Source organism: Mus musculus, chromosome 5 (genome assembly GCF_000001635.26).
Source record: "Mus musculus strain C57BL/6J chromosome 5, GRCm38.p6 C57BL/6J".
Taxonomy (NCBI): Eukaryota; Metazoa; Chordata; class Mammalia; order Rodentia; family Muridae; genus Mus; species Mus musculus.
Window position 1 is genome coordinate 33,676,574 of NC_000071.6, and position 60,948 is coordinate 33,737,521.

Genomic DNA, 60,948 nt, shown 5'->3' on the forward strand with positions numbered 1-60,948 from the left:
CCTATGCCCCTCCATACATGAGGGAGCAGGCCAGAACTCCCATAACACCTGGTACCAAGCTCCAGACTGAAAGAGCACAAGTATATGTGGATGAATGAATTATACATACTAAGACACACGAAAGTTTGTCTCTTCCACTCAGGCCAGCAAGGGATAGGTGAGCACAATGTGCCCCAGCAGGGCCAGACTCCTAAAAGTGGCCCCCTGGCGGAGGCCAACATCCCTGTTTCCTACGAATCCTCTGTGTTGGGAATAGGAAGATCCTTGTACAGACAACCAAAATCCAGGAGAACCAAAAATGTTAATCACACAGGGATGTCCTCTTACTGGGGAAGACAAAATAAAATGCCTGTATCCCATCCAGAAAGCTGAGAGTGGATTCTGTTACTGACCTGGCAACCTTTTGCTATCTGTGGTGGCAGACCTCACTCACCTTTTACTGTAGACACAGACATCATCCAAATTCTACAGACTGTTTATTCCAGACTCTCTCTGCCCAGCTCCCAGGTAACAGAACCCACCCTACAGGACTGCTGACCTCTGAGCTGCTGGGGTAGAGACTACTCTAGATTCTAGACCTTTTAGCTATAGAACCCACCCTCATGATCACTTGTAATTTGGGGGGGGGTGTTTGAGACAGGGTTTCTCTGTGTAGCCCTGGCTGTCCTGGAACTCACTCTGTAGACCAGGCTGGCCTCAAACTCAGAAATCTGCCTGTCTCTGCCTCCCAAGTGCTGGGATTAAAGGCGTGCGGTGCACCACGCCTGGTTTTTTAAAAAAGATTTATTTATTATTATAGATAAGTTCACTGTAGCTGATTTCAAACACACCAAAAGAGGGTGTCACATCTCATTATGGATGGTTGTGAGCCACCATGTGGTTGCTGGGATTTGAACTCAGGACAACTCAGTGCCCTTACCTGCTGAGCCATCTCACCAACCCCCACTTGTACTTTATAAAGGAGTTTCTAAGTAGTCACACCTTAAGCTTTACTGTGCGCCTAACTTGAAATGATTATTGCCTGAACACCTAGAGGGAGTGATCGTTGCCTGGAAACTTTTCCCTGAATTATAGAGTGGTGCTTTTTTTTTTTTTGGTTTTCCGAGACAGGGTTTCTCTCTGTCTAGCTCTGGCTGTCCTGGAACTCACTTTGTAGACCAGGCTGGCCTAGAACTCAGAAATCCTCCTGCCTCTGCCTCCCAAGTGCTGGGATTAAAGGCATGCGCCACCACGCCCTGCTGTTTTTTTTTTTAAGATTTATTTATTTTCTGTATATGAGTACACTGTAGCTGTACAGATGGTTGTGAGCCATCATGTGGTTGCTGGGAATTGAATTCAGGACCTCTGCTTGCTCTGGTCAGCCCCACTTGCTCCGGTCGGGCCCTACTCTCTCTGGCCCAAAGATTTATTTAATATATTTAAGTACACTGTAGCTGTCTTCAGATGCACCAGAAGAGGGCGTCAGATCTCATCACGGATGGTTGTGAGCCACCGTGTGGTTTCTGGGATTTGAACTCAAGGACCTTTGGAAGAGCAGTCAGTGTTCTTAACCGCTGAGCCATCTCTCCAGCCCTATACAGTGTTTTAAATAATTTTAATTTTTTCAAAATCTACTTTTAATGATAGCTCTTAAACACTTTAACCTCCCTTTTAGCCCACCACCCACCAGAGGAAGTGGAAAAGAAAGGATATGGGGGGAGTGGACCTGTTTAGAAAGCTTCTTTGGAGCCAGGCGTGGTGATTCCAAAGAATCCTTCATCACGTGTCCTTTCATGTGCTTGCTTTAGCAGAATATCCTCTCGCCTCCGTCTACTTCAGCTAAACATTCCTTCACAAGTCTGCCTTAGCCTTTCACCTGTGTCCACTTCAAGAAAACACTCCTTCAAGTGTTTGCCTCAGCAAAACACCATCCAACAGAACGTTCCAAAGAGCCCTTAAGTTTCCATTTCATATGCTGACAATGAACAGCCTGGCATAGACTCTTCCAGTCTGATCTAGGTTGACAAAGTCAATCTGAACTGAGTTTTCATTCTCATCTCTTTGCAGGTTATGTTCTTGCTGTGACCACCTGTAGGGTCCCCCACACCTTTGGAGCCTTCCACCTCTTCTGCCCACTCCTCAAACTCTCCTGGTATCAATAGCCTCCTGGGCTGAGCTCGGGGGCTAAGGAGCTACCTTCATGAAAAGAGGTGGCAAGAGACAGCCAGAGCCATGAGAGGAGGGATAAATCCACGGGAGACCACAGCAAGTGAAACAGCAAGAAGAGCTGTTAGTGAAGAGTGGCATTCACCATGGGCCTTCTAAAAATTAAAGGACCCCACCCCTCACCCCCAGTGTAGTAAGCCACCTGTGGGCTCCCTGTGTGCAGAGCTGGGTAGCCCTGTAATAAAGACAGCTCTGTCATCTGGCCTCTAGGTCGCCAAGATATATCACTCCTGGAGGGTTTTGTGGGGAGTCATGGGGGTTATGCCTGAGGGTTTTTTTCTGGCAAGAACTGCAGTGTGGGCTGAGAACCCCAGACCCTCTATCCAGTGTTTACTAAGGCCCAGAGACTGACAGCATCCAGGGATCCTCTGAGTTAAGTGGGATGAGCTGGGGCGGAGCAGGATTACAGAAAAGTTGTGGGAGCCCCCCACCCCACCCCCACCCCGAGAAAACTCTCTGAGCCTAACTGTGGTAATTCCAGAGCTGAACCCATGAGGCCAGCACTGCATATGTTTTAGGTGGGGTCTGAAGCCTGATAGGACTAGCCCTCTGCCTGGGATATCTGGCCCAGCCTTGGGGCTATTCTTCCACACAATATCAACAGCGTCTCCCACCCAGCCCTAGAACAACTTACTCACAGTCACATAAGGTTGGGGAATGAGGGGACTCAATGACAACGACTGTTGGGTCTTCCAGTCTTCCAGCTCCTGTCCACCAGAGACATATCAGCCCATTTACCATTGTGCTAAGTCTTACTAACTACCCTGGCCTAGAGGACCTGGGTCTAGAGTCTTCAGAAAGTCTCCTCACACTCCTCAAGCTCCAGGGTGAATGTCCAGACAGCAAGGCTGGCTAGAGATCAGAAAATGTCAATCCTTGTCCAGGGCTGGAATCAGCCAGGGCCAGGCATAGACCCTCACCAGAAACCCAGTGTTCTCGTCATAAATGAGGGCTGGACCCCAAGCCTCTATGTATCCTGACATGTTTGACCTTTGTTCCTGTGTCACTTGTGAGCACCCCCTCTCTTCCAGGCTGAGAAAGAAGAGAAAAGCAGACACCTTTGGGACATGTTAACAGGACATGCTGCAAGGACCAGGGTAGAAAGAAAAGGGTGAATTCTTGTCTCCCTCTGTGGCTACTAATGTCCCCAGTGTCTCATTGTGTCCTCTGACCCCACCCAACACCTCATCGCCAGACAAGAATCAGTCCCACACTCTTGAGCTACACAGATAGCTCTCCGCATGTGCCAGCAAACACAGGCTCCTAGGTCCCTGGGTGTTCAAGACCAGAACGACAGTGGAGCATAGGAGAGACCTTCTCCCAATCAGGAAAAGGCTGCCTGGGGAACCCAGCAAGACCCAGCTCCTCACAGCATGCAGGGGGACAACAGCCCCAACTAGCCAGGGCCCAACCAATAAACAAGTAGGGATAGTACTTACTGTCCATCTGTAGGTCAGCCCACATCATCCTGGATAGATAGAGTCCACCTACTTCATACTCTGCCCTGACACCTGTGACAGGTTCCTCTGGACCAGAGTCCATCTCTACTTCCCACATGTAGAGGTCACTAACTGACTGGTCCAGTAGCAGGCCAGGCAGCCAGAGCAGCCCGGCACTGGGTAAGGCCAAGTCAGAGAGCCTTTTGCACTTGATCTTCACTCTGGAGGCTTGAGAAATCATAAACATATGGGCAGCACTCTCACACCCAGCCCTTAAGTGAGTTACCCAGAGTCCCAGAAGAGTGGGACCCAATGTGAAGGGGACTGTTGTGTCTTCCAGCGCCCATCCACCAGGCCACATCAGCCCATCTACTATTGAACCAGTCTTACTAGCTGCCCTGGCCTACGTGAGCTGGGCCTGGAGTCTTCCTACACTGTACGTTTTGTTAAGGGACCTTTCCCTCTCTGTGCTAGAGATGAAACACCAATGGCGGAAACCAGGCCTGATTCTTTTTTTTTTTTAAAGATAGATTTATTTATTTATTTATTTATTTATTTATTTATTTATTTATATGTTGTGAGCCACCATGTGGTTGCTAGGATTTGAACTCCGGACCTTCGGAAGAGCAGTCGGGTGCTCTTACCCACTGAGCCATCTCTCCAGCCCCAGGCCTGTTTCTTACCCACCCTGTAGTGGGGACACTATGACCCAAACTAGTATATGTAGGGCTGGGGACAGTGCCCTTTTATCACATAGGGGGCTTTCCAGAGCAGACAAAAGGAGGCCTGCAGGGTTAGGGTCTTTCTTCAAAAAGAGGCTTCAAAATGCTGGTTAAGGTCTCATTTGTCCAACCTCTGAGTCTCCAAGGGATCCACTATGTCTCTGGGAGGCCCTGCCTGGCCCCAGGTCTGCCCAAGGCAGGAGGGCTGGGCCAGATCTGTGCTGCCCCAACGTGCCCACTTGCTCCCTCAGGAGGCCTGATGTGCCAGGTGCTGCTCCCCTGCCAGGAACATGAGCTCACCTTGACCCTGGGGCAGGATGGGAGAGGCTTCCCCACCCCACAGGCAACGTGACTTGCCCCAGGTCACAAAGCCATCTCTTTGGCTCCCCACCCTGCCCTAGCTGCCCACCCCCACCACTTCCTGGAACGCTCCAGAGGGTCTGAATCTGTTAGTTTCTCTCTGAAGTAAGGGCCTCACATGTGTGGTGACATTACCAGTCAGCTCTGAGAGGGAGCCAGGGACATTAGGGAGGGTCCTGTAGTCTAACTAGATAGGTTCAGTAAAATGAATACTAGCAACTGGCTCAAGATACCAAAAGATGTGAAGGCAGAATGTCCCATCCAAGGCATAGGATGCAGGAGCCTCTTGGATCACGCATCATAATAAGAAGGGGAGCCTAGGCCCCAGCAAAACCACTCCAGGCCAAGGACAGAAGGGGGCTCTGTACAAGCACAAGCCAGCAGTCATGGCTGTTGTTGACTTGTTTTGCCTCCGCGCCTGCTAGCCAAGCAGGAAGCGCCAGGGGCTCTCCCCTCGGGCTGGCAGCCAGGCCTCCTTGGTGTTTCTGGGAACCCCCCTCCCCACACGCCCAGGAAACAGGAATGTACCCTTGCCCTGAGTCTAGGCTTGTCTGGCTCCAGGTGTCCCACCAGCCCCACTGCGTTGTCCCCTCCGTCGAGCTGGAGGATAACTGGGTGAGGCCAGAGCAGAAAAGGCTTCCTGTAGTGGGAAGCATCAGGCCCAGGGGAGGTGTGGGCTGGGCTGATAAAGGCCACTAGAGAGTGGAGGGGTTCATCTCAAGGAAAGTGAGGAAGTCAACGAAATGGGCCACGTGGTGACCGGGCTGTTGCCTAGGCCGGGGCGTTCCCTATCGTTCCTAGCAGTTCCTCCTGTATAGCCATAGTCTATACCCATCTTCCTAAAGACCCCAACCTGAACCTCAGAACCCAAACCCCTAACCTTAACCACAAAGGAAATGTGCAGCCTTTTTAGAGCAACAGCAGTATGTGGAGAGATAAGCCAGCATAAGGACAATCACTGTGAGCCTGGGCCCACTTCTGGCCACCAGCATCCCTGGCCATGAGGAAGGAGGCCCCTGCCCTTCCCTCCAGAGCACAGTGAGAGGTCTCAAGACCCTTGTCACCGAGCCATGCAATCACCTAGAGAATACATAGTCCTTGGAGCCTGAGCCCAGAAACTTCTCTCTGGCAGAGGTGATAGCTTTAGGCCCTGCACTCTAAGACCACTTCCTAGTCAGGAACCTGAAGTGGAAACTTCTAGATCTTTCGAAAGTTAGTTTACACCAAATGATGATTTGCTGGGACACACAGGTGAAAGGATGTCTTGATAAAGCAGGCACGTGAAAGACTGTTCTCCTGAAGCAGACACAGGGGAAAGGATGTCTGGATATAGCAGACACGTGAATGGACCCTTGATGAAGGAGTACAAAGGGGACCCCCACAGACAGTGGGAGACGAGCGCTGAGCCTTGGTTTGGTTTGCTCTGCCTTGCTTGAGGGCCAAGTGGCTGACAGCACCACTGGCCATGCTGTAGCAAGCCAAGGAGTTGGAATCCTTGCTGACAATACCTTCGCACCGTAGGTCTGTTTCTGCAGGCATCTCCGTGGCTCCATGAATCTTCCCTTTGATGACAGAGACCTGGTCTGTGAGTGGGAGAGTGAAGACCTGCCCCTGACCATTCAGCTTCCATTCCGTCTTATCCTGCATGTTGGGTACCTGCCCTTTGATGAATACTGGATCCCCCTGTGCAGGAACTCTTGGCTAATGACATGCATGGATTGATTTACCTTACATAGCGCTATTGAGCTCAAATTGTGATAATGCTGCCATTGAGAGAAACTCACCCACGAACTGCTTATGAGGTTCCTGTTGTGGTTTGCCGCTTCAATGGCCTCACCTCAGGCCTGCTGGTGAGCCGTTTCTTTAGGAGTGAACTACAGCTGCCTAGTGTCTGCTTGCTTTAAGGACTGGACTGTAGCTGCCAGTTTATATCTGGTGTTTGCCTGCCTAGAGGACTGGTCTCCAGCTGTTAAGTCATATTTGGTGTTTGCTATGGGACTGAACTGCTGCCCAAGAAGGTCAAGCTTGCTCCCAAAGAACTATTGCTGAACAGGTTCACCTCACCTCCCCCATATCCTAATAACTTTTCTCTTCCACTACCTCTGCTGGGTGGTGGGCTAGAGGAGAGGTTGAACCCCTATTAAAAGTAGGTTCCGGGGCTGGTGAGATAACTCAGTGGGTAAGAGCACCGGACTGCTCTTCCGAAGGTCCTGAGTTCAAATCCCAGCAACCACATGGTGGCTCACAACCATCCGTAACGAGATCTGACGCCCTCTTCTGGTGTGTCTAAAGACAGCTACAGTGTACTTACATATAATAATAAATAAATATTTTTTTAAAAAGTAGATTCCATAAAGGTTCCTACAGGAACCCATGGGCTCCTTCTAGCCATGGATGGGCACTTTCTCATGGGGGGATGAGAAACAGAGACAGGCTCGGGAATAATCCACAGCTGGAACTTGAACTTGAGGGCAGAAGCAGATAGTAAACTTCCTGGTACCAGGTCACAGATACTGGGTTTATGGGGCTGTTTAAATAGGGAAACTTAAGTCCAAAGTAGTGCCAGGCCTCAGGGAGCTCCAAGGATGGGGTAGGGATGTGCTGGGAGCCATCTGGGGTGGTCACAGTGGTCTCAGAGACCTGAGTTGTTTGGCCCTGGGGATGGGTGGTCCTGTGTGCCCCTTTAAAGGAGTCATGAGTCTGAGAGCAGCGGCTGCCAAGACCTAGGAGAATAATTACCAAACTCTGAGTCTCGAACACTAGGTGGAGCCCCTCTCGTGGCCACACAAAGCAAGCACCCCAGCCCTATGGGGAGGTGGGTATTCTTGTCACAGTTACTGCTGGGAGGACTGCCCAATACTCTACCACTCAAGTCCCTTCCTGTGAGGAACAGCCAGGTCCAGCCCTTGAGTTGCTGTAAGTTTAGGGAAGGGACATGGCCACTGAGGGGTTTTGTCACCAGTTCTCTGGTTTGAAAGACAGGAAGAATGATAGTCATACTGGGGACTTGCTTCTGAGCCAGGTGACTTGGGAGGACGGCCGGTGGGGGCTTCAGCTGGACATACAGTAGGCGCTTAGCAGGGCACACACAGTAGATGCCTGAATATACAGCATTGTACGCAGTAGGTGCCTAAGCACACAGTAGGAACTTAATCCATACAATAGGTACCTGAGCACACAGTAGGCATTCAGCCTCTTTGGAGCTCTGGAATTGAGCAATGTAGTATAGTGAGCAACTGCCACTGCCTGTGGGACACAGGACCAAGGGGGACAAAGCTGTGGAGTCAGTCATCTTGGCAAAGACTACAGGAAAGCTGCCTCCAGCAAGAATGATCAAATCCTCCCAGTTACTCCTTCCTAGGGCTGCCTGAGGTTATGAGGGGCAGGGGATATTGAACCCTGAGCTGGGGGTGGCAGAGAGATACTGGAGGCTTAGGGAATGGACTCCCAGTGGTTAAGAAGTGCCTAAGAAAAGAAATTGTAGCCCAGCAAATGGCAGAGTAGCCACCCCTCCTGATGCTCGGAACACAGGCTTCCCGTGGGGATCATGGTGGCTGCTTCTGTCAATATCCCAGGCATGTATCCTTGCCCTTGTCCCTGCCCATGAACACCAGTTTGCCGGGGCCAGGCCCTATTCTTCCAGGAGGTACCATAGTAGAAGAAAGCCATGGAAGCAGCGGATCCAGGAAAGCTCGCTCTGTCCGTGTGCCCCCGTGCTTGATGTCAGCATGATCTGATTTCATAACTAGTCTGGATTCTGCCCCAGTAGAGAATGAAGCACACCACTTGATATATTTTAATTATATCTTTGAACACCACCAGCACAATTGTTTCCAGATGGGGGACCCTGAATGGGCATTCTTCCCAGCAAACTAGGGTAGAGGAGGGGACATACACCACAGACCCATCCCACACTGACCATAGCCCCTGGCACAGGCTTTGCCCTAATGTTTGCCAAGAAGTCTGTGCTGACTAGGAGTGGCTGTTCCCCTCAGTCATAGTTTCCATTTGACAGATGGGGAAACTGAGGCTCAGGGAATCAAGCTTGGAAGAGCTGACCTGTCTGAGTTACACAATAAGATAGGGCAGTTGATGCCTTGACCTCAGGCTGGGAGATTGCTGGGGTGAACTAAACCAGATCCCAAGATGGCATCTGATGCAACCTGCTTAGAAGGACTGAATCAAGGGTTCCATATACAGGGTGGATGGCTCAGATCTAAGCTGGGGAGCAAGGAGGAAGGTCACTAGGCAATCAGTGATGGAGACCTCGGGACTCTGCCAACTAATAAGACTTGTCCACCCTCTTCCTGTCATTTCCCATGGAGGTACTGCCTAGACAGTTAGACTAGACATACTTTATCCTGCCTGTCTGCACCCACTCCAGCCTGACAGGTCTGAGGCAGAGCATGGACCAAGTTCTGTACACAGGGAATAAATGAGCAATAAGGGACCAGAAGGGCTTCCAGGAGACCCCCATCCCAGCTCCATTCTCACACTTCCAGCAGAGGCTGGCCAGCTAGGCTACGGAGGACAAGACAGCTTTGAAGAGTATAGGGGAATCTGAGCTACAAGGCCTTAGAGGTCTCCGGGGTGTGACTACAGTGTGCTTGGATAGTGGAAGAGCCCTATCCTTAGCCTTGGCCTAATCCCGATGATGCTTGCCCAGAAGGGTGGACCAGCTCAGGGTTCAGAGTCAATGCTGCAGACAGTCCTGCCTCATCTCACACTGTGATCCTATGAAATAAGCCTAGAAAAGAAAGGTGCTGGTCACCCAGTGGTACCTTAGGTTGCAGACACATAGGTCACCAACAATAGCATCTAGGTCATCTTGGTCATGGGGTGAGCTCATGTTTGGTCAAAGCTAGCAACCCAGAAGTAACTCCATCCTTGATCTGGCTCCTTACAAACCTCTACCAGAAGACCAGAGGAGAGAGAACCATTTGGTCATGGTAGGCAGGACGGCTTAGGGCTGAATGTGAGGAGCTCAGATGAGCCTAGAGCTGCCCACAGGGAAGTTCCAGCCTGAAGGGCACTGGTTAGCTTGTTTGCTGGGTAGGGAGACACTATTCTATCTCCTTCACCTCTCTGTGACCCCCAAATGACCCGAGTGAATATAGGCTGCCAGGGTCAAGGCACAGGCACATCGTGCCCTGGGCTCCAGGCCAGTTCACTCTTACCGCCAGGCCCGGGGCACCCACAACAGACATGACTTCATTCTCCTCCAGCCTCATGCCTGCTGGGTGCAGAAGAGAAGAGGTGGGGGCACTCACTGGGCCCACCAAGGCAAGCGTGGGTGCTTGTTCACATGGGCTTTCCAAGGCAATGACTCACCAGCTCCGCCCACTGAAGGCCCCCAGCTATCTGTTCTAGGCAGTGGGAGACAAGAGACAATCCTGTCTACGCCAGGTATCCCCAGGCCAGACCCTCTCCACTAACACCAACAGCATGAGAAGGAGATGGCTTACACTTGGACAGATGGGCCTGCCTGCCAATCCTTAGAGATGCATTACTTCCCATGGCAAGCAGCTCAGAAACCATCCCTACCTACAGGTGCCAGGGTCCCTGGAGATACCAACTCCATTTCCACTCTCCATCCCCCACCCTCATCCTCCATCCTCTTACCCCTGCCACACCTTCAGATGCCAGATGCCAGGATCTCACTTCTACTCTGTCCTCCACACTCGCTTACTCCTTCTCCTGTGACCCCTCTCCATTCCTAACGGGTGCTTGCCCATTTTATCTCCCCTTCCACATATTTGACCTGCCATGAGTCCACCCCAGCACCTCATTCCCATCCCTCTAGAAACCAAACTTAGGGACAATGAAGCCATCCACAGACCCTGGCTCCACCAGATTTCTGGCCACTACACCAGTACCCCTAAACCCACTCTGGAACCTACCCACCATACCCTCCCCCTGTCCCGATTCCTATCCCCACTCCTAGCCAGCCTGTACACGTCCATGCTGCTACCCCCAGATCACTCTGTCCATCTGCTGGTGGTTGGTCCATTTATCTGCTGGCAAACATTTACCAACTGTGTACATTGTCCCTGTGTGGTTGGGAATAAGCCAAGTTCTCATGGAGCCTGCCCCCTGCCTGGGTGATGTCAATAAATAAGCCAAATGGAGTGGCCACCAGCTGGCAGTGATGGGTGTCCTGGTGATCATTATGGGTGGGTACGGTGGGAGAATTGAGAGGACAGCAGATGTCAGGGGAGAGGGTCCGTACTTGGAGAGACAGTCCCAGGGCACATTTCCTGAGTGTCCACTATGTACCTAAAGTCAGGGCTGCCACGAAGGAAGCTGAGAACCATTTGAAAGCTTATGGATCTGTAGGACACTGAACAGAACTCAGGGGTATGTTGCACCATGTTGGATCTGTCTGGGATACTTCACTGAAGTAAAGAAGGGACACAGGAGCCCTTTGCTCAGGACTATGCAGATGGAGTGGCAGGTGACATCCACACACTGCCACCTCCATTTGCCTTGGCCTTCAAGGGCCAGTGATGGCATGGATGTCTTCATTGTAGCCCAACTTCTCCTGCTGCTGGCCTCTAGCTTGGTATCTTTTTTGACAGGAAACTTCAGGGTCCTCGCCACCCTATAGTTCACAATACTTAAAGCCTGACACTGGTGGATTTCTGGCGTGCCCATGGAGAACAGCATTGCAGTAATTTTAGAAAGCCCTCACCCCTTAGTGTCCTCTGCTCTAGGTCTGACAAGAAGAGTATGAGCTGAATTCTGCAGTCATGCCCAGTGCCTCTCTCCCATCCAGGTTGGCAAGTAGGGTCCAGCCTAACCCAGGACTCTCTTCCCTTAGTGAGCCTGGGGTGAGGCAAGAAGACCCTCAACTCTTCTTCTCTGGGCATCTCTGTCATGTTCACGTACCTCCCAGGCCCTGGAGATAAGGCACTGAGATAAGGTCGAGCTAAGCTGGGACCATTGGGGCTCTCCCACTGGACTCCATGGGCCTATTAAGGAGCTGCTGGGCTTTGGCCCAGATTTCACTACTGGGGAGGAAGAAAGGCTGGCTCAGTCCCACAGAGAGGCTGGAGGCCCTGGAGACCCATGCACATCCCTGCCCACCCTATTCCCTTCCTCACCTCCCAAGACTCTTGCCAGAAGACAGGCTCAGAGATAAGGTCTGACGGAGGAAAGAAAGGCAAAACAAAAACTGGTGGCCCGCCCCGGGCCTGATTAGTTGCAAATCCCAGGAAGTTTCCACCCCATCCTGAAACCCCAACTCTTCAGCTCACTGCAGTAATTCCATAGTCAGCGTTACTAGTTACTATCGCCACCCTTCAGCCTCTGGGGCCCACCTCCTCTCCAGAGGCTCACAGCCTTACTTTAGAGATGAACCAAATGAAGCAGGAGCTGGCCTGTCCTATGTTTGCTTTAAACACACGAGAAATACTGTGGCCAGCCTTGCATGGCTGTTGCCCAAGGAGCCTGTGGGCCAGTGAGATGTCTCTGACAGGGCTTATTGCTTACCATGCCAGACTCCTTGAGTGAGGCAGACCCTTCAAGGACGAATCTGCTTGACTGCATTCGGGAAACTGGAGATCCCCTGGGTCCCAGAGGTGGGCAGGCAGGGCTACAGAAAGACAGATGGGGCCAGATACCTGAACAAAGTGGACGTGTGCCCACCAGCTGCCCTGTTCAGCCCACCAGCTTTGGGGGCTGACGGCTGTTGGACGGCAGGGCTGCAGAGCACAGCCAGAAGCGCTGCAGACACCTAAGCCTTTGGGGATGGCTCAGCATGCACACTGGGGCCTGGGGACATGAGTTCTGTCCCCTCCAGATCAGCAAAAGTGCTGAAGAGCAGGAGAGTGTCAGGCTTTAGTAGGGCACCATGGCCACTGACGCTAGGGAAGCGGAGACCCTAGATTAGGGGACAGAGCTGAGGACCCAGCCCAAGGCAGGAGGCTACACTAGCCACAGGGTGTAGGCAGGCCCAGCCCTTAGTTGGTTGCACGGTGTGCGTGGTGCCGTCCGGCAGATGACTTAATCACAGGCGGGCTTTGTCCCTGGGCACCAGCCCCCCTGCCCGGATCCTCCGCCTGGACTGGCAGCAGGCCACACACCCCCACCCCCCACCCGGCTCCTAGCAACCTGCAGCTAAGCATGGGCAAATTCAGAAGGGCTGGGGGCTCTTGTCAGGCCTGGGAACGATGCGGGGGTGGCCATGGGGTGCGGCCAGGGCGGATCCATCCAGGGCTGGACTCAAGGGACTCCCTCCCAGGCTGGCCCGTGCCAGCCCCTGAGGAGGGCATCCTGGGAGTGGCTAGAGCTGGCATTTTGGCAAACAAGGCGCCAGGGCCAGGGGCGGGGGGCTTTGTATACCGCGGTCCCTTCTCTTCCTGGGGCCCCCACCCGCCTGATCCTGTCAGAGCCTTAGAAAGAGAGACAAAGGCCCTGGGAGGCCCTGGGAGGGCTGGGACAGAGGCAGGAGATGGAGTTTTAATGACCATGCTATAATGGTGGGAGCAGAGGCAGCTCGTTAACCCTGTCGATCCCTCATACTGGGCCCACCTGATGCTGGCCAGGCCCCCACCCAGACCTGCAGTACCCATCTCTGACCAAATAAGACTCAGGAAACAAGGTGCAAATTCACCTCCAGGGTCAGGGCTGAGGTCCCACTCTCTGTTACGCAGCCACTGCCCAGTGCAGAGCAGGCTGTGAAGTGGGTGGGTCATGGCTGGACCCAGGCCCAGAACACCGCACGCCCATCCGCCATCGCTTCCTTCTATGCTTGTGACGTTCCCATTTCCTGACCTTGGAACTCAAGTCCAGCCTGGGTGTCTCCTGTATGTGGGAACCTGCCCTCCTCCAGACCGACAGCCCTGGCAGAGCCCGCCTGGGTGGGACTCTGAATGCTGTCCCCCATCCCCCACCCCTGGAAGATGTGACTTGGGAAGGTAGAAGAAATTCAGAGCCAGTTGTGAACTGGATTCAAGAAAGCACCAGTGCCAGCCACCAGCTTATGCCCGGAGGAGGAGTCCAGGCCCTACCTCACTTCCCCCACCTCTAACAGGGGCATGTGGGCAGGGAACAGGCAGCTGTCTTAGAAATGAATGAGAACAGTCCATCTCAAGTACAAGGCTGGTGACACAGGAGACAGGATGAAGTCCTGGTACAAGAAGCACTGGTGACCCCAACATCCCTGCCTGAGGAAGGGAGGAGCAGCCAGTAGGCTGCATCAGGGGCACAGTACTCTGGAGTAGCCCTTCCCACAGACAGGATGGCAGGGCTTAAAGGAGCCTCATGGGGAAGGGAGTACAAACTGTTCAGTGGGTAAAAGCCCTCAGGAAAGTTGGTCTCCCCATTCGCAGGACGGATGGCACCCCAGCAGCCTTGAAATCAGTACCAGATGAGATTAAAACTCAGACAGGTTGGTATGTCCCTAGATCATCCTCATGTGCTCCAGGCATGGGTTCATGAGAGCTGCTAACTCTGCCTGCCCCCTCTAGACTCAGAAAACACCGAAAGCTTTGATTCCTAGTCCTTCTGGTCGACGGTCTCTCCAAAGTGGCCTAGACTGAAGAGGCCTGAGCAGAAGGCACCTCTGCCCCCAGGACCCCAACCAGCAAATTTGGAGAGCATGGGAGGGTGACCCCAGATCAAGGACAGTCAATAGACAAGATAAGTAGAGGCCACCTGTGGTGGCTCAACAGGGTGGGAGAAGCCAGCCAGAGGAGGGAGGCCTAGAAATTTGGGTGGGAAAGATTAGAAGAATCCTTAAGGTTGGACTTGAATAGCTGGGAACACAGATCTATCAATGTCTGAGTCTGGGCTGGGTATAGAAGTACTTGTGGCCTGAACAGTTTCAGAAGCATAGTCAAGATGTCCATTAGGGATTAGAGAGATAGCTCAGCAGTTAAGAGCACTTGTTGCAGGCCTGGTGATAGCCTTTAACCCCAGCAGCTGGGAGGCAGAGACAGGCAGATCTCTTGAGTTGGAGGCCAACATGGTTTACAGAGTGAGTGGTAGTACAGCCAAGTCTACACAAAAAACTTTGTCTCAGAAAAAAAAAAAAAAAAAAAAAGCACACAGAGGGTGGCTCACAACCATCAGTAACTCCAGTTCCAGGGGACCCAATGCCTTCTCCATGGGTACTAGGTACACACTTTGGTGCGCAGCATACACGCTGGCAAGACAGACACATAGAGTAAACTTTTTAAAAAGCCTAATTTTGGGGATTGGGGATAAATCCCTGGGTTCGGTCCTCAGCTTTGGGGAAAAAAACCAAACCAAACCAACCAAACAAAAAAACTAGTTTTCTTAAAAACTCACATCCGGGGCTGGTCAGATGGCTCAGTGGTTAAGAGCACCGACTGCTCTTCCAAAAGTTGTGAGTTCAAATCCCTGCAACCACATGCTGGCTCACAACCATCTGTAATGAGATCTGATGCCCTCTTCTGGGGTGTCTGAAGACAGCTATATAGTGTACTTACATATAATAAATAAATAAATCTAAAAAAAAAAAAACTTACATGCATTAGTTGGGTCCAAGTACAGAGACTGCATGCATGTGCTTATCCATGGGAGGGAGTCTGCATGTGTCTGTGTTAAACCACAGCTGTGTGCCCAAATGATATTAATCTGGGGCTCTAGGTGCTATGTTACCAGGGTAGGATAGGTCTTGGTGGCAGGTAACAATATTCAGCCATGCCTTTTGTGTACTTGGGAGGTTAGCAACTGCCACCAAAGAGTCACAGTGCTGGTTTTCCCTGGAGCGTCCCCAAGTTCTAGATACTACTGGACCCCATATCCAGGTTTCTCCCTCTAAAGGGAGGCCTGGCCGTAGGATAAGCACTTCACCCCTTCCTCTTTAGGGTGGGAGGTCTTGAAATCGGATGTGGCCCTCAGGGGGAACCCAGTCTGCATTAACCACTCAAACAGCTTAATTCAGGATATCCCACTGTCAGATACTTCCAGCTCCTACTTCAAAGCTCTGTCTTTTCACCTGTGGAACCGGCCAGGAGCAGCCATGTCAGGGGAAGAGAGGGGTAGCAGCAGGCCTGTAGGTTCAGGGGTGTGGCTGACTGCTGCCAAGGCACAAACAGTCAGGTTTGTTTTCACCCATGGGGTTCCAAGGGGTTTCCAAAAGCCCGAATAAGGAACGTGGCCCAGGCGGGAGCGTGCTGCTGTGAATGGAGCCTGTGAGCCATCCTGGGGCTGGCTGGGGGGGCCAGGATAAAGGGCCCCAGTCATGCTGCCGGGCTGGCCCAGCGCGAGTGTGCTAAGTTGAAGCTATAAATTACCCACGGCCTCAGCCAGCGCCACCGCAGGGCAGGCGGGCGGGGCAGCCGGGAGGGGGCTCAGACTCTGTAAATCGGCCCTTTCACCGCTGGAGGCCTCGCACGAAAGAAAAACTTTGTTTTATTAAAGCAACATCAGGGTTGTGGCCGCCAGGCCGAGAGGCGCCGACAGTAAGACTGGGCACCAGGCAGGCGGGGGATCCTGCCGCACCGGGGCCTCACAGAAAGGCCCCTTCAGGAGTGGCAGGCTTCGAAAGAGGGCCAATGGGGGGGCTCCCTGTTGCACCGCAGTCCAACAAGCCCATGGCCTCACCCTTGCCCCAACAGGGGAGACCTTCTTGAGTCTTTCAGTATTTCAAGCCAGCCTATGTTTAGCCCAGACCTTGGGGCCCAGACTTTGGGGCCCAGAGATGGGGTCTCAGGACAGCCACGTTGCCCATAGGAGCTGCTGTGTCTCCCTTCTGTCTGCAATGAACGCTAGAAAGAATTAAGAGTCTCATGATGGTGGGGAAGCCCAGAGTTCAGCCTGGTGGGTCTAGCCCTGTCACAGCATCTGGAGGGACCAAGGGGGCCAGAGGAGGGAAAGCCAGGTTGGGCGTTTAGAATATTTAGACAATTTAAGTGGAAACGAGTGAGTGACAGCTATGAGATTTCTCCTCACTCCTGTGTGCTCTAGGGTCTTATAGACCCAGTGAGCAAGTGGGTGGAGACCCAGGAAAGGAGACCCAGGCCAATGACAGGATGGGCCATGTCCCTACATTTATCTCTCCAGCAGCTCTCTCAGAGTAAAGCCAGTCTTTTGCCCACCCCCTCTGTCCTCAGCCTCCCTATCCTACAAGCTACAGTGGGGGTCAGTCTGTAGCCGATCCCATCATAGGTGGGATTCATTTGTACCCCATCTTCCCTGCTTGTGCCACTGCAGGAGCAGAAGCCTAAGCCTATTTTCCAGAACCAGCAATTGACACAAGCTTGGCACAGAGACCAGGGTACCAGGGCCTCTCTGTCAAAGGTGCTACAGGTTTTGTGTACTCTAAGTGTGGCCTTCTGTTTGCTCATAGTTCTTTTTTTGTTTGTTTGGTTTGTTTGTTGTTTAGTTGGTTGGATTTTTTTTTCCCCTGAGACAGGGTTTCTCTGTGTAGCCCTGGCTGTCCTGGAACTCACTTTGTAGACCAGGCTGGCCTCGAACTCAGAAATCTGCCTGTCTCTGCCTCCCAAGTGCTGGGATTAAAGGCGTGCACCATCACCGCCCGGCTTAGCTCATAGTTCTTAATTCACCTCTCTGGAGCCCCTTTCAGGCTGAAAAGTTTCTTGGAAAAATATGGTCCCTGGGCTTTGGGCCACTCTCCTAAGGAGCACAGACTATAGCATAAGCTGCTACTATAACTCAGGGTCAAGAGTATGGAGCCAGGAGAGAGTAGGAAACGACCAGGAGGGCTTCTGGGAGGAGGAGGCTCTTGGTTGAGTCTTCAGTGGTGAGAAGCTAGGGTTGGGTGGCTCTTAGATACACAGCACTGAGGTATTCTAGCCTGGTGAGGAGGTTAAGAGAAGCCGGCCCATGACAGGGACAGAATGGGATAGGGATAGAGTAGAGGGCACACTTGCCTCTCTAGCACAGGCCAGGGTACCAGCCAGAGTGGAGCAAGTTCTTACGCAGAGCTTAGAGTTCCACACTAAGAGGTGAGAAATCTCAGGTCTTAGCAGGCTAGTCCTGGACTCCAGTCTCCTGCCCTGTCTTAAGGCCCCTTCCTAAGGTGGCAGGCAGAACCCAGGTGGGCTGCAGGGGTGGGAACAGGTCACTAGAGGGCAGGGCCTGGGAGGTGGCTGTGCCCATGGGGCTCTTCCAGCCCCAGCTACCACCCAGGAGATGAAAGTCTCTGCCCCACAGTGCCCTTTGAAGGCTGTGGGAATGCCCGCAGGGCAGACTGTGCTGGGCACAGGGAGGGGAGCTACTGGGGCTGTGACCCATCTGAGATGCCAGAAGGCAGAGGAGGGCAGAAAGACCATCCTTCTTGACTCGGTTACAAAGGCAAACCCCATAACGCAGGCTTCCGTCTCCAAATCTCATAGGCTGATAGAGACCTTAGGAATGTGGCAATAGTTGGTCCTCTCCAGTTGTTGTCCTGAGTGACATGGACTTAAAGCTCAGCCAAAACCACAGGCCCAGAAGGCCCTAGAAGTCTCACCCTATTTACAGATCCACGGTGGAGCCCATACGTATACAACTGGCCAGTACGGAAACACGTCCCAGGCCAGGCTGCGCATATGGGGATGCTCTGGCCTGGGAACCATCTCCCTGCCCCTCACTTTGCCATGGCTTTGGGCCCATTGAGGGCTTGAACCCTGGCTGGCTCTAGGGATGGGGTGGGCGCGGGCTCCCGAAGACCTGAGGACAGGGGCGGGGCCTGTCGTTCCTGGGGTGGGGCCGGTATTGGAATGTTTGCGCTCAATGTTTGTCCTGCGGGGGAGGTGTGTGCACGAGGGGACGGGTGGGGGGGGCAAGGGGGCGGGTAGCAGGGGTGTTCAGGGCAACGAGGCCCAGCTGAGTCTACAGCTCGGTCAGCCAGGGTTAGACAGAGGGACCCTCAGCCGGGATGGGGAATTCCAGGGCCAGAGACCTGGACACAAAAGGGTTCTTCCTGCTGTCAGCCGACCACTTGTGGGCCCTGGCTGGGAGGCCTGCACACAGCCCACATGGACCTGCCCAACCCGCTCCGCTCCTGTTAGTCGCCCCCTCCCGGGGCTTCCCAGCCCGGCGCGGAGATTATGCAAATCCCCGGCGGCTCCTTAATTAAATCCCTAACGAGGCGCTGGGGCCGGGCCAGGGGCGGCGCTGAAAGCTGGGGTCACGCTCCGGAGGGGCCGCCGTCTGTGCTGCGAGGGGCCAGCGGCGGGCCAGGCCTGAGCGCAGCGCGCCGAGGGGTGGCCCAGTCCCAGTCCCGAGGCCTCGTGCGCGCACCGCTTCTCGCCGAGTCCCCGCGCATTGTACGGGGGCCGGTCCCCGGCAGGGAGGCCGTGGGCGGAGCGGTCGTCGGGGCCGGGGCCCCCCGCGCCCTGCACTCCCCTTTCAGCCGCCTGTTGTTGGGCCAACAGCTCGGGCCGCGGCCGCCTGAAAGGCCGGGATTAGCGAACATTAGCGGCCTTTGAGCGGCGCCCGGGGCGCCCCTTCCCGGCCACGCCCCACGCGGCCAACCCCTAGCCCCCTGGGACTCTGCGCTCGCGGCCGCTGGGGCGTGGCAGGCCTGGAGCTCCAGCCAACTCCACGACCTGGCCGCCCACCCGGCGGAGTAACTCTTAGGGGCACGCCATACATTGGGCATCCATAGCTGCTAGGGGGAGGTCGCAGCCCCTTGGCCTTCAGGTTGGGGTGGGGAGATGTGTGCTGCCCACCCGACCTCTGGCTTCCGATCTTCCTCACCCTGCGATGCACTGTTTCTGCCAGGCAGCCGGCTAGATTTTCCCGAGCTCCGCTCCAGGCACTGTCCCTTGCCCTTCTTTTCCTCCCGAGCAGCCTGGACTCAGGGATAGATGGGCATATTATCCCCACGTGCTCTATGTAACTCTGGTCTGGGACCTTTTGTCTCAGTCCTGGGGCTCTGAGCAGCTTCTGTTTCCTAATTAATGGGAGGGCACTTCCCTAGAGACAGAAATCAGGGGTACTTTTTTTTTCTGAGTGCTGTCTGTTTCCCCCGGACTTGGTGTGAAAAAGAGGTGTTCTTATGGTCGTTATCACTCACTTTTTACAAATGGGGAGTGCCAACATCACTGCCCAGCACACCAGGAGCAGGAATCACCAGGGGAGCGTCTGTCTCTTTCCTCACCTGGCCCAGCTAGCTCCCTGCAGCCACCTGTCTTTTGAGGAGTTGGGGCCTGGATCACCCTTACAGTGGTCCAGTAGCTTCCTCCTCAGGCTCCACCAGAGCTGGACCTCCTCTCCCTAATCCTCGGTGCTGGGAGTGGAGGCAGCCTGAAAGCCCACCTGCCTTTCCGGACCTGTTGAGCCACCCAGACTCATAGACATGGGCACACATGCCCCCACACGCACCCCACACACACCTGCAGCTCCGAGTGCCCCCGCCCCAGGAGAGTAAACATCTTCACCTGAGGAAGCAGTAGGCTCTGAGAGAAAAAATGTGGCCAAACCTGACCCAGGCAGGCCTGTAGAGAGCTGGCAGCCCCCACTTTTATACCAGCACAGAGTTAGGCTGGCCTCTCAAATTTGGTGGTTAAGACACTGACAGCCCCTCCACCTTCCTTCCACCCATGGGCTGGCACATTGGCACTAGGGCTGGGTAGATGGGCACCCTCCCTGTTCAGGGTAGGGCTTGCTGGTGGTGTGTGCACACAGAGGTGGATTGCTTCTAGTCCTGGAGAGCTTCTTGTGTACCATAGAGGGTCCCAAGGCCACCTTCTCATTTGCCCTGGAGTTTTATCAAGAAAAGCCAGGCTCAGTGTGTCAGTTTATTTAATGTAAATTTTGCTGTCTGTGTTGCTTGGTCTTTACAGAGGGTTAGGACTATATGAGGACTTGCATGGGGCTTAGAAAAGCCTGGCTATGGTGCCTCTCACAGAGCCTACTGATGCCTAAGGCAGAAATAAACTGGTACTTTCTGTCCTGGGCCCCACCAGGGGAACCCAGGAAGCCTGCCTTTGCCAACAGACATGAATCTGCGACTAACTCTGACCCCTTCAACTTCTGGAATGGCAGAGTGAGGAAGGCTCTGTCCCCACAGGCCCCCACTACTTTAGCTATGACAAGAACAGGCCTGGCCAGATCCTATGGCTCTCTACAAACCACAGGAGCCTGGGGTTTCTTCTGGAAACCCGATCAAGTAATGATAGGGTTGGTGTGGGGCAGCTGAGGGGAGCCATCCACTCGACAGTGGGGCTGATCAGCAGCTGAGGACCCTCATGTCCCTGCCTTTCTAGGCTTCCTGCCTGGATCCCCTTCACCCCCCAAATTCTTATCTTACAGGCTGGCCTCCCTGGTGACCAGTCTAGTTTATTTTCCAAATAGAACTTTTTAGAGCTCCTGGGTAAGCTGAGACTGCTCATGTGAGTCTTCTAAGGTGGGATGTCTGACCAAAGAGACCATACCTCAGGCTTGGTCAACCTGTAGGCCTTGACCTAGATCCCTCTCACTTGGTCTAGGTGAGGGCCAGGAATAGCAGCAGATCAGATAAGGGAAAAGAAAGGGTTGGTTATTCCTCAAAGAACTCCAGGGTCTCAGCTGGGCCCCTTTGGGCTTGCTATCTATCTCCTACTCAGTCAGTTCAGCAGTCCCAGGAGACCCAGGACAGAGGTGGTCTTGGGGACTCTGAAGTGACTGCCCATACCCTTCACCCACTGTGAACCAAGATCTGTTTCTGTACGTGGTTAGCCCACCATCCCCAAACACCCTGAGACAGAGCCCTATGACCCCGTCTTTCAAAAGGATCATTGAGGAAGGCACTTCAATGCACAGATAGCCTGTCATCTTGGCATGGAGGATGGGGGGGGTGGGAAGATGTGGCCACACAGGACTCCTAGGCACCAGGGCACACACCATGCAAGACAGACCAGCAACAGAGCCCCCCTTCAACTGCTTCAGCCCAGGCGGGCAGTTTTAATTACCGTCTTCGCTGGGCCCATTGAACTTTTGCTAATCTGGGGCCTCCTCTGTGGGCAGCTCAGGCAGGCGCCCCCTCCCCCTGCGGGCTGGGCACAGGGTCCCCGGGTTCTCACGTCCAGCCAGCCCCAATTAAAGCGAGCTCGGCAAGGCTGCTGCTGTACTAATGAGCTCTGTGGGCTGCTGGGCTCAGCGCCAGGGGGCGCAGGGCGGGGGTGGGGTGGGGGTTGGAGCTGGCCCTGGAAGGGTGACTTGGGTCCATTCCCAGGGAGAGGCTCAAAAGACACCCTCCCCCCCCACACTTAGCCCACCTGGCAGGATGGGCAAACAGGATGAGCTTTTTGCCCCTCCCCAAGAGAAAGGCCCGTCTGGGTGAGGCCTTGGGAACTGCACTTGGGAATCAGGGTGCACCCACAGCAGGATAGGGACTGAGCTTCCTGAAGGCCATGTGGCCAGCCAGGGGAAGTAGAGCACAGTGAGAGGCTGGACTCTGGGGTCCAGGGCACTGGCTCTGAGTCCCTATAATAGTTATAGCGAGAAGGGCAAGACCAGGGATTTGCCAAAGGCTTTTAGGCCCACCTGTTGTGCCCATCTGAGACTGGAGGCCCCTGAGAGCTTGGATAGGTTTTGGAAACTTCCTTCTGGTCCAACATCTTCTGGCATCTTGGAGCCTGTTGTCTGGGCAAGCTACCAGACCTAGGCTTGAGCCCGCCCCCCACCGGCCCCCCATGGTAAGGCCTAGCATTCATGGTTCGTACAGGGAAGGGGACACTGGAGGGTCTCTGGGATGGTCCCTGTCCACATGAGTCCTAGCAGAGTAGGCTAGATGGCTAGCTAATGGTTGCTGGCAAAAGGGCTATGTGTGTGTGCACGGATAGGGATGGCCACTGCTAGGAACATTGCTCCACCAAGCTTTCTCAGCCTGCTGTACTGTGCTGGGTTGCCCTGCGTGGTCTTCCGGGGCTGAATTCTAGAGACTGAGCCCTGAGAAACCCGCACTATGGCCAGAGACCCTTATCCTTACCCTGTCCAATGCTGGAGCCTCATGGTTTTTCTAGGACCTCCAAGTCTAAACTATGGCACACACCAATAGCCCCCTCCACTTAGACACTGCCATTTTGGTGCTGTAGACTTTGAAAAAGAGTAAACCAGAGAGAGCCTTGGTAAGCAGATGAATCCCAGGTAGCCTTTGGGCAGGCTTAGTTATGGCTGCAAACACAGACCTCTTCTTTTAGGTGCCAGCAACAGAATCCTGCCCCTTGCAAGTGTTGAAGACTGTGGACATGGAGACACACATGACCACATAGCCCCAGGGAAAGCACAGGCCTCATGCCTGGGGGGAGGGGGAGGGATAGTGGTGTCTAAGCCCAGCTCTGGCTGCGTTGGGGCTCAGTAAATATCTGTGGTGTGTGGCAGTGGAGACCAAATTTATGCACTGGGATTTGGAGGCCACAGGATGACCCAGTTTACTGGGAGAGCCTGAGCTGCACAGGCAAAGGCAGGGGGTTGACGCAAGCCAGCATCGGGCCTCGTAGACTTGTAGGTGCTTCTCACACATGCGCAAAGACCCAGAGGTGATGGGGATCCAGGGAGGACACACGGAACCTGAGACCCACACCCCCAGGCTAATGTCTGGCCTGTGTGTTTCCCTCCTTCGTGCCCCATCTCAAAGAGTGTGAGATCAAGGCCAAGAGAATGTGTGTCAGCACAAGATGCTCATGTTTGCCTTCTCTTGGGCACAAAACAACGGCTGGGAGCTATGAAAGTACAGAGTTGGCATAGGTCTCAGTATATCTGTATAGCCTCCTTTCTGGACACTCTGTGTCTAGAGATGAAAGCCCGTGGGTACAAGGGCATTTTGTGTTCTCGACTGTAAGCTGTGCCTTTACCCTTAAGTCAGCCCTTCCCCCATCCCCGCATGGGCCCCCTGGGACCACCAGGCTCTGTTGAGCCAGGTACCCGGGACTTGTTTGAGACACGATCAGTCTGAGTCCCGGAGGAAAGCTGTTGGGACACAGGAAGAGGAATACGCTGCTGGCTTCCAGCCGTCCTTCCCTTGGGCCTTGGCCCTTGATTCCTCTGCTCTGCCTCACTAAAGCCTGGTGCCAGCCCTTGTTCCCTGGACAGCCGGTGAGCGCTAGAGGTGTTTAGAGGTGTTATCTGTGGCAGCAACAAAATGGACATGTCGCGCCCAAAGGAGGTGTCGGCGCCTGGGAAGAGGCCAACTAGAAATCCAACCTCACTGGCTGCAAAACTGGAGGGCTGTCCCAGGAGACGCAGAGATAAGCATGACCCTTGTCTCTTGCCCCTCCCCAAACTGATCAGTCCCAGATAGTGAAAGGGGCCCGGAGCACTTTTACAGAACAAGCAAGCCCCCGGGAGAGGAAGGCTTTGGGCTGGGGGTGGGGTGGAGGCAGGAATTGATCTCAATGTGGCCCACACTCCCAGAAGCCACGGGGAGGGGTAAGCTTCCTGATCAGATGGCAACAGATCTGGGACAAGGCTGGTGTGGAGCGGGAAGGACTGAGCCGGCTCCGGTGTTGACTTACCTGACTGTTCTCACACTGCCTCCCTTTGGACATCCTAGACTCAGACTGTCCCCAGGGGTTAGCCACAGTAGGTTGCTTACAGATGGACTGTCAGGTGTTCGTTCATCAGTGCCCTCCATCTGCCTCCTGCACCCCCTTTACCAACCACATGGCTTTCATCACTCAGACCCTGACTCAGATGTGGACCGCTTGGGAAGATCACACTGCTAGCTGACCTTAGGTCCTCATCTTGCAAAAGCAATCCTGTTGGCCCAGCCTGGGTTTCTAGGGAAGGCAGCTCAGCCTTGGTTCTATGTGGGGGAGTAAAGGCAGCTAGCTGCTGGTGGAGTGCCAGAATGTTTGCCACCCCCCCCCCCCCTTAGCAGAGCTGGCCCCGGGGACAGTGGATGTGGGAGATGGCATGGGGACCTGGTCGGTGGCAGCTTGTCTTTCTGGAAGCACGAAACCCAACTGATTCTCACTTAAGGCCCTTTGGGAGTGGAGTTGGGTGTCATATGCTCCAGATCTCTGTGTTGGGACCTGTTCTTTATCCCAGACCCCCCACATGTGCTTCTGGAACGTCCCTCAGCTCACACCTCTGTGTCCACACTTATGCACATAGATAGCTATTGGGTAATACCTGCCTGACTCCCCTACTGCAGCTCTCACTGACCCTGCCTCCCTCTTCCTCCTCCTTGACCTCTTAGAGGACATCTCTTGAAGTATCTATCTCATTAAGTTGTCCAGGTTGGTCTTAAAGCTCCAGACTGAAGTTCATCCTCTGGTCTGATTCCTCTTGAGTGGAATTATAGGCTCACCACGACACCTAGCCTGTGTTCTCTACGCTGACTGGCTTCCCCAGGAGTGTCCATGATGGGGCCATTCCTCTGGGAACAGTGTCCTAGCCACCTCAGCAGAATTTGTGTATTCTTACCCACACTGGGTTCTCACTCCCATTGCAGCCTGAGCTGGTACTTGAAGAGAGCCCAAAGCCATGGGTACAATGAGGTCTGATCAGATGCTCCTCACTGGGTCACCTCACACTGGCCCTATCCGGCACCAACGGGAGTGAAGCCCAGAATGAGGCCAGAGGAAGGGGAGGAGGAGCGGCATCTCTGAAGAGACCCTACCCTACCTGTGCCTTCTCAAACGCCAGCCAGCCAGGGGCATCCCAGCCACACGGCGGGCGGGCAGGCGGGCGTTTGGGTGTGTGGAAGGGCCTCCTGTGCTGAGGCTGCTGCTATGGGCTGTGGGAACTGTGGTCTGGGAACTCGGTGGTAGGCTAGAGTGAGCAGCTGAGTACAGTTTGGAGCAGAAATGACTGCCTGCAAATGCGCTGGCTAAGCAGATCTGTGGGCAGCAGGATACAACAGTCTGGCCCGGGACACTGGAACTGCGTTCCTTTGAGTAGCCTGTCACATCTGGGCTCACTCCCCTAAGGGCCTAGATGGCATCAAGGGCGGTGTCATCCCCAGAAGAAGCTACCTTTTGGGGTGACTTTGGGGGTTTTCTGGGCACAGGCAGGCCAGTTCTAAGGGCTGTGTGCCAGTCTTCCTGGCTTTATTGCCTCAGCTGTAGAGATCTTAGCCTTAGGGACCGAGGACCCCAGAGTCCCACCTTGAAGTGGTGTTTTCAGCCCATCAGATATAGACACACAAACATTGGACAGACAGCTCAAGCCTGTAGCCACCTAGCTGAGGTGTTTGGGTCTTTGCCTCTGATGCCTGTGAAACGGCCCCGTTTGTGTACAAGAGGCAGCCAGAGCAGAGCTAGAGTAATGTGGCCAATGCTGGGTCAGCATTGCCTGGCCTGAGAGTGACAGGAAGCTTCCCGCACCCCTCCCCAGTCCCCTAGGCCTGGGGCACAGGACATAGCCCTGGCCTCACCATGCCAGGAAGGGAGCCAGCCATTCAGCCTGGATGGTCTCTGCATCTATCCACAGTTACCTCTACCTGAAATTTCTCTAGGATCAGAACTACCTGGGTACCCCATTGTCAAGCCCACAGCTGAGAGACTCTGAGACCCAAGAGGCCCTGTGCTGTTAGGAGGGACTGTGTTCCATATCTGTATGGGGAGGCAGTGTATGTGTGTGTGTGTGTGTGTGTGTGTGTGTGTGTGTGTGTGTGCTGGGCTATAGCCAAATCCTTTTCCTGAATGTACCCCACTGGCCTCACACCAGCTAATCTATCAATGATTACACCCATTCTACCTTCAAGAATCCAGGTTGGGTTTGGAGCAGCACCAAAATAAAGGGTTTAAATAACAGATATTGGAAGACCTCTAGCCTTCCCCGACCTCCCTTGTCCCTCTCCTTGGGATACCTCTTCTGGGTCCCTCTCCTGCATTTACCACTTGGCTTATAGTAAGGACTTCTGCACCCCTCAAAATAGTTTTTTTTTTAACCCTAGTTAGGGGGTCTGGGGAATATAGCTCAGCTACTAGAGTGCTTGTTTGGCATAGAGGCCCTAAGCCCTGTCTCCAGCACCACATAAGCTGGGTATGATACCATAGCATCTGTGACTCTAGTACTCAGGAGATAGAGGCAGGAAGAAGGAGTTCAGGGCTTTTCTCAGCTACAGCAAGCTGGAGAACAGCCTGGGCTACATAAGACCCTGTCCCTCCTCTTTTCAAACAAACAAACAAAAAATTGTGAGGTCATGTCTTTCTGCCATTTCCCCTGCCCCCCCCCCGAGCTCCGTGTGTGTGTGTGTGTGTGTGTGTGTGTGTGTGTGTGTGTGTGTTTGAGACAGAGTTTCATGTACTTCAGGTGGTGAGGCTGAACTTGAACTCCTGATCTTCTACTTCACAAATGCTGAGATTTCAGGTTTGTGCCACGACATCAGCATGTTTTCCTTTTATTATTTTTTGAAATAATTTATTTTATGAACATAAGTGTGCTTGAGTATATATGTATGTATGTATATATAGCACATTCATGCAGGAGTATGAGGAGGTCAGAAGAGAGACTGGATCCTCTGAAACTGGAATAATGGAAGATTGTGAGCCACTATGGGTGTTGGGAACCAAACCCTGGTCCTTTGCATGAACAAGCAAATATTTTAGCTGTTGAGCTCTCTCTCTCTCTCTCTCTCTCTAGTCCACCAGCGGTTGCAGGTCTGTGTGTGTGTGTGTGTGTGTGTGTGTGTGTGTGTGTGTGTGTGTGTGTGGTAGGGGAATTGGGGATTGAGGGTAGCTTTTCTCTTTCTCCTTGCTATTCCTTGCACTTGCCAAGGTCCCTGGGCCCTTACAGGGGCTATTCTAGAATAATCAGGGACCTGTCTATGGGATCATTTCCTGGGTCTCCTTCTTACTCACCCCATCTCTGCCATTGTGAGGATGGAGCCTCAAGCCTATCCAGCCTGTGTGAGCGTAGCTGCCACATCCTCTGGCATCTCTCTCTCTCTCTCTCTGTCTCATTCACAGGACTGACTGGAGCAGGGCCGGCAGGGATCTGTGTCAGGGCTCCTGAGTATGGGTCACTTCTTAGAGGCTCACGACTTGGCATGGGCTAGGCATATGTTGGTGTTCTGGGGGACCCCCTTGGCAGCCTGCTCATTGGCTGTGCGCCCCACCTCCGGCCTGGACCACTCCCCCACCCCCACGAACACACCCCAGACTTTGCTCAAACACAGCTCCTTTTCTATTTGTGTCGATGATTGTCTGCTTGGACAAAGGGCCCCTTTCAGGGGCGTCAGAGGGTCAGCAAATAAATAAATGAATCAAGTCCAAGGGAGGAAGAGGAGACTGAGGTGGTGGGCAAGGCAGGGGGCAGGCAGCCCCAGGCTCCCATCAACTGGCTCAGCTCTCAGAGGTCCCCAGAGATGAGGGGATGTGTTGGCCCGCTAGAGGCTCACGCTGCTTTTGTGAAGGTCTGGAATATGAGGCCAAGGCACAGGGGCTTCACCCACAGAAGGATGCTGCTGATGGGGGCCTGGATTTGTGTGGCCAGTGTCATCCTAGGTGATGTGTACAGTAGGGAGAGAACAGTCCCATACCTGGTACAGTGAGCTGGTTGGCCTGCATATGGTTCTTGGTGTGTCCTTCAAAGTCCGGTGTCTACCATGCACAGTTTCTGTTTGGAACTGGAAGGGGTTGGGGGGGGGGGTGAGGTGACTGTGTTGGTGGAAGTGAGGTCTGTGGTGAATCAGCAGGACTTGGAGGCCTCAATAAGATGCCTTCCAGAATTAGAGGCCAGAATGTTTCCTCTCTTCTCAGACTCCCCACTTTGAGCTCAGATCAGGAAGCCATTCTCTAGGAACCTGGGTTTACTTCAGCTGAGCTTGGGTCAGGTCCCTGTTAAGGCCTGAGATGCCCTGCCTGCACATAAAGACATCTCACCATCTCACAGTGGTCACAACCCAGGCTCCTGCCAAGCAGATTTTCAAGTCTCCAATGCAGTCCCTAGTCCTTCTATCCACTCATGCTTGAAGGTTCCTGAAGGACCATAGTAGGGCATGGGAAAGCAGACTCCACAGTTAGCACCTCCCTAACTTATTGTCCCCAACTCATCAAAGCTGGAAGGCTATGAAAGAGGGTAGGAGTTGCCCTGGAGGGCTGCCTGGAGGAGTGGGGGATCAGCCTGCAGAAGTGACTGGCTGGGTTTGGTTGGAGCTGGCTGGCTGGCTGTGGGGCTGGCTAGCCCCTCTAGTCCAGGCCTGGCCAAGCCCCTAGGGCAGAGCTGACTCCTGGCCATTCCCGGGACAACAATGGCCAGCATTTAAATTCCAATTGAGTCGGCCAGAGTGGCCCCGGGCGTGAGAACAGGAGCCCCCACCCCCAGCTCCAGCCCCGCCTGCCGCATTCCTGCCTCCCCGGAGATGGCCGTGGCCAGGCCGTCTCCAGGGGGCCCGGAATGCAGCACTCAATGGAAGGGGGACAAGGGCCCATTGAGCAGTGACGGGCAGGATTGAGCTGTCAGCCCCCCAACTCAGGACCCCTCCTCTGTCCCCACCCTCTCTCCCTGGTGTTACTGATGACGGCTGCTCTTGGGGACCCCACTCATACCTCCTGTGGCTGTCCCCGAGCGAGCATGGGCCTCGTCCATCTGGCTGACTGCAGGTTCTGCCCTCTTGGCCCCTTTCCACCCAGCAGCTAGGGAGCTCTCGAAACCTCAATCATATCATGTCATGCCCCTGTGTAAAGCCTGTTATTGAAGGCAGGCTAGCTGACCCTGCTTTCCTTTGCTCTGCGTGTTCTCCCCCCTCAGCTCCACCAAAACCAGGGGCCCTTTCTCTGGTCTGTATAGTAACTGTCCCTGCCTAGCACTAGGAACACCCGCACATATTTGAGTATTCAAGGTTTGAATGCCAACCCTCTGGCCCATATTTCCCAGGACCTCCAGGTCCCTGGGACCCCAAACAAGGCTTGGTGTCTTCAAGGCAGCCATGAAGGGCAGAGTGGCAGCTCCTACACTAGCCCCACTAAGTCCATGTGGCTTGAGGGCAGGACTATAAGGCTGGCTGGAGCCTTGAAAAGCCCGAACCCCAGTTTTGGCTTGGACTTACCCTCTGTATTGTGCCCTTTGATCCCAAATACTGACCAGACACTAAGCTGAGCCATGCCCATGAGCTTTTCAAATGCCCTGGCAGAGCCTGCACTGGCCCTGGCTTTGTCTGCAGTGCTGGTCTTGTAAGTCTACGTGCAGCCTTTCTTCTCCTGCCAGCCAGGGCCAAAACACCAGAAGGATATCAGGAAACTGGGACTGGCAGTTACCAGGAAGTACAGAGGCTCTGTAGGGCTGCAGGAAGTCCTGGTTCTGATAATAAGCTGAGTAAGGTTTGGGGGCAGGCAGTCTGGCACCCATCCTACATGGCCATGGCAGCCACCCCTGTGTCAATGAGTGACAATAAGTTATAAGAGGTTGAAAAGGCAAGCTAGGTGGAGCGCCTAACAGGCTCTCAGCAGCACCCCATTCTACTACCACCCCTGGCTCCAGAATCGCCTGGAGGACTCTATAGAACTACCTGCTGGTCATCTTAACTCTCAGAGTGGGACAACAGAAAAGAGGGTGGGGACATTTCTGGGGATCACTGAGCCAGACTTCCTGTACAAGGAATCTGGGACCGAGCTTCAGGTTAGCCATGGCTCTCTGGCTATAAGGGCAAGCAAGGTCTTAGCCAGTATGGCTTAGGTGAACCCAGGGGCCACGGCAGCTGTGGGGTGGTTGTGGACTCCACAGCAAGTAAATGAATGACTTCTGAATATAGACAGACAGAGCTGACTGAGATGTGGGGAGAGCTAGTGCTCAGGTGCCCAGGAGACCTGCAACAAACACAGGCCTGTGAAGTTCCAGTCTGGACCACATTTGTTCCGATTTCTCAGAAGACCAAGACCCAAACCCAGCCAGCTGACTGTCTCTCTGTCTCTGTCTATCTGTCTGTCTCTGTTTCTGTCTCTCTGTCTCTCTCTCTCTCTCTGTGTCTCTCTCTGTCTCTCACTCACTACGCAGTAAGGGTCATTTAGTGGTAGCTAACAAGATGTTGGTCCTAGAATATGCTACAGGCATTAGCCTGAGCACTGTTGGGAAGCCCTGGCCAGGTTTATCCCTGCAGGCCTCTGTGTGTGGGTGGCCACATATGGTCTACTTCAAAGGACACTTCATCAGACATGTCTTTGGAAAACAAAACAAACAAACAAACAAAAATCCTTGGTCAGCTGGACCAGAAGAGTGGAATGTCGTGTCCTCTGGTAGGCTGGGCCCAAAAGCCACCTTCTAGGCCATCGTTCTTCACAATCTGGCTGGGCTGGGCTTTGGGTAGGAGCCAAGCAGCAGCCAGGCTTACTGGGAAGTGAAGTTATGGGAGTCCGTGCTAGGCACTGTCCAGCCCGAAGGTGCTAGCTTCAGCTAGGTATTCATACACCAGGTTGAGGCACCCATCATGCCTTGGGGCTTAGCCATTCACTCATTGGTTCACTTTATGATTCTGGGTCCAAGTGCAGGCTCTGCCCCAAGTCAGGAGGTCAAGCCTAAGGCAGATCTACCCCCCAGGGACCTACAGCTGAGAGTGTGGCGGGAATGTTCCTATAAGGAGTGAAAGAGGAGGCCGGGAATGCGGGGAGAGAAGCAGACCAGCCCTGAGGTGGGAACATAGGGAGGAAGGAACTCCAGCCTGGTTGTGTGAGGAGCCCAGGAGCCACAGATCTGTCAAAGAGAGGAGCCGAGCCCACTCAGGCTTGTATAGGTTCCTGGACTGCCTGGAAGTGGAGCTAAAGGGTGACCACGAGAACATCAAGTGGTTGGGGCAGATGTGGTAGCTAACTACTCTGAGAGCTGCATTCCCTCAGTCACAGGTAGCCCTCCCTGCTCAGTGCCCCTCAGCTGTCCTCTGGATGACCTGTCTTGCCAACACAGTGCCAGAACACGGTCAAACCATGGGTTTGGACTCTCTGTTGCCAGGTCACAGAGGGTGACTTCTTGCTGTTCTCCATGCATGGCTTAGGGTGGGAGACTCATGCTTAGGAGAGGAACAGACCTAGACTATTAAGGTGGAGATGGAGCCTACATTTTATTTACTAAACTTGGCTGCACTGATTTCCTTTGTTTGTTTGCTTTGAAACAGGGTCTCATTGTGTCGTCCTAGCTGTCCAGGAACTTGCTCTGTAGCCCAGGCTAGATTTGAACTCATAGAGATACACCTGCCTCTGCTCCGTGCTGAGATTAAAGTCATATGCCACCTTAACCTGCAAGTTGTTTTTAAGATAGATCCTATTATGCAGCACAGGCTAACCTTAAATTAGAGATTCCGGGTGCTAGTATTTTAAGTATTTGCTATTATGCACAGCCACACTATTCTTTTTTGTTTTATTTTGTTATTTTGTTTGTTTTTGTGTTTTGCTTTTTTTCTGAGATAAGGTTTCTTTGTGTAGCCCTGGGTGTCCCTGGAACTTGATTTGTAGACCAGGTTAGCCTCAAACTCACAGAGATCTGCCTCCTAAGTACTGGGATTAAAGACATGCACCACACTACTACTATCCAGCTTATTTTGGTTTTTGAGACAAGGTCTGGCTACATAGTTATGGCTGGACTGGAATATAGCCCAGGCTAGCCTGGAAACTTTTCTGGATCCTCCTGCCTCGGTCTTTTAAATGTTAGGATTATAGGCACACAACATCATGCTTGGTTTTATGCAGTACTGGGAATTGAACTCAGGGCTTACATTCGAGGCAAACACTTCTATTCGAGCTCTACCCCAGCCCTTGCCCTGTTTTTCTGTCCTTGTTTTGGCTGCCACAGGGCTCAAAAATTAGTTAAAGAGCTGGGTGGTGGGGTACACCCTTAGTCCCAGCACTCAGGAGGCAGAGGCAGGTAGAGTTTGAGGCCAGCCTGGTCCATAGCATGGCGTGATTTCCAGAACAGTCAGAGCTATACAGAAAGACCCTGTATCAACAACACCCCCCCCCCCAAAAAAAAACCCAAAACAAAAAACCTAGGCCTAACAGCAATAATTATCTCTCTCTGGAATTCTGGAATGCTTTTGTTTTCTTGACCTAAATAAATATGATGTGTAAAAGCTGTATTTTCTAGGAAGTGTGAGGCTCACCCTGCACAGCAGCTGTGTCTGCTCTCACAACAGGCTTTTTCCTCTCTGGCAGCCTAATGCCTCAAAGGCTAAGCCTCCGCTGTGAAGCTCCAACAAAGCTACCTCCTACGAGTTAAGTGTGCAGCAACTGGCTCTAGATTAGAAAAGGGTCAGTGATAAGCCTGGCCAATTGTCCTCTAGTGGGCTTCAGGTATTAGTGCACAACACACACACACACACACACACACACACACACACACACACCCTCCACCACCACTACCACCACCACCCAACTTCCCTCATCACTGAGCAGAGGAATTAAATGGACTGCTTCCTAGCATGAAGTGTCATCCACTAGAGTGTCCAAGCTGCTGGCATAGCCTGTCTGGCAGGTGCTAGTGTGGGAGAGATAGTACACTCAAGAATGTGTGGTAAGGGCTGGAGAGATGGCTCAGTGGTTAAGAGCACCTACTGCTCTTCTGAAGGTCCTGAGTTCAAATCCCAGCAACCACATGGTGACTCACAACCATCTGTAATGAGATCTGACACCCTCTCCTGGTGTGTCTGAAGACAGCTACAGTGTACTTAGATATAATAATAAATAAATCTTAAGAAAAAAAAAAAAGAATGTGTGGTAAGGGCCGAGAAGTGGTGGAGCACGCCTTTAATCCCAACACTCGGGAGGCAGAGGCAGGCGGATTTCTGAGTTCGAGGCCAGCCTGGTCTACAGAGTGAGTTCCAGGACAGCCAGGGCTATACAGAGAAACCCTGTCTCGAAAAACAAACAAAAAACAAAAACAAAAAAGAATGTGTGGTAAGACCAGCTGAGGTCTCAACATCAAAGCTTCCAGGAGTCTCCCAGAGATCCAAATGTGACGGGCTTGGATTTTGGGTGAGTTGGTAGGTTTTAGGCATCCTGAACAAGGAGGGTCCATGAGGGTTTTGGTGATGCCACTGTCTTTGAGTCATTTATGCTCCTATAAGTAACCCCAATAAAACTCACATTTCACCAGTTGGACTTTCATGGTGTCCGTGTTTTAATCTGTTGTGGGTTCCACATTTGGGCTGAGCAAACATGTATGTTGTGTCTCCCCGGTAAATGTTCTGCTAAGTAACACTGAGTAAGTATCTGGTGCTCTTCCTGGATGCATCTGTGTGTCTTGCTAATCCCTGCATCTGGCCAACTGTTCTTAGGGCCACATTTGCTTCTGGAGGGCCTAAGCAGGTAAGGTACTGGTTAAGGCCTTTAACCCCAGTGTTCCCTAATAACTGATGAACTGGTCTTAAGTTTTAGGAGCTTAGAGTCATTCCACTTCAAATTGAAGCCCCATCTACAGACCTCGGAGCACTTCTGAAAATGCCGATAGATGATGCCTGGGTTCAGCTTGTCTCCGTTGGCTCATCCCCCTTAGTTAAGGAACCCAGTGGTCTATAACTGAGGACAGAGCTCCTGAGAGGCACTAGAGATCTAGGGTGGCATGGGAACTGAGCTGACACCAACAGCACACTCTCTTTTGCTGACTTGGTGACTTGACAACTTGATCTCACAGACCTAGACAAGGTTTTGTGTGTGTGTGTGTGTGTGTGTGTGTGTGTGTGTGTGTGTGTAGTCCTGATGGTCCTGGAACTAAATCTGTAAACCAGGATGGCCTTGAACTCACAGCGATCTGCCTCTGCCTCCTGAGTGCTGGGTGTTGTGTGCCATCATCACCAGACTGTAAGCCCAGATTTTGGCCACAGTGTTCTACTTATAGTGGTGCAGAAGTATAGGGAAGAATTCTAAGGCCAAGAGAGCAGCCTTTACATAGATAGAGTGCTGTAGTTGACTAGTAATATCTGCCATGGATGGGGACTGGCATGTAGTAGCATACATGCAATGAAGCTACTACTCCAGAATGGATTCTAATATCCCAACTCAGTCTAGAAGCACACGGTACATACTCCTGAGAGCACTCTCCTCCTATGGTTTTCTCTAAGTCTCTCTCTCTCTCTTTTTTTAAAGATTTATTTATGTATTTATTTATTTATTATATGTAAGTACATTGTAGCTGTCTTCAGACACTCCAGAAGAGAGGGTCAGATCTTGTTACAGATGGTTGTGAGCCACCATGTGGTTGCTGAGATTTGAACTCTGGACCTTTGGAAGAGCAGTCGGGTGCTCTAACCCACTGAGCCATCTCACCAGCCCTTCTCTAAGTCTCTTAAGTAAGCTTAGCTGTTGGCAGTGCCTCTTACCCCTGATCCACATGGCTGGTTTGGAAGATTCTATGGATTGAGGGATGTCAGGTCCCTTCTCTGTGGCACTAGTGGACTCTGCCCAAGGACAGGGGCAGGACTGAGTTCCTTGTGAGAGGGAGTGAGGATGCAGTCTCTGAATTTGTCTTGTGGTAGGGTGTGGGCCACCTCTTTCCTTCATGGCCTGGTCACAGGTACCAACATGGCCCCCTTCATGTGTTCATGCTCTGCTGCTGAGCCATTGCTGTTGCTAGGCTACAAGGATCCTGTTTGTCTCTGAGCCTGGCCCTATCCCAGGTCTTCCTATCTGCTCAGCACTTGTCCCTCTATCTCCATCCATCTTTTGCTTTCACACATTCCACCTTAGATGCTTTTTGTCACATCTGGTAAGCGCTCTCTCTCTTTGTTTCTGGCCAGAGGTTCCAGGGCTGAGGGTAGCCTGAAGGTGGATGATTGTCATTACAATGATCCATCTGATGACCTCAGAAGTCTTCAGTCCCTTAGCCCTCTCCTCATCCTATGGTATACACTTACTTTTGTCCACATTTTATTTATTTTTAAAAAAGATTTATTTATTTACTTTACAGTACACTGTAGCTGTATAGATGGTTGTGAGCTTTCATGTGGTTGTTGAGAATTGAATTTTTAGGACTTCTGCTCACTCCGGTCCATCCTGCTTGCTCCGGTCGGCCCCGCTCGCTCAGTCCCTGCTTGCTTTGGTCCAAAGATTTATTTACTATTATACATAAGTATACTGTAGCTGTCTTCAGACACACCAGAAGAGGGCATCAGATCTCATTACAGGTGATTGTGGGCCACCATGTGGTGGCTGGGATTTGAACTCAGGACCTTTGAAGAGCAGTCAGTGTGCTTACCCACTGAGTCATCTCGCCAGCCCCCACATTTTATAAATTATACTTCAGAATAAACCTGCCCAAGACTTCTCATGAGCTGAGGCCCCAGGCCTAACCAACATTGTTTAATAATGGGAAGGGTAATCAAGTGGTTGTCTGCTGGTGGCCAAGACTGAAAGCTAGTAGGGACCCTATCAGAGCTTGTCATCCTGCATATTAGAGATGTTCAGGAGCCTCCCATAAGGAGCTGGAGCATATGACATTCAGAGATCCAGAGTAGAGGCCTGATGGGGAGGGGACCCTGATGGCAGGGCAGGAGGTCTAACCTCAACACTGAGCACAGACGAGGCAGGTGGAGTTGTCTTCACCCTCCCTTTCAGAACAGGAGGTTCAGGGCAGGCCTGGAGAAGCTGAATAGAGAAGCCTTGGGGAGTGGCACCCATCGAGTCTCCACCTGCCCAACCTGCTGGTTTCTGGCACTACCAGTTATGTGAGCCCAACAGTAGCATGCAGTAGAATCCTTTAAGCCCTTAACAAGGAGAACATGGAGTGTGTGTGTGTGTGTGTGTGTGTGTGTGTGTGTGTGTAGGGAGGTTGCTACTCTGGGATCCTTAGGTCTGTGTTGCAAGGTAACACAGGGACATGTCATTGAGAGCAGATGTGGGGGGTCAGAGTGATAAGGAGCCTCACCCCTGGGCAGGTACAGCCCATGTGTGAATGAAGCAAGGGTCCTGGGCAGAGTTTCTCTGCCTTAGGCCGGGGGTGGGTAGGTTCTTCTATCACTGATAGGTGGGTGGATGGGTGATCATGGTTTGGGAACTTTCCCCCTCTAATGAATTCAGCAAGGGGGACTGGGGCCAACTTCATCTGGTGAGGTGTGAAGACAGGCAGGCTTAGGAAAACCAGGTCTCTGTGAGGCCAGAGTGTATCGCAGGGAAAGGAGTAGGTAATGGGGAAGGGTCTTGCTAGGGGTAGCTGCAACCCTGCTCCACTGCATCCTGCCTTCTGTGAGCCAAGCCAAGTTGTCCCTTGTACAACTAGAATGAACATTGGGCAAAGAGGGAAACCCCTGGGTAAGACTGGCCCCATAGCTGTGGGATAGCCCTTACCGACCCTGGCATCTTCTTTAGGGTTGCCATGGGTGAAATGGGTTTTCCTGGGTGTCCCGAAAGTCCTTGGATGGGAGGATATGCTATCCTAGGAGGATGTGGGATAGCTTTTCCTAGGGCAGGCAGAAGGGGTAATTCTTGATTTGCTTTATGCCTTGGGGTAGGAGGCTGGCTGCCCTTTTAAAGACTTTAGATTCTGCACCAACTACTTATCTTCATCTCAAAGAGCTCCAGGGGTGCAGAGTCTCAGCAGGGAGTTCTCTCCTGAGAGCAGTGATCACTTATGCTGCCCATTATATTCAGATTCCCCAACTTTTTTTCCAACCCGGAAAGTGGAATACCCTGGTCTGATCAGGCTACAGCTATACCAGGCTACGGTAGGTAGGCACATGTAGGGCTGGAGGAAGCCTAGAGTTCTAGCTGAGGCTCTTGTGGCTTCCAGATGATCGCACGTGATGGCATACAGGACAGGGCCAGGTGTGCTCAGATGAGTATGGGTCCCAGGTTGCTGAGTGAGAGTTCCTGTCTTGCTGTAGGCATGTGTTCTTTCTGCTGGGTGAGATGAGGCGGTGCTGGCATAGGGGCCTGCCCAGCCTTGCTCTGACCCAGTTTTCCAGGCCCAGCCCAGTTCTCTGCACCCAGGCAGGCATGGAGCAGTGGGAGCTCACAGGACTTTTTTTCAGGAATACCAATGTCCTGGCCCACAGTCACTTTCCCGTCTGGGGCATTTGACTGGCTGGCCGTCAGTACAGTTAGTCCCCCAAGGACACAGGCATCCCTAGGACTTGAGTTGCCAATGATCCTACCAGATCCTGCTTTGGAATCATCTGTTCTGTGCCTCTGCCTCCAGATGAACTGATGCATTGCCCAGAGATAGACCCTGTAGCCCTCTAACTAAAGATCCAGTAGTGTTTCCTGCCCTCCTAGAAGCCAGTTATGGCCTTCCCAAAGATGGGGTCCCTTAGGTGACAGGTAGCTTCAGAACAGGCCACAGAGTCACAAGAGTGGGTATAAAGACTCAGGAAAACATTCCAGGGAAGGGGAGGATGGGAAGGTCCTTGTGGACACGGAGACTGGGGCAGCAAAGGCTACATGAGGCCTGTTGGGAAGTGGGGAGGGGGAGGGAGGGTGGATGTGACTGTGGGAATCCAGCTCTGGTAGCTGCTGGGTAAGCCGCTTTGATCCACATTGAGGCAACACAGACCCCAGTTTAAGATAACTTGGGCTTGGGAACCTGGGCTCTGGCCCCAACTGCCCTTCTGGGTTTCATCCCTGCTCTGCACCAGAGAGACACTAGTCTGGGTGGTGACTGACTCTCTGGGCAGGCTCTCCTGGATGCTGGGGCATCGTTCTTTTCTGTTTTTTTTTTTTTTTTTTGGTTTGTTTGTTTGTTTGTTTTGTTTTTCCCCAAGACAGGTTTCACTGTGTGGCCCTGGCTATCCTGGAGCTCACTCTGTAGAGCAGACTGGCCTCCAACTCACAGAGATCCACCTGCCTCTGTCTTCTGAGTGCTGGGACTAAAGGTATGTGCCATACTGTGGAGCTGGGGCACGGTTCTTAAGCTGTGCTGGCAGGACAACTTGAGGCCCATCAGTTTCCAAGGAGAGGGGTGTGGAGTGCCCACCTCAGGAACAGATAGGCCTCCCCTTGACCCTGCTCCTCTGAGTTAAACTTTCTGTATCCCTTTCTAATCCGCTGTTAGCATCTTTGACTTGGGCTTGAGAGGTCATGGGATCCTCTACTCCCTAGCTGGGGCCAGAAGGACAGCCTAGTTTGAGCAGAGGTCAGCATGGACACATATGTGGACTGTTGGGGGTGTGTACACTGCCTGGGAACCCCATATCAGACTCCTAACCTTTGCCTCAGCCATGGTCAGTGCCTTCCCACCCCAGAGGGCTGACTCAACTCACCCTCAGTCCCTATGCAGGCCAGGCCAGTGGACAATAAAGCTGTCAGCAGCCAGGGCGAGGGGCAGGCAATGGGCGTGGCTAGGAGGAGAGGGCCTCCAGAAGCACAGACATCTCTATTAGGGGATGTAGACCCTGCCTGTCCATCCTACTCAATGCTGGGACCTTGGAGGCTGGGAGCAAGTGGTGGCTCAGAGAGAAGAGGATGACCAGAATAGTTAGCAAGGTCAACAAGGACTTGGGAGTCATGTGGAGACAGGTGTCTAAGGAGCAACTGCCTGCCCACTCCTCAGGTCTATTAATGTACCTGCAGGACATGTGCCCTCTGGGTAGAAACATTCCAGGTGAACACTCTGTTTAGCCTATAAAAAGACCCTAAGAAAAGGGTTTCTCAGAGAAAAGAGATAGTCACAGAACATGCCTTAGCTTTCCCGCCTGTGATGGGGTAGAGACAGACACCACTGTGTACCTAAGCATCAGTCAGCCTCCAGTGGAGTCCAGCAGACAGTAGAAGCACTTTCAGATGTGGACCGAAGAGACTGAAGAGGGAAGTGGCCTCTACCTCTGTCTTCCCCCGCATTCAACTCTCAGGTCCACTATGCCTGCTTTGTGAACTGGGGCAGAGACCCAGGTGATAGGCACGGCTCGATTCTGCTGGAGACTTAGGAGCTGAGATTTAGGCCTATGACCCTTAGATCTTAGCTGGGACACTCCTGGAAAGTGAGGCTCCTGAAGTGGCTATGGGTCGTGAGTTGGCAGCCTCTATCTGGTAAGTTCACTGCAAACAGCTACCTCTTCCAATCAGCTGTAAGCAGCCTATGTGTTTGCATCTCCTGCATCCTCCAGGGTCCCCCAGCATCCCCAGAGTCTTACCAGGCTTTGTGGGTGGGCTGGTCCCTTTCCTCAGGCTAATGAGGCACCTAGCTCAGGGCTGCTGAGGTCTCCACTGCTCTGAGAGCTCCCTAACCATTGCACTCTTCCCAAGCTCAGTTCAAACATCTCTGGAAGCCATGTGGTCACCTCTGGTGACTGAGTAACTGGGACAGTGCCTCCTTATTCCCCATCTGTCAAATGGAGCTTCTGTGAGGGTTCTTTCAGGAACCAACAAGACTACCAACTTCACGTTCTGAACACACAAGGACCTGGATTACCCAACCCAAGTCATCTGCGGGAGGACTCAGAACTTAACAGCATATGTGCAGGTGTTTGCGCGCGCACACACATGCCGCCCCAGCTGGCTGCTCTAAACTTAGAGAATAGAGCTGAATGCTTGGCTGAAGGTCGCACAGGGATGATGAGTGAGAGGGCCAACCAGTAGAGGGGGACAGAGCAAGACTGCCATAGGTGATGCCAGGAGGGGCCAGTGACTGAGAAGGGTGCAGTGTAATAGAGAGCCACTGGGGTGGAGGAAGAGGGTGTGGCAAAGGCTGCTGGGCCCTGGGGCCTAGATTCCTAGTTCTGCTGGAGCCTGCAGAGTTAGAACTTGTTTATTCTTGGCAGGAAGGCTAGTCCTGGGGGGTGGGAGGGGGGCAAGGCCTTTTCAAAAAAAAATAAATAAAACATTCATTTAGAAGGCTCCCAAGGCATGCTGAACTGCAAAAGGGTCCTGGAAAAAATGCCGAGAGGGTTTAAGTGTAAATGGACCCAAAACACCATAATTAAATTTCCCTTAAATTTACCAGAGTTTGGGGTCAAAGAAAAAATAAAACGTAAGGAAAATACACTTGAGGTTTCAGGCCAAGAGCTTAGGAAAATAGATTTTCTGAACGGCTCAGCAGCTACCGGCCTGGCCCTGCCAGTCCCTCGGGTTGTCGCTGCCTCACCTCCTCTCTGCTAGGCAGTGCCCTGTGCACATGCTGTTCCTAGGGGCTTTCGAGGCACCCTGATTGTCCCTTTGTCAGCTCTTCCAGCTTTCTGCTGTGTAGCTCGTCTTTGTCAGCTTGGTAGCCTTGCCCTTACCCCGCATCTCTCCACAGCTCTGGTCTCTGATCTTTACTTGTCCAGGCACATTTTCCAGACCAAAAAAAGTTAGGACCTGAGGTCTAGTGGTCTGAATGAACCCAGGGGCAAAAAGGCCAGCAAGTGTGGTCTGGAATATCACAGCACACCCAGGCTCCCAATGCATGATTCATCTTATTGCCCTTCTCACTCAACCTGCCAGGAAGGTCACAGCTAAAATTAAGGATCTTACATAGTAGCTAGTATTGGCTGAAGGCTTTTGGAATATTTTCTCTTCTTGTTCATGTTCTTAAAAAATCCAGCCAGGCATGGTGGCGCATGCCTTTAATCCCAGCACTTGGGAGGCAGAGGCAGGTGGATTTCTGAGTTCGAGGCCAGCCTGGTCTACAAAGTGAGCTCCAGGACAGCCAGGGCTATACAGAGAAACCCTGTCTCGAAAAACCAAAAAAAAAAAAAAAAAAAAAAAAAAAAAAGAATCTTTGGGCTGGTGAGATGGCTCAGCGGTTAAGAGCGCTGACTGCTCTTCCAAAGGTCCTGAGTTCAAATCCCAGCAACCACATGGTGGCTCACAACCATCGTAACGAAATCTGATGCCCTCTTCTGGAGTGTAGTGACAGCTACAGTGTACTTACATATAAAATAAATAAATATTAAAATAAATAAATAAAAATCCATTTTTTTGGTTATATTATAATGGGCAAATCAAATGTACTTTTATTTTAATCCTCAAATTATGAGAATGAAATTGAAAGGCACAAATTACCCACACACTTTCACAGTTGCATCACCATTCAAACCTGCTCCCTGTTTCTTCTTTGGGGAAAGCCGGTCAGGCCGGTCCTCTAAGACAGAGTTCTGAGCCCCTTCCCCATGGTGCTGCACTGGCTCCTGAGCCTGTGGGCACATAGTAATGGTGTTTCTCAGTAGCTGAAGGAATGGGGACTCCTAGGAAGAGACAGAGCAGCTCTAGTCTCTGAAAGTCTTTGGCCCTTCAAGTCAGGCCATGGAGTCCATTGGTGCTCAGTTTCCCTTTATCCCTGCACTCAGCCTCATGGGCAGCTGCCCCTGTTGAACCAGGCACTCTCCCCGAGTGTAACCTTAGCAGGCTCCCATGGCTCCCTCTGCCTGGGTTCCAGGCCCACTGTGGCCTATAGTAGCTGCCACCTGCCAGAAATCCCGTGGGTAAGAGGTAAGTTGTGATTTCAGGTCTGACCAGGAGAACCACCCCCAGCTCCTCTCTGCTGACAGTTTCTCACAACCATCTCACAGCCTCAGCCCTGGTCTGGCTGCGGAGGTCAGGGAAGGGCAAATCTCAGACTACCTACTGCCAGCCTGAGGGATTCCATTCCAGGACAGGCGCAGCTGGTGCCTCACCGCAGTCTCTTTCCTTGTTGCTTAGCAGCATAGGCCCCAGAAAGCGGAAGCTACTGAGCTCTGAGTCCCTGAGCTATCTATCCCTAGTACGCCTGACTTGGCCTCTGCTCTCAACTCATGTTCACTGAAGAAGGCTCCATTTATGTGAGCCTTGGAAAGCTGGTGGGTCCCCTAGCAGTGGGCAGGAGGTATAGGCATGGAAGGGGACTTGATCATTAGGAAATGCCCAGTCATCAGCACTAGCTGTTGGCAGGCTCCAACTCTTGTCCCCTGGAACTCTGTCATGGGCCAAAGAGAACCACCTCCTCAGATCCTCATTATAACAATAGCCTGGAGTTCAACTGAGGGGCTTGGGATTAAATAGTGGCCAAGTGAGAGGCAGCATCATGGAGATTTAAGGGCTGGCACCATCCTGCACTGATGACAGAATGGTGGGTGGGCTCAGCCTCATCTTGTGTAGGTCTCAGAGAAGCAGGTGAACTCCTGCTGAACCTACTGACTTGGGAAGAATCACTTCATATAAGAAAATCCCACTGAAAACAGACCATCCTTCCAGGAATTACATCCCGGTATCAAGGGCAAGGCAAGTGAGCTGCGGCTACTCGGGCTGAACACAGGGATCATGTTGACATTAGCTCCTGCAGAATCAGTGGAGTCTTAGAAATGCTATGCCCCTTTGATGTAAGGGCCACCAGACAGTGGCAGCCATGTTGGAAAGTCTATTAACACCCAGGCCATATCAGGATGTACATGATGTCAAGGGACCAGGAACTGCCAGGTGTGTAGTGGGCAGAAGGTAGCTCCCCCAAAGGCAGGTCTCTGTGCTATCTCCCGGATCCACAAATGTGACCTTATTTGGAAAAAGAGTCTTGCAAGCATAACGATGGGAAGAGGCTTGAGGTGAGACCATCTTCACTTTATGAACAACTCTAAATCCAACCACAAGTGTCCTTATGCAGGACAGGAGACGTGGGGAGGATAGAAAAGGCACAGAAGCCATGGGAAGGGAGAGGCAGAGACTAGACTGAGATGACCGTAAGCCATGGATGCCTGCAGGCCCCAGAGTTATAACAGGCAGGAAGAAGCCTACTCAGGGCCCACAGCCAGCCCAACTTGACCTCAGACTTCTGTTGTCCTGAATTGAAAAAGTAAATTTAAGACAACCAGATTTTAATCTGGAAGTCGGCTCAATACAGGAATACAAGTTGTAGCCGGGCGTGGTAGCCCACGCCTTTAATCCCAGCACTCGGGAGGCAGAGGCAGGCGGATTTCTGAGTTCAAGGTCTGCCTGGTCTACAAAGTGAGTTTCAGGACAGCCAGGGCTACAGAGAAACCCTGTCTCGAAAAACCAAAAAAAAAAAAAAAAAAAAAAAAGGAATACAAGTTGTGAATAGTTGTGAACACCACACAGCTCATTTTTAATGAAGGGGGCTGATTCCCCCCCCCCCACTGCTGCAGTTGAGCAGGGGTCTACAAGAGCTGGCCAGTGTAAGGCCACAGGGTTGGGGGAGGATCAGAGGAGTGGGAGTACCCTGCTTAGAGTCCTCTTTCCTGCATGTGTAGCCCATTGGAAAACAAGGTAGCTTGAGAGAGATGGTCTGTTGGGCCATGGGGTTCAGAGAACAACCAACACTGGCCTGAGATTCCTGACTGGGTATTTCTAACAAGGAGGTCATCTCAGAAATAAAGAAGTATTGCTGTTTGGATGGATGCTCAGCTCCCAGTTACAGAGTGTGGAGGGTTCTGATAAATCCTCCAGACGAAGGGCGTGGAAATAGGGGTCAGAGCTCACATTCTGGTTCATTTACTGATAACTAATCTGCCAATAGATTAGGGGAGAATGTCTGCTATGACCCCCTGGGGTGGCATCCTGGGAGAGGACCTGTGGGCAGCTGCCTGGGGGTGCCATGGGAACCCAGGACTGGATTCTAGCCAGTCTGCAGGGAGGGGTCCTTGGCCAGAGCAGGAGTAACAGTAGGCAGAGCTGCCCAGCTCTAGGGTGGACACACAGGGATGAGAGCATGAGGGTTCTGGGGCCAGGGCTTTCCCTGCTCAGCTATCTGGGAAAGATAAGGGTGATGAGTAAGCCAGTGAAAGGTGTTCGTAACCCACGAGCCATTCCCCCCCCCACCCCCCCCATGAGCAGTTTTAAGTTCTTCAAGCCACATACAGCCAGACTGGGCAGAAGCACTGAGCCAGGTCCCCATGTATCTGGCTCCCATAGGCTTCATCAGACCTTGTGGAACTTGTCTGAAAGTGAGACAAGGTTCCCTGCCTTGTGAGGGTAGAGAGGCCATCAGTCACAGGGTGGTTGCTGTTACAGAAGTTCTGCCAGGCAGGACCTACAGCTTGCCAGCATGATGGGGTGACCAGGCTGATCCTCCAGGGACCAGCTGTCATTGTGACACTCCCCAGATGGAATGTGTCCCACATGATGGGCGTGCTGTGCTAGGACATCCATAGGTTGGAGTTCAGGCAGCCTTAGGGTAGGGCAGGCTCCCCTGCTTTGTATCCCCAGCTCTTCTCGCTATTCCGAGAGGCTGGGTAAGTTTCTTCCAAAACCTGTGTGTTCTTGGGGAAGTGTGGACATCGTTCCTGAGCAGGATGCAGGCAGCTGGTTAGTTTGATAAATACAGCAGCGTGTCCGTCTTTTCTAGGGTGCAATCCCTGGGTCTTTCATCATGTAAACTCTGCTCCATCCTTCACTGGAAGACCTGTTCACACGTATTTGTATTTGTCTTCCTGGAACTGTCAGGCTTTGTACCTGAGGATTTAGTGCTCTTTGCACAGGGTTCATTCAGCTCAGGGGGCCAGTTCACTGTGAAGACGCCCTAACACCTAGACCCCCACCGAAGTCAACCTTCTGAGCCCTTGAGCACAGCTTTATTGGAGGGAGAAGCGTGCTGGTAGACAGTCCTGAGCTCGGCATTGCTTCAAGGGGTCGAGCGTGCGACCCTTGCCTCGCCTGCTCCGCCCCAGCTGGGCTCCCACGCCCTCTGGGACCGCCCGGCGCCCCCGCCTGACCACGCCTCTTCGGATCTCCCGCCCCCTGGCCGCCGGGGAAGGGGAGTGTTCGGGGCGTGGCGGGAGCACCCCCCAACCCCCGCCCGGGCTGCTGCGCGCCGGGCAGCCCCAGTTCAGTGCACTGTGGCAGCGGGGGTGGCGGGAGCAGCTGGCGCCGTGCGATCCACTCCGGCGGGGGGACTCAGTGGTGGGCGGCCGGCCACTGGGACAGAGGAGACCCTGGAAAAGCGGGCCGAGAGACGGAGCCGCGCGTGGTGAGTTGGGCTCTAGCGGCCGCCAGGTTAGTGTGAAGGACTCGGCTGGCACTCGGAGGTTCCGGGCGGGCTCAGAAGCAGTCAGGGGGTGAGATATGCGGGAAGTGGAGCGGTTCGTAAGTGCGGCGAGGCCGGGGCAAGGCGCGGGCTTCCCGCTCTGGAAAGTTTGCGGCTACTGCCTCCGTCCTGGGAGGGCTCTGCGGCAACCAGGGAGGGAAGGAGGAGGGAGGAACCGCGGCTGGGAGGAGGCGGCCGGCGCCAGGCAGCCCGGGAGAGAGCTAGGAGTCGGCGGGCGGGGCGGCCGGGGGTCGGGGTTCAGGAGCGAGGCCGCGCTTCCCCGCTGCCCTCCGGAGTAACTCAGTGCTCTCCTCCTGTAGTCTCCACAGAGGCGTTCTCCCACCGGCGCCGGAGCCGGGCGTGGGGGGTTGCAGCATGCCCGCGCGCGCTGCTTGAGGACGCCGCGGCCCCCGCTCTGGAGCCATGGTAGTCCCGGCCTGCGTGCTAGTGTTCTGCGTGGCGGTCGTGGCTGGAGCTACTTCCGAGCCTCCTGGTCCAGAGCAGCGAGTTGTGCGGAGAGCGGCAGGTAAGGACTGACCCAAGGTGTTCTTCTGGGGGCCGGCCCTGAATCACAGGGGCTTTGGCAATGGTGAACAGCCCTTGGGTGAGGAAGGGGCGTCGGGTTGATTAGCACCACAGGGGCTAGTGCGCCGAGGTTTGTCCCCTGCCCCGCAGATCGCTGTCAGCTCGGACGCGGCAGTTTATAGGGGTGTCTGTAGGCTGGGAGCCACCACCCAAGTGCGAGGCGTCACGTGGACCGGTGCCCGTGACGGTGGTCCCAGGCAGAGGGGCGTTGGGAAGGCGCGCGAGCTGACTTCCCACGATTCCTATTGTTGCTTCTCGAATTTGAGAGGAGGAAAAATGCCTGTTATTGATTCAGCCGTTCTCCCGGAACAGTTCTTCCTCTGCTTCAGCTAAAGGAAGGCTGGACGTTGCGGGGTGGATAGTAGTATCCCAGCCAAAGCTCAGCTTCAGGGTTTCGCATGACAAGGTGACAGCTTCAGTGCGGCTGCTCCCCTCTTATCCTGTAGGCGGCCTGAGGGGTCGGTTCCCAGGGGCGCGCACAGACTGCCCTTCAGGCCGCACGCTGGGAGATGAGGGGCGGTTGTCCCAGGATCTTGGCGCCGCCTAGGTAGTCCCGCTGGCCACCAAAGTCCGATGGGACACTTGAATGCCCTCAAACGGGGCCCGGAGGCCAAGGATGCGAAAGGGAGCCACGGTCCGCTCTGCGTCCCTTGGTTGCCCGGAGGTGCGACGCGCGCGGCCCCCGGCTGTGCCCGGTGGCAGCGTGGCAAAGCAGAGCAGCGGTCTGGCGGGAGGCCGCGCGAAGGGAGGCTTTCGCTCGGTAAGTTGTCGCCCCACCCGAGCTGAGGCCCGAACAGCCGCTCCTTTGTACCTCGGCGGCCACAAACCGCGCATTGATGGCGGCGCGGCCTCTCGGGGAGGTGCGAGTGCGGCGGGCGCAGCGGGAGGAGGCAGATGGCGGTGTGCCCCTCCCGGCGCCCCCGCGCCCCTCTCTCCAGCGGCTGCAGCCTCCTGGAACAATGTCATTTTCTTTCTTTCTTTCTTTCTTTCTTTTTTTTTATGAATGAAAGTGGGCCGGGAACTTGAATGTGCGTGTCTTTCAGCGGCGTGACAGAGGCGGTCGGGAGGTCAGCGCGCGCTTTTAGCGCCTGCTAGGACTGCCCTGCTTCCCGGGTGCCGAATGGCCCGCGAGGAGACCACATTAGCATGTGTATTCAGATGAAGATATTACTTCTTGCGTCGGGTGTCAGTGAGCTCGGGTAGGGGCGGCGGGGCGGAGCGCACACCCTCTCTGTGCCTCAGGCAGTGACGGTGGCCTCCTGGCACGACCCTGCTGCGGGAACCGAAGCTGAGCCGGGCCGCCCGGGATCGGTGGGATCGCCCGCCCCTCGCTTCTGCGTTTGAGCTTGTGAGACAGGTAGGGAATTGATAGGCCAATAAACTTAATCCGGTTCCTTAACGAGATGGGCCGGGCTGTAAAAATACAAAGACCTGGTGAAGTTTACAGAGGTCCGGGCTGGCGCTTTCCCTAGGAACATAAATTACCAAGCAGGAGCTGGCTGGGGTCAAGGGCTGTGCGGCGGGGCTAGGTACCGGCCTAACCTGGCCACCCTTGGTGAGGCAAGCCCTGCTGGTGTGCTTAGTGTGGGAGACAGTAACCCTTAGGGGATCCAGAAGTTGACCCCCAGGCCGGCTTGCAGAAGCAGGGCCTTCCACCTTCCTTGTCTCCCCCCAACCCTACCTTGCTTGCAAGGCTGGACTTTGAGCCCTGCTGGCCCTCCCAGTGGTTCATTAACCTGGGCTGATCTTAGACCCTGAAGCTTTGGCTCCTATGCTGAGCCTAGAATCCCCTTGTCCTCCAGGTCTCAGGTTTTACTTGGGACCTGGAACTCTCCCCCCACCCCCTTTTGTAGTTGGGCCTAGAAGGAAAACTAGTTACCCAGGGTGTGTTAGGGGGTAGATGATGTATTGGATAGAGGTGGCCTGCCCGGTTGAGAAATTACTGAGCTGTGAACAAAGCCACTTGGGGTTGGGGCCTGCCTCGGCTTGGGTCCTCTCCTAGAACCTAAGTCTCCTCACCTGTCCTGCTACAGAGGACTGGTAATGGCAGGGTTGTTGGGGGGATTAAACCAGATAATCCCCGGTAAGCCCTCATTAGCCCGCCCAGCCTCTGGAGTTTTCTTTCATTCTTCCTTTCTTGACTTTTATAATAAACTGTGGAAACTGGAATGTCTCAAGGTGGGATGGTGGGGAATGGGGAGGAGGAAGGCAGGCAAGAGACCCTTGGCTTCAAGGCCCCTTGGGGCAGGCACCCTCCTTTCTCTTGGGTTATTTTCCTCATACACCTGGCCATACCTCCCACACCAGCTGTGTTCACTATCAAAGCAGGTGTCACTCAGATCTGTGTCCTGGTTTTGCTCCAAAGTCCAAGTCGAGTTCTTTAGGGTGACCAACCTCAGACCAGGGTTGGATTTGATGCTGGTTTTGTAGTGCGCACGTACGTCTCAACAACAGAACCTAGGCTGTCAGCTCCTCCAGGCAGTGGATGCAGCCCTTCCTCCAGCTGGGCAGCTGTGGTCTCACTCCATTGTTTGACTCAGGGGGCTTCTGCATAGGCACCCCTCATTCCTACACCCCTTTTACAGACTTTAGACACTTAACCAGGGCTTTCTGGACCTTAGGTCTGCAAGTTGGGATTTGCACTTTGTGCTGTAGTGGATGAAACCGAGACAATCTAGGAGGCTCTACGCCCAGCACAACTTGATTGGGATACAGTGTCCCTTAGCCTGCAACAGTGAGCCTACAGTACCTAGGTCCATGTTAGTACCATATAGCAATGGGGATAGGTGCTATGGGATCCATGTGGTAGGGACATTGTCCTCTTAAAGGGCACAACAGAAGTACCAGTGCTTGCGTGCTGCGTTTGGCTCCTTTGTTGATGGGGCCTAGGGAGTTACTGGTGCACACCTGGAGGCTGATGGTGTGGGAGTTCCTCTGACCAGGGCATTGCTTCTACTGCCTCAGAATACAATATTACATATTCTGCATTGTCTCAAGCACTGTCCTTCCCTTATCCCTACCTGACTCAGGTCATAATTTCCTCTACGCCCTGTGACCCTAGAATGGTGGTTGTTGGTAGATGTTGTTACCCAAGGCCCCCAAAGTCCAGGTGTCTGGTTTCGCCTAGCTCCTAATGGACAAGATGGATGGGTGGATCAAAGGTTAGCTCTTTGAGCTGACTGAACATTTCCCCTCCAGCCATCTGCTTCTCCAAGGGTCTGGTTTGGGAGCTGCCATGTTCTTTTCCAGTCCCTCTTTGGATTCGGTTAAAGCAAATACTTGTGTGCATGGCTTGAGCGGTTGTCTTGCCCAGACCAAATTGGAACCAACTGGCTGTTGCCTTTGGGCCAAGGCCTGGACTGAGGCTCTTGACCAGCCTGTCCTTGCCCTTCTGTGGAGGGAGAACTCAAGTGGCTTCCAGCACTGGGTGGTCCCCATAGGACATGGTAGCAGGATTGGAGAACTGGAAGTCAAGACAGTTAGGCCCCTGGCTATGGGACCTCCATAGGGCAGCTTAATACTGTGGGGCTCTGAAGGACATGAGCTTTGGGGATATTTTAGGGATATTCCCTCTGTCTGTCAGAATCCTGGTGGACTTTGAGCCTGTGGGTTGTCTCTGGGATGGACAGAATTGGGCCTAAGGACTGGTGTGGCCAGAGTGGACAGCTGGGCCTTGAATCTAGGCCATGCGTCGGCGGAATGACAAGTGACATTATAGCCAGTCCAGCTGGATCTGAGGAAGGAGGTCTGCTTAGCAGGACCACCCACTCCTGTCCTGGGCCCCAAGCCCAGCCGCCCTGTGATGGGCATTGTCAGGTTCTGGCAGGGAGGCCTGGAGGAGATAGCCCAGCTGGTGGTACGTCCCTGAGGGTGAAGTCTTTGAGCCACCGCATGAGCTGGGCAGCACCTGGGCAAGGCAGAGGTGTATTATCTGTGTCCGCCTAGTGGAGGAGCTATGTTGCTTCAGTTCCTTAGCCCTCAGGGTGGGTGGCTGGCTCTACTTGGCTCACATGCCCACTCAGACAGTCCCCCTCCCCCCAGTCCTCATTTGTGAAATGGGGGTCCCATGTCCTCAGCCAACCTGTGAACTCAGGAGTCTCATAGCCCACTGACTAGAGGCCTAAGAGACCAGAATGGTGTCCATGTTTTCCTAGCTGGCTCATCTGTGAAATGGGTGTTGCAAGGCGTGGACTGTCCAAGCATCCCCTAGCTGGTATACTTTGGTCTCAAGAGGTGCACAACTCCTATGAACAGCAGCCCTAGGGGTGTATGCCAGCAAGGGCTGCTCACCCATGTTCTTGTATGACCTCATGTTGTCTTCTCTCTTTCCATTTATTTTGATTTTGTTTTTAAGACAGTAGCCAGGCTGGCCTTGAGCTTGTAGCAATTCTCCTGCTTCAGACTTCTGAGTGCATGAGCCACCATACCTAGCTTTCTCTTCCTGTTTAAAGTATGTTCTGTTCCCTGGCTCTCTATCCAAACTGGTTTAGAAGCCAAGATGAGGGTTGGGTGCAAAGAGGGTTCTGAAAGGGCTCCCTATTCTTTCTCTGAGCTTTGAGCCAAAGTCCAGGGAAGGACAGCCTGTCTCCAACCTGCTTTTGTGCCTCCCTGTGAGCTTAGGGCTGATTTTACATTTCCAAATGGTGGAAGGATCAGAGGAAGGAGAATTGGTGACTTTTTCGTGGTGTGGGGCTGAGCTCAGGGCTTCAGGCATTCTGGGTAGGTGCTGTACCACAGAGTTGTCTGAAACCCTTCTTGGCACTTTAAAGATGATTCAGGTATCAGGAGGGCTGTGCCTCTTTCAGATCATCTTGGGAAGACAGCTTCCTCCTGTAGGGCAGAGCCAGAAGCCTTAGCCCATGATTGACAGAGCTGAGATGCTGGGGCCCACTGGCTCTTACGAAAACAGTTTTCCACCCCTGGTTTGAACATTGTCTGGCAGGCCCCCAGGCTCCAGGAGCACATCCCTCACCTGCCTACATACAGCCCTTGCTTGTGTGTTTGCAAAGTGAAGTGCTGGGTCTCCAGCATGCTTCTCTGGAGACCCTGTTTCATAGTGTCCCATTTACTCCACAGAGGTTCCAGGGCCTGAACCTAGCCAGCAGGAGCAGGTGGCCTTCGGCAGTGGGGACACCGTGGAGCTGAGCTGCCATCCTCCTGGAGGTGCCCCCACAGGGCCCACGGTCTGGGCTAAGGATGGTACAGGTCTGGTGGCCTCCCACCGCATCCTGGTGGGGCCTCAGAGGCTGCAAGTGCTAAATGCCTCCCACGAAGATGCAGGGGTCTACAGCTGCCAGCACCGGCTCACTCGGCGTGTGCTGTGCCACTTCAGTGTGCGTGTAACAGGTAAGTGCTTGGTGGGTGGTGCTGCAACGTGTGTGAAACAGCTGTATAGCCAAGGAGATCAGGACACTCCTGGGCTGGGTGGCTGCAGCATCCCTGGCCTAAGATGTTGATAGCTGTTGATAGAAAGGAGGGGGTACCCCTAAGTAGGTGCCATCTGAATGAATGGCCTTGTAAAGGCAGGATCCTAAAGGTATGAGAGTGGTGGACCTCAGATATGGGAAGCAGCAGGTCTTTGGATATAGGGGTATCACAGAACCCCCACTTGGAACTTGCAGATGCTCCATCCTCAGGAGATGACGAAGATGGGGAGGACGTGGCTGAAGACACAGGTGAGATTAGAGTCTATGGCCACTGAGCTGGTCAGGGCCGGGATGCCTCTCTGGTGGTTAGAAGGGAACACTGCTACAGGTGGGTAGACCAGAGGACAGTGCTCCAGGAGCAGGGAGGAGGCAGGGCTGGTCTGCAGGGACATTGCTATTGACTCTAGTAGGACGGGGCACCACAGGGGTGAGGATAGCCAGGGATGCAGCTCAGATTGTTGCTGAGGAACAATAGATCCAGGGATGAAGGGCACTGGTGGTTGTTGGTTCAGGCCGGCAGGAGGGGACAGTGCTTGTGTGTGCTGAGGTGTACATTGTGAAGAGGACGTGTGTGTGTGTGTGTGTGTGTGTGTGTGTGTGTCTATGCAGACTGAGTACTTGGGCCATTTGGAGACTTCTGGGGAAGAGTGGACAAGGTGTCCTCCAGTGGAATAAAAAAAAAATTGGTGGGAAAACAGGACTGAGTCTCTGGTGTGTGGGGGCAAGGAGAGTGGGTACAGGGGCTTGTGTGAGATTTTAGAGTGGAATCGACACAGGAACCTAGCACTGACGCCAACAGAGGCTCCTGTCCTGGGGAGTCATTTGGCTTCTCATTTCCCTTTCCCCTTTGGCTACCAGGTTGTTGAGAGCAAAATTTCTAAGCCAGTTTTCCCCTCCCCTGGCTCCTGCACCAGCCATGTTACCAGTGGCCTTGCCCTGAGTTTGTGTCCACTTCTGCCTCCCTGGTTTTCCCAGGCTGCATCTAGTGCTTACACACCCCACGTGGGCTTCGGCTCTGAGGTGACTAAAGGGTCATCTTCTGGACCTTGCCTGGGCATGGGAAGCATTGGCTCACTGCCGTCGCTGAGTGTGCCAAGCTAATGGCCGCCCTGGGAGCCTGGGAGGGCAGCTCAGCATGGAGGGTTCCCTCACCAGCGTATGCAGACGGTTCTCTCCCCCTGTGCTGTGGCTCCTCCACCCACAGATGCACATGGTCCTATGGTAGAGTGTAGTGAGGTCACTGCAGAAGGGGCCTGCCTCCCTAGTCTGTCCTGGATCCTTGCTCTGTCCCTCAGCTGTTTCAGGAGTCCCAGCAGGGTGGCTTCCTCCACCCAGCCCAGAGGAACCAGAGCGCTCAGTGGGGGGAAAGCGCGACCTAAAGGAAGCAGGCCAGGCCCTGGGTACTGCAGAGGCTGGCTTGGGGTTTGCAGACTGGTGGGATGACCTGGCCTAGGCCTTCTAGGATCTGCATCCTACTGGGATCTGGGGACCTCCACTTGTGGGCCTGCACCCAAGGGTGAGGAGGAGATAAATTCAGATCTGAGAGTAGGGCAACTGGTAATGCAGTGTCCAGGCTCAGGCAAAGCAAAGGACTCTGAATCCAGAAGGGTAAACAGGCTAGAGGCAGGCAGGGGAGGTTCTGGAAGGCACTGGTTACAGCTGTTATGGGTACTTCTGCCATCAGGGGCTCCTTATTGGACTCGCCCGGAGCGAATGGATAAGAAACTGCTGGCTGTGCCAGCCGCAAACACTGTCCGCTTCCGCTGCCCAGCTGCTGGCAACCCTACCCCCTCCATCTCCTGGCTGAAGAATGGCAAAGAATTCCGAGGGGAGCATCGCATTGGGGGCATCAAGGTAGGTCTGGGAAAGAAAGGGGCCTGGGGGCAGGGGCTGGAGACAAGGGATAGTCTGCATCTACTCACAGACTAACTACCTGCAGCTCCGGCACCAGCAGTGGAGCTTGGTCATGGAAAGTGTGGTACCCTCCGATCGTGGCAACTATACCTGTGTAGTTGAGAACAAGTTTGGCAGCATCCGGCAGACATACACACTGGATGTGCTGGGTGAGGGCCAGGCCGGGTGGCTAAGGCAAGGGGCATCTCTGGGTCCCTTGGCCCTACTGGCCCTGACCTGACTGCCTCTTGCAGAGCGCTCCCCACACCGGCCCATCCTGCAGGCTGGGCTGCCGGCCAACCAGACAGCCATTCTAGGCAGTGACGTGGAGTTCCACTGCAAGGTGTACAGCGATGCACAGCCACACATCCAGTGGCTGAAGCACGTGGAAGTGAACGGCAGCAAGGTGGGCCCTGACGGCACGCCCTACGTCACTGTACTCAAGGTAGGCTCTATCCCCGGCTGGTGGCTGGCAGGGTGGGTGGATCAGCTGGGTCAGCCCTGGCCTTGGCCCATATGTCCCTCTTGGCTGAAGGATATGTTGGGATTTACCAAGGTATTGGAACTTCTGAGAAGGGGCAGCTTAGTTCCAGTGCATGTCACCTGCTCTGAGCTCTAGGCAGGCTCTGTGTTACTTGTGCCCTGCTGTGGGACTTGTCTGCTCCGAGGACTGAGCCTGCAGAAGTTTTCTCTTGGGTAACAGTTATGGTGGCTCAGGGCAGGAGGATGACTGCTGAGTTAGTACCCTCTGGACCCCAGGGGACTGGCTAGACACTCTCCAGCTGGCCCGGATTGGCTGGTGTCATCTGCTTGCATTTAGCACTGGCTCTGTCCTGCCCCTCCCTCTGCCTGTAGCAAGTTCCATACCCGAGTTCAGGACTTTGCGATACTGGAAGCCCAAAGAAAACAGCTGTTGAGAGACAAGGAGGTCTGGTTGGGGAAAGGAATAGGGATTGTTTGGAACAGGAACCCTGGCTGTTGAGAAAGAGGCCACTGGGGTCCTGTCTGATGCGTCTCACACTGTGGGCGTGGATGTTCACGAGAATAAGCTAGTTGCCCTAAAAAGATCCCTGGGGTGAGAGTTTAGAGGCTGTGGGTTACAGGTTTTCTCTCTCTCTCTTCCCCTTCCCCCAACCCCCGCCTCCTCCGTTCTCTGTGTGTGCGTGTATGTAAGCGTGTATGTGTACCTGTGGTGACAGACATGGAGAGAAGGCCTCTTTCTGAAACCACGCCCACCACTGCCATGACGTGCCTCCTCTCCAGGCGGCTTTCCAGGCTTTGCTGCCCAGCCCATCTTTGGGAATCTCCCTTGCCCTGCCTCATCCTCACATCCTTCCGTCCTTCCGGAGCTGGCTCGGGGTGTGCCTGAGCCCAGTCTCTTGTCCCCGCAGTCCTGGATCAGTGAGAATGTGGAGGCAGACGCACGCCTCCGCCTGGCCAATGTGTCGGAGCGGGACGGGGGCGAGTACCTCTGTCGAGCCACCAATTTCATAGGCGTGGCTGAGAAGGCCTTTTGGCTGCGTGTTCACGGGCCCCAAGCAGGTAACGACTCTGTCCCATGCCTGCCTGGCACGCTGAGCTCCAGCTTCAATGCCCCCAGCCGTGCACCTGCCTGCATGCCCTGCACGAACTGCCCTGCTTGACCCTGCCTGTGACTCCAACTCTACTTGTGATGCCTCAACAATACTGGTAGCCCCCAGTTACCACTGACTGACTGTTTGCTTCAGCGCCCCCTCCCCAAAGGCCTGTGCTGTTCTCTTGCATCCCCCACTTGCATACTCAGAAGATCTGTAGAGCCTATTAGGGGCCACGTCCTGCGTTGTGTGTGAGCATCGACCTTACACCCATCTCCAGCTGGCTGATGCCTTCTGGCTTCCTGTCCATCCATCTGTCTGGCCCATCTTTTCGTCTGCATCTCTCCTGTTTCTGCACTAATTCTGCATGCTGCCTTTGTGTGGCACCGTGCTGCCCACCTGCCTGTTGCTCACCTTGGGACAGAGGACTCGCCACTGGTGGAGGGACTGGCTTCAGGCTCGGTTGCCTCAGTGCAGGAGGCAGAGGGCCCTGGGCCTCTGTGGCTGTGGCAGGGCCATGGTGGTGGCCGAAGATGTGGTGGTGGCGGCGGCGTTTTCCTTGCAGCCTGGCTGGATCATCTCCATGTGAACTGCTATGGTACCCAAAGGGAGGTGCTGGCACTCGCCTATCGCGCTCTGTTCTCTCTTTGTAGACTGCAGGCGCTAACACCACCGACAAGGAGCTAGAGGTTCTGTCCTTGCACAATGTCACCTTTGAGGACGCGGGGGAGTACACCTGCCTGGCGGGCAATTCTATTGGGTTTTCCCATCACTCTGCGTGGCTGGTGGTGCTGCCAGGTACTGGCTTCTGCTGCTGCTCATGCCGCACCTGTCCTCTTAGGGTGCTGTCTCAGGACATGCCAAAGCTGCCAGGGACTTCAGGGGGCCCATCCTGTGAAACTCACCCAGGCTTTGTGCTTGGTGTGGAAACATGAATCTGCCCTGCCTGTCTTGGTCCTGCAAGGGCCTCTTCTCTAGCAGGGCCCCCCATAGTCCTGATCTGAGGCTCTGGCATTTCCTGGGTGCCTGGGTAGCGGTGTGGGTGCTTCTGGCTCTGCTGGGTTTCTCTCCTGGGCGTGTCCCCTGCTGGCTCTCAGATGTGTTTTGATTATACTACAAGGCGAGTGGGGGGGCCATCAGCCCCTCTTCTCCAAGTATCCCAGGTCCCTTCCCTCCCCCACTGGGGCCTGTGGTTCCGGCCGGGCCGGGGGAAAGCTTGAAAAGGCTGGATGAGGCCCCAAAATTTGTATCTTTGCAGCTGAGGAGGAGCTGATGGAAACTGATGAGGCTGGCAGCGTGTACGCAGGCGTCCTCAGCTACGGGGTGGTCTTCTTCCTCTTCATCCTGGTGGTGGCAGCTGTGATACTCTGCCGCCTGCGCAGTCCCCCAAAGAAGGGCTTGGGCTCGCCCACCGTGCACAAGGTCTCTCGCTTCCCGCTTAAGCGACAGGTAACAGAAAGTAGATACCAGGTTTTGAGCTCCCTGTCCTGCCTCGTGTCTCCTAGAGTCCCAGCAGGGCCTGGGGCCTGCCCGGGACATAGTTTCTGTGGTTGGGTGGGCTGATGCCTCCTTATCTCCATATGGAGCTCAGGTTTTCTCTGAGGTGCAAAACATTTTTAGGAGTCTTAAGTCACCACTGTATAGAAGTCCGAGCAGCTAGCCCTTTTCTTGGCTCCACACCTTGCCTCATAGGCTTGACCTTGCCATCCTGGAGGCTCTACCACCCCACCCCTTTTACAATGCCCAGCCCACCCACGTTGTATGGTACCAATTTGTCCTGATGACCCAAGCAGGTGTCCTTGGAATCTAACTCCTCTATGAACTCCAACACACCCCTTGTCCGGATTGCCCGGCTGTCCTCAGGAGAAGGTCCTGTTCTGGCCAATGTTTCTGAACTTGAGCTGCCTGCTGACCCCAAGTGGGAGCTATCCAGGACCCGGTCAGTGGTGGTGAGGGACAGTATGTACTTGGTGGGGTTTAGTATATACCTGGTGGGGGTTCTGCGGTTGGGGGCTAGGTAGCTACTAGGCAGGGCCTTGTTGGAGGTATCCCCGAGATACTCCAGGGTGAGGTTTGAGGGGTCATTCTTTGTCTTCATGAGCAAATGCCCCTAGGGTTTCTGAGATACAGTGGTACATGACCCATGAGGGCTGGGGGTGCTGGGCACACACTCACTGCCTCTGTTTCCATGGTCAGGCTGACACTTGGTAAGCCTCTTGGAGAAGGCTGCTTTGGACAGGTGGTCATGGCAGAAGCTATTGGCATCGACAAGGACCGTACTGCCAAGCCTGTCACCGTGGCCGTGAAGATGCTGAAAGGTGAGGAGGGAGGGAAGTAGAGGGGCCTTTGAGGGCTGTGGGGCTGTCAGCTGACACCTCTGTTCCCGGCACAGATGATGCGACTGACAAGGACCTGTCGGACCTGGTATCTGAGATGGAGATGATGAAAATGATTGGCAAGCACAAGAACATCATTAACCTGCTGGGGGCGTGCACACAGGGTGGTAGGTCAGGTGGTTGGTGGGCCCACTGGTGGATGGCGCTCTGGAGATTGACAGCATCTCTAAGGTGCCTGTGCTTCCAGGGCCCCTGTATGTGCTGGTGGAGTACGCAGCCAAGGGCAATCTCCGGGAGTTCCTTCGGGCGCGGCGGCCTCCAGGCATGGACTACTCCTTTGATGCCTGCAGGCTGCCAGAGGAACAGCTCACCTGCAAGGATCTAGTGTCCTGTGCCTACCAGGTGGCACGGGGCATGGAATACTTGGCTTCTCAGAAGGTGGGCAGAGACAGGGACCAGGCCAGGTGGAGCCTCTCTGAGTGGAAGACCGGGTGATCGTTTGCCTGAGCTAGGGAATGGTCATCTCAGGTTCCTTTTGTCTCTTCAGTGTATTCACAGAGACTTGGCTGCCAGAAACGTCCTGGTGACCGAGGACAATGTGATGAAGATTGCGGACTTTGGCCTGGCTCGAGATGTGCACAACCTGGACTACTACAAGAAGACCACAAATGTGAGCCCTGGTCCTGCATGGTGGGGGTGAAGGGTCCCTCCAGGAGGCCCCACCCGAGAGCCAACACCTCTCCCTCTGCCCAGGGCCGGCTACCTGTGAAGTGGATGGCACCAGAGGCCCTTTTTGACCGAGTCTACACCCACCAGAGTGATGTGTATGTGTCCCTACATAGGATGGGGGTAGGGAGATCTGAAGAGAGAAGAGATACAAATTGCACTTTTGCAGTCTTCAGGGTCCTGGTCCGCTCATTGGGCCACCAGCACAGCCCTGGCTTCTCTTTATCCTAGTGCCCTGCTTTGCCCATCAGTGGTATGTCCTGGTACAGGGCTGCTGCAGTAACAGGCCAGGGGTAACAGGCCTTCTATCCTCAATTCCCTGCAGTTGGTCTTTTGGTGTCCTCCTCTGGGAGATCTTTACGCTGGGGGGCTCACCGTATCCTGGCATCCCAGTGGAAGAGCTTTTCAAGCTGTTGAAAGAGGGCCACCGCATGGACAAGCCAGCCAGCTGCACACATGACCTGTGAGCCTTGTTCATTCCTCTACAGTCCAGTCCCTGGGGTGGCAGGATTCCTACCAGGGCCCTTGGAATGTGTAGGAGACTGGTGGCCTGGAGGGAGGTTGGGGTGGGCAGGAGGCCAGGGAGCCATAGCTATACTTGCCGCAGGTACATGATCATGCGGGAATGTTGGCATGCGGTGCCTTCACAGAGGCCCACCTTCAAGCAGTTGGTAGAGGATTTAGACCGCATCCTCACTGTGACATCAACCGACGTAAGTGTCCCTCAGTCCTGCCCCCTCTGTGGCTGCCTTGCTTATTTTAAGTGTTGCTCTTTGGAGCTCCAGTGGCGGGGCTGGCCTTTAGGGGGCATAGCCTGAACACAGATGGCGTGGGATAAAAGGGGGTGAATGCAAAGGGACAGTCCTGACAACCATGTCCACCAAACAGGAGTACTTGGACCTCTCCGTGCCGTTTGAGCAGTACTCGCCAGGTGGCCAGGACACGCCTAGCTCCAGCTCGTCCGGAGATGACTCGGTGTTCACCCATGACCTGCTACCCCCAGGTCCACCCAGTAACGGGGGACCTCGGACGTGAAGGGCCAACAGTCCCACAGACCAAGCCCCAGGCAATGTTTACGCGGACCCTAGCCCGCCCTGCTACTGCTGGTGTGCAGTGGACCCTAGCCAGCCCAGTGCAATGGGCCAACAGTAGACAAGACTTCCTGCGTGTTTATCCTTGGCTCCTGGGTGCAGAGGCCCCTTGGGAACATGCACTGCTGTAGAGTAATCTCCTGACTGGCCAGGGCCAGGAGCACCAAACAAGAATGTAAGAGGCCCACCCTGTGCAACCCTGGGGTTCTGGCCCTCTCATTTCCCACTGCTACCTTCCAGGGACCATTGTGGAGAGGGCTAGACTCCATGTCCAGAGTGGGCCTTGGCCTTCTTGGTGCCCCAAGCTGAGCCTACAGGGAGGCTCTGCTCTGTGTGGCAAACCTCTCTCCTACATGGCACCTTGTGCCTGGGGGTGTCATAGCTCGACATCTCCAGGCTGCCTGCTTTCCACCCTGCCCCTCAGAGACAAATTACGGGTACCTGAAGGGGGGGCATAATGTCTATCAGAAAGGTTTATTCCAGAGGAAAATGTACATTTATATAAATAGATGTTGTGTATGATATAAATATATACATACATATATATAAGAATATCTATATGGAAAAAGGCAAAGTTGAGGCCCAAGGGAGCAAGATACTCCATGGGTCTCACTAGGAAACTGGCAAGAGCAGGCTGAGAAGCAAGGGGCTTTTCTGGCACGGCAGTTTTGTTTGTACTGGACCTGTATATTTGTAAAGCTATTTATCAACCCCCAGAGCGCCAGTCCCCGACCCCAGGTTCATAGCGTTTAGTCCCAGGGTATTGCAGCCATCTTAAGTTGTAACTTATTAACAGCGGAAGAGGTTCATGCTGGATTTAGGGAATTGCTGAGAACGTGCGTCTGGCCTCCACCAGGCTGGCCGTGGCCCCTTGGCGCTTGAATGGCTCTCCTAGTCAGAGCTGGCTCCAGGGAGCATTTTCTGTTGCCTTTGGCCCTCTTTTGTGGGGGATTAGATTTATATAGGAACTTTCTTTAGGAGATGTTTAAAAATTTTAAGGTGAACTGGTATTTTTCATACAGATTATTCTAATTGCTATGTATTCCAGGCAGGAGCCTGTGCCCAGGGAAGGGCTGGCCCTGCAAGAAGGTTCAGATGTTAATAGTTATCTGTTACAAGTTTATCTATCTATAATTTATTGAGTTTTTACAAGTTGTTTTGCTGTAGGCTTAACACTTCCTATGCAGTGCTTCTAGACTTTTATAGCCTAGACTGCTACCTTTCAAAGCTTGGGAGACAGTGGTGAATGCAATTTTGTTACTTTTGTACTGTCACTGGGCCCTAGGCTTGGGTGGCTGTCCCTTGCCTGTCAACCAGCAGGGTCAGGACAGTGGCTCAGGGTGACTTTCTTGGGGCCTAGCACATGGTTTGTCAGCCCACACTGGCAGATGTGGTTTTGTTAACACAACCAACTTACTTTCCAAAAAATAAAGAGATAACTGGTTCCATGAGTGCCTCGATTTCTGTTCTGAGACGGGTACAGCTGTGTCCTTGTTGCCTGTGGGGACAGGTGGGGAGGTGGGATAATAGCACCTGGGGAATGAGCAGCCTCTGGCTGGTCCCTGGAAGAAGGTACTGGTCCCAGGCTCCAAGGGACCTTGCTTTTCTTTCTCAGGGCAAGGACAGCTGGACTGCGGGGTGCCTTTCTGTGGCCTAAAGTGGCAGATTGGTCCGGGTTATCAGAGTCTAGAGGTGCCAAGGACAGGATTCAAGCAAGTTGTGTCCATAGGAGGGGACTGTGGATATGTATGTGGAGGAAGTGTTTTGGGTCTCTTCGGTCCCCTGGCTGTCCTGACAGGGAAGGGATCTCATGAGGACAGAAGGTGCTTAATTATATTTGAAAGTTCTCTGGGGAAAAGGCAGGTAGCCAAACCCCCTGGTTTAAGCAATCTGCATTGGGCCAGG

The 60,948-nt window shown here is 53.7% G+C and overlaps 1 protein-coding gene across 7 annotated transcripts, besides 6 other annotated features; it reads left to right on the forward strand.

Moving 5' to 3' along the window:
* Positions 44,657-45,457: a DNAseI hypersensitive site, noted in NCBI's record as "DHS 2.7 kb from HindIII site; the nucleotide coordinates are approximate for this feature". NCBI's record gives the evidence for it as "EXISTENCE:in vivo cleavage assay evidence [ECO:0001075][PMID:19401440]".
* Positions 44,657-45,836: a biological region, named in NCBI's record as "Fgfr3 5' regulatory region". NCBI's record gives its function as "regulatory_interactions: Fgfr3".
* Positions 44,996-45,200: a promoter, noted in NCBI's record as "-220 to -27 promoter fragment". NCBI's record gives the evidence for it as "EXISTENCE:reporter gene assay evidence [ECO:0000049][PMID:9478995]".
* Positions 44,996-45,836: a promoter, noted in NCBI's record as "-200 to +609 promoter/enhancer fragment". NCBI's record gives the evidence for it as "EXISTENCE:reporter gene assay evidence [ECO:0000049][PMID:9478995]".
* Fgfr3 (fibroblast growth factor receptor 3) lies at positions 45,151-60,495 on the forward strand. 7 transcript variants are annotated; one of them, NM_001359036.1, is made up of 18 exons: positions 45,151-45,381; positions 45,733-45,938; positions 51,074-51,343; positions 51,619-51,672; positions 53,108-53,277; positions 53,363-53,486; positions 53,571-53,761; positions 55,544-55,688; positions 56,149-56,339; positions 56,681-56,829; positions 57,087-57,208; positions 57,283-57,393; positions 57,474-57,664; positions 57,774-57,896; positions 57,980-58,050; positions 58,278-58,415; positions 58,560-58,665; positions 58,841-60,495. In NM_001359036.1, the coding sequence occupies exons 2-18, from the start codon at positions 45,836-45,838 to the stop codon at positions 58,985-58,987; spliced, it is 2,406 nt and encodes an 801-aa protein (NP_001345965.1). In that variant the 5' UTR covers positions 45,151-45,381; positions 45,733-45,835; the 3' UTR covers positions 58,988-60,495. The 7 variants fall into 7 exon arrangements, with proteins under 7 accessions (NP_001345965.1, NP_001156687.1, NP_001192199.1 ...); NM_001163215.2 differs by having other exon boundaries at positions 56,684-56,829; NM_001205270.1 differs by having other exon boundaries at positions 45,151-45,355.
* Positions 45,356-45,732: an enhancer, noted in NCBI's record as "+132 to +508 intron 1 enhancer". NCBI's record gives the evidence for it as "EXISTENCE:reporter gene assay evidence [ECO:0000049][PMID:9478995]".
* Positions 45,563-45,621: an enhancer, noted in NCBI's record as "eta fragment". NCBI's record gives the evidence for it as "EXISTENCE:reporter gene assay evidence [ECO:0000049][PMID:9478995]".
* Positions 60,496-60,948: the final 453 nt, after the last annotated feature.

Excerpts from the sequence above, each read along its gene's own strand:
- Fgfr3 (NM_001163217.2), top strand. The coding sequence starts at position 45,836 with ATGGTAGTCCCGGCCTGCGTGCTAGTGTTCTGCGTGGCGGTCGTGGCT. Across the intron at positions 54,859-56,148 it reads TGTTCACGGGCCCCAAGCAG|CTGAGGAGGAGCTGATGGAA; the intron begins GTAACGACTCTG and ends GTATCTTTGCAG. Across the intron at positions 56,830-57,086 it reads TGGGAGCTATCCAGGACCCG|GCTGACACTTGGTAAGCCTC; the intron begins GTCAGTGGTGGT and ends TTCCATGGTCAG.